Below are 70470 nucleotides of genomic sequence, written 5' to 3' on the forward strand. Positions count from 1 at the left end.
TGTGCTGAAAAGCCAGGATCAGAATCAATTCTGTATTTCTACTCTCTTTTAGAGGAAATGAGGGTGGGTTTGGGATGTTCCCAGAGCTGGGCAGTGAGTGGATGTGGTGTGTTGGGATGTCCGAGCCCAATGGCTACCAGGTCAAGAGGGACCTGGAGCAGCTCAGCCGCAGCACCAACCCTACGAGGACTTGGGTGACGGCCCGTGCTCCATCTGAACAAACAAGGAGGAAAGCGGCAACCGTTTAACCCAGTTTTGCAGAGACAGAGCGAGATGAAAGCGGTTGCCCGAGGTCATTCCATAAATCTGGGGCAGAGCTCACATCCGAGCGTGCATCTTCCCCATCCTCACCTCAGCCCCAGCACGGCCGATCTGGGGCAGGTTTGTGTCTGCTCATCCTCTCCCTTTGTCTTGTCCATGGCTTTGAAACACTCTCGGGTGCTTTCATCTGCACCACGCCAGCTCTCGCCGCTTGAGGCCAGCATCTCCTCCGCTCCCAGGAGCTGGGCCAGCGGCATCCTGGGAAGGTCCCACCAGCTTTTTCCAGCCACAGAAAGGGTCATCCCTCACCTGAGCCATGTCCTGTGGTGCTCTTTTGGAGTGGGTGGGAAAGCAGAGTCCTTGTCACCTCGATTAAAGAGGTGCCCGAGGTGGGCGGGAGGCAGCCAAGGTCCTTTTGCTGAGCTGTGGAGCAACGGGGATTTCTCTGACCCCCATGCCCGAGCACTTTAGGCCCTTCTTGGGGAAACAGGGGTGCGTCAAGAGCCTCGTTTGGCTTCTGTTAATTGCCCCCACTAGGCTGGAGCGGGGCAAGGGTTCACTGGCAGCATGTGCCCCATCTCTGCCCTGTGTCCTTGTCCCTTGCGGGGAGGGGATGAGTGGGTACTGACGGGGAGATGTCGGGCTCCCTGCAGCACTCTGAGGATGGTGATGCTCAGGGTGGGCTCCATGTCCCCAGCTTCAGCGCAGTGCCTGTACCCAAGCGGCTTGTCCAGCCTCCCATCGCTGTCAGAATTCCCATTAGATGTGGCTATTCCCGTCAGCCTGGAGCTGCTGTCTGCCTTCTTCAGTGAAGCTGGTGCTCTGGGAAAGTCCCAGTGTGGGCTCGTGCTTGTTGCAAACCCTTGCCCATCTCAGCAAAGCTCTGTTCCACAGCGATGCTCCGCTGGCTCCCTCCGTGCCAAAGCCATGGGAACCGGCCGCATCCCGCCTGCCTGACTCAGCGAGGTCCCAGCTGGCCTCTGCGAGGCAAAACCCATCCCTGGTGGGAGGGAAGGCTGGGGCAGGGGAGGGAAACAAGCCTTCCTCCCCCGGGAGCCACAAACCCCGTGGAGATGACTAATCCCCTCCCTCACCAGCTGTCCCCGCTCTCTGCACGCTGGGAAATGGCTTCTCTGCGAGGCTGGTGGCCCTGGAGTCAAGGGGACCAGCAAAGTCACTGTGGTCCAGAGAGGATCCCTGCTCCCAACCCCACATCCCTGCCGACTTCGCTCACCCTCCTGTGGGGGGTTTGGATGCTCCTGCTCCTCTCTGAAGGCTGTTTAGACCTCCACGACACACCTCCATCCCTCAGCAACCTCCTGGCCAACATGCAGATGTCCAGATTCTGTCTGTGTTTCTGTCCATGTGTTTGAGCGAGGCCAAGGCTGCTGTTTGGGCTAGCAGGGAAAAAAAAAAGACAAAAAGGCCAGACCCAGCCCTGCCATCCCAGCGCAGATACATTCTTCCTGGTCAGCCAAGCCTCTGCACAGCACTTACCAACGTCTTCCTGAGCACCTTCAGCATCTTCCTGCGGTGGCAACTAGCAGAGGGGCTGGAATTTCCTCCTCCTGCTTGGGCCAGACCTGAGGTCGGTTCCTGGTCCAGGGACAACGCTGGCTTGGATTTGGTCCCCACCAAAGGAACAGCACTGTGACTTCTTTTTTTGTTCCCCCCCCCCCCTTTTTCTTTTTTTAAGCAGATGTTTATTTTCCTTGTGGTTTTGGCAACCCAAGCGTTATTGTACCGAGCTCGCCGAAGCCTGGCCAAGCCGGGAGGGAGAAGCAGAGCCAAGCGGGCCGGTCTCCCATGGGCAGAAATGGTGGTGTTTTGGGGCAGGGGCTGAGCTGGTGTCTTGGCCCATCACCCACAGGCCGTGGGTGCGTGGTCCCCGAGCACGGCTTGTAGCTGAATCCATCCTGACATGTAACGTGGAAAAGAAACACAGCTCTCAAGGAGAGACCTTGCACTGAGTTGAAGAGACTCTGATTTTGGGCTAACAGCAGCAGGGTGGGAACAGGAGCGAGTTTTGACTCTTGCAAAGCTCCTTGTGCCTACGCACGGTTAAAAAGGACTTTCCTTACGTGCACCGGTGTGCGGCAAAAAGCTTGTCCTAAAAACCTGCAGCCTAAGCAGAGAAGAAGGAGAGGGCTGCACGCTGCCTTTGCACACCCAGGGAGGGAGAGCCTTGTCCAAGCCCTGCGGGGAGGTGGTGGCAGAGCCAGAGCTGGCTTCTGCCTTTGCCGAGGAGCCAAGGAGCGCGTCCATCCCCTGCCTGCTTCTGCCCTGCCTGCTTCTGCCCTGCCTGCCTCTGCCCTGCCTGCCTGCCTGCGCTGCGGGAAGTGGGCAGCCGCCTGAATTGCAGGGTCGTGGTGCAGACGAAAACCAGAGACTCCTCATATGTGCAGCTCCCAGGGTCCCCTTTAAGCAAAAGGCCTGGCTGGCGTTTTTTATTTGTGTGGTGTTGGTTTTTTTTTTTTTAATTATTATTATTTTATTTGTGTTTATTTTGCTTTCCAGACAGGCTTTGGCCAGCAGGGTTGCTGGTGTTTGTAGGCAGCTCCCGTGGAAATGAAACTGGACTTTCAGTGCCCGGCTTTTCCTTGTCGAAGCGCCTGCTCTAAGCAGCACAGATCCACCCCCCTCCCCGACGCCTCACCTGCGGCTTCGGGCTGCGTTTCCTTCCAGCCGCTCATTTTTCATCTTCAGAGCTGAACCCCTTAATACTTTTGTTGGCAAATGCAAAAAAAAAAAAAAGAAATAAAAAAAATGAATCCTGTAAAAACAGCTGATTCAGATCCGTAGTATCTTGATGTGGCAGAAAGAAATTAGTTCTTGCATGTGGGCTGAGAAAGGCTGTTTGTCCAGGAGAACGGGGGTGGGGAACAGCTTCCTTGATTCCTTTCTTTTTTTTATTTAAATGATTGAAATCTCCCTGCTCCCTGTACCGGCAGGGGTTGTTTCCTTTAGCAGCAAGACGGTGCTGGGGAAACGTGCCCGGACACCCGTGCCGGCAGCGCCTGCTTCCCCAGAGCATCACTTGCCCTGACCCTCCCCTGCTCCATCCCAGGGCACCCTTGGGTGGGCTGGGGACCCCCCAGCCCCTTTGGTCCAAGAGCCAACACCAGAGAGGAGCCAACGCCAACAGCCCCAGTAGTTTTTGGAAGAGCCCTGGCAGCGTCCAAGCGGTGGATGGAGAGGAAATAACTAGGAAATAACAGGATTATTTATAATATGTATCATATAATATCATATAACAGGTCCAAGCTCCACTCTCCCCCGGGGATGCCGATGTCAGCAGAAGGGGGGGAGGTTCCCAGCCAGGCTGGCACCTCGCTGGGCACAGCCCTGCCAGGCCACTTGTCACAGCCAAAGGGTTGGGGACAAGCGTCTTGAACCTGAGCATCTCGCTGAGAGCAAAGCTCTGCCCCACAGGGAAAGGGGTCAGATGGTTCCTGGGGAAGTTAATCCTGGTCCAAAAGTTGGAGCTGGTTCAGTGCAGCTCCGGGGGCAGGTTGGTCCCGCGGCCCCTCCCGTGCCATGGGGCTCCGTGGGGACGGGACAGGATGGAGCTCTGCCCACAAAGGACCACCAACACCGGCACTGGCAGATGCCTCCCCATCCTTGGGCTTGGGAGAGGTTCAAGCCCGGCATCCCATAAATTATTATTATTACCCTTTTTTTTTTTTTTTTTTTTTTTTACCCAAGAATAAAAATTCCTTTGCAATTGTGAAGCGAGAGCCTCGCAGGACTTCTGTAAATGTGCATTAAACTGACTCCGGCTGCCTGCAGCAGCGAGAGGCCCTTTCGTGGACAGGCAAACCAAGTCACCCGGTGAAGCGAGGAGTCTCCATCCCCTCCATCCCACTTGTCCTCAGGTTTTCTACAGCGCAGGCAGCCCAAAGCTGGGGTTAAGCCTGATTTCCAGCCCTTTCCTTTAGGCCCAATTCCTATTGTTCGCTAAGCCCGTCCTGAGCATCTCCCTGTGCTGCCAGAATGGAGATTTGGTCCCCAGCTGGGAATGTCGGTCCCATCTGGAGCAGCCCTGAGCTCTGCATTAGACCGACAGTTTCCCAACTTGGAGGGTGAGGTTGGGGAGCAAAGAGTTAAAATTTACTCCATCCACCTGTATATTTTCACAAGCCTTCAGATAGCAATCAAGAATGCAGGAAACGGTGTATTTAAGGGGTCTGAATTTGCCAAAACTGTGCCACAAGTCAAACTTTTAAAGCAAAGTTTATTTGTAAAGTTACAGAAGGCTGAAGTATCTCCTGTGAAGGGGTAAGTCTCTTTAAAGCTATCCTTTTTTTTTTTTTTTTTTCCATCTCTGCCTTTTAGAATGATTGGGCTTGGGAAGAGGGAGAGGATTCATGAAGAGGGGCTTGGTTTTAATCTAATAAGCATTTTTTTTCCCCTGTAGGCAAGTGCTAGAGCTCATCAAGGCACAGATCAACCCTGCGCCGGGTTATAGAGGGGCCTTTGACGTTTGCCTTGAATAATTTCAGCTTGTTTGGAGCCACGCGAGGGACCCGATAGGGCTCAGCCATGCCCCAGCTGTGGCTCCCCAGCTCCGGGGGGGCTCAACACCGCCCAGACCAGCATCTGCCTCCGCCCGGCCAGTGGGATGCTGCGACGGTGCACGGCCAGCACATGTGCGAGGTCTTTGGCGATTAACCCTGCCCACCCCTGCGTGCTAATTAACAGGGATCCTCGGATCTGTAACGACTCCGCGAGGGTGTTTTATAACCTCTTTACACGCGGCGTTGAAGTGACAGCCGCAGAGGTGGTAACTGTACTCCTAGCGCAAGGGTAACACGTTAAAAGTTCATTATATATAAAAAAATTAATTATGTTTGTATTTCTTGTGGTAGGTAGGAGCTGGGTAGCTTTTATTTGGCCCCTTGTTGCCCGTGGGTTCTGAGGAGGCAGGGAGGGGGCTGTCAGCATTCACATCTTGAAACGAGGACCAGTCACATCTCCTTTTGGTGATGCCTTTGGCTCCCGATCGCTGCTTGTCACGCGAGGGGGATGTATCCCGTCCTCTCCCGCACCGGAGAGGAGGCAGCCGAGGTCGGCGGCACCTCCTGCCTACGTGAGCTCTGGCAGGCAGGCAGGCCCGAGCACGGCTCTCCCCCACCTCCTGCAGCCTCGGCACCCAGGGCAGGGTGCTGAGCCGGGCAGGGGCCATCAGCCCCCTGGGCAGGGCTGGGGGAGCCCGGGGACCCCCCCAGGAGGGGTGAAGGTGAAGCCGAAGCCTTAACTCCATGCTGCTTCCCACTGCTTTGATACACTGCAGCCGGCAGCTGCCTGCAGGCAGAGTGGGCCTGTTGCTGCCTGCAGAAGAGCAGGCAGGCGAAGCCCCGTGGCCAGGCATGGAGCCCACGTTGCCGGTCCCTCCCTGGGCCGCTGTGGCTCAGTTGGACCCCGCCGCCGTGCAGGGACGCCGACTCGGGGAGCAGCTACAAAACCAGCCGGCGGCTGCTTTTCCGAAGGCGTCAGGTCAGCGCAGCAGGGCTGGAGCGACGGCATCCTCGGGGTTTGGCATCCATCGCCTCCGTGGCGGCGTGTGCACAGCTCCCTTGGGTTTATTCAAATCCCTCGGCTCCCTCTCATCCCTCTGGAAGGAATCGCTGATAAATAGGGGCTGGGAGCGCTGCTGGGCGCGGGGCAGCGGGGCCGGGCCGCAGACTGGGTGGCCCTTTCTTGGGTGGTGACTAATGACTCCTGTAATTGAGATGAGGCTTTCATATACCCCAGCAGGTGAGCTGACATAAGGAAGGTGGGGGGGAAAGAAGCAGAGATAGGGGTGAACGCGGCGTGTCTGGGTGCCATGGGCGCTGCTCAGCCAGCCCAACCGGTTGAACCAGCCCGTGCCGGGGTGCCGCATTTCGGCACAAGCCACCCAGGGCTGGGCTCACACCTCCTCCCCGCTGCCGCGTGCCCTAACGTGGCACCGAGATGCCAAAGTGCATGAAGGTTTTTGGTTTGGGTTTTTCGTCTTTTTTTTTCCTACAAGAGAAAGCACGAAGCCACCCGAAATGCCAGCTCAGCCGGGGTTTGTGTGCGGAAGGTGAGCACCGGCTCCAGGCGAGGTCTGGAGGGTGACGTTGGGGTTGTGACACGGCCTGGATTGGACCACGGCACCGGCCCCGAGGAGCCGGCCGGCTGCACGGCTGGAAAAAACTCTTTGCAGAGAACAATGCAGGCAGCCGGGCCCTGGGGACACCCGGCACAATGGGGCCGTGCTCGGTGGGGATGAGCCCTGGCTCCAGAGGGGACATGTGACCGTCCGAGCCCAGCACCGGGGCAGAAGCGCAGCATCCCGGGGCTCCTGGGCCATCGCTGGCACCGGGCGGAGGTGGGTGCGGTGGGAAGAGACATTTTCCCCTGGCTTGCTCCGTCTGAGTCCAGCCCTTTAAATCTCACCATTGAAAAAGCAAAGGCCAGAAACCTACTTTACAGTCACTAAAATAATGAAAATAAAATAAAAAGCTGCTGCCATGTAAAGGGGCATTTAGAAAAGCCACCAGCTGGTGCGTCCAGGAGCAGTGATGTAACACAGCAATAAAATAATCTCTTTAGGCAAAGACAATGATCTCCACAAAGCCAGCGATGACTTAGAGGGCTGGAAATGCCTCTCTGCTCCCTGACGATGGTGCTCAGGGAGGTACGTGGGTGTCTGCAAGTGTTGAGTGACCCTGCTTTCTCTCAATGTAAAAAAAAATTTAAATCCCCTTTAAGAAAATTCCTGCAGTATTTTCCACACATTTCTTTTCCCCCCACGTGGATTATCTCCTCTGGTTCCAAAGCCACAAGAAAATATCATTGTATTTTTAAAACGAAACCTCAAGGTAAATAAAGGCACGGGTTTGCATCTGCATTCAGCGCTCGCCACTTCTATCGCCCGGGTGGGGGGAAAAAACTGCCAGCACAGTTTTCTGCCGATATAAGATAGAAAGGTGGAGAACATTTTTTAAATGTTCTGAAAACATTCCATCATCTATAGGAATCAAAGCCCCATTGAAAGCTACAGAACCCCTCACATTCGAGGTTTTTAATGAAAACCAAATTTTTTTCATGTCCTGTGTTTTTCTTTGCAAGGACTTCCAGGGGAATACAACTGAAGCAGGGGGCGGACTTGGGGATCTTGGCTGGAGTTTCTCCTGGCCCAATAGGGCTTTCACTGTGGGTTTTTTTTCAATGGTTTAAAGATAATATGGCCCTCGTATTTTTGGACTTGTGAAAGTGCTCTCTTGCCCTGGATCAGCGCTGGGTTATTTTTCACTGGAAAATAAATGATGGAGCAGGGGCAGGAGGGGAGATGGGGGTCTCGGTCGCTTGCTGGGAGAGAAGGGCTCCCAAGGTCTGGCTGCTAGGTGTGGACAGGAAAGCAAAGACCAAATCTTGGGCTTAATATTTAACGGCATCAAGCTGGGTGAATCCTGCCACGGGCAGAGGGGGCAGGCACCCAGGGGCCCGCCAGTGCCTGCCTTCTGTCCCTGAGGAAAACGTCCCACGTGCCACAAACTGCCTGGCCCTGGGAGGGGAAACCTCTGCACACCCTTCTTGGAAGGCAGCAGGGTATGTCCCCCCAAAAAAATTTCTGTGCAGAAAACCAGTTGCTCTGGGTCAGCTGAAAGGCTGTTGTTAAGAAACATCTTTCTGGTTTGGTTTGGTGTTTTTTTCCCCATTTGCTTTTAGTCTAACTCCACGTGGAAGCGAGCCATTGTCATGATGAGGATGCTGGTGAAGAGGGGCCAGCAGAGCTGCCACAACGGCCCCATCCCACAGTAAGTGCCTTCCCTTGGGTCTCTTCCTTGGCTGCCAGCACCCCAAAAACCCTCTGGAACCACCCTGTGCCCAGTGGGGTCCCCAGAGGGTCATGGGGAAGGGGAGTGGGCAAAGTGCGGTTGCCCACCCAGGTGGGGACAGCAGTGGCTTGGCTGGGGACGCTGGACCACACAACTCCAAGGCGGTATGAGGGAGGGGTGCGGGGAGCCCTAAAAGCACCCGGCGGCAGGCTGGGGTGGCTCAGGGACCCCCAGGTTTTGTAGGAACATTTAATCCCCTCGTTAACGTCCCCCATTAGAACAATTCATTCTTTCACTCTGGCTTAAACACCTAACTTTACTTTACAGCTCATTTCATTTATGACTGAGAAATGAAATTACTGTATCGATTTCATGGCAGACAGTGAAAAAACCTGGGTGTTCCCAGTCGTAATAAACCCACCGGCTGCAAAGACAAACAGCAAAACCTGCCAAGAAGGGGACCAGGCTGCAGCCACCCCGGGGACAGCACTGGGAACGGCACCTCCAGGTCCCCTCTCTGCAGCCAAACCCAGCTCTGCTACGGTTATTTTCCTCCCCATCTTAAAAAATTAGCTGTAGATGTTTACAGGGACCCGGGGGGCTTTGCAAGTCGCTAGAATGGAAAGGAAATACGCTGCCTGGTAGCACTGGTGTGAAATATCCCTCCTGGAGCTGAGCCAGAGCCCAGGCGGGGGCTGGAGAAGGGGTTCGCGGGATCACGGGAGGGATCACCAGAGCTCTGTGCGGTGATGGAGAGCCCGACCCGGTCCTTGGCCACCCACCCGCTCAGCATCCCCAGGATTTGGGTAATCCAACCCAAAAAGGTCGCTGGATTTCTCTTGTCCCTCCTGCTTTGCTGCATGGTGGGGCTGTGGGCAGGGGTTTAGGGCAGCACCTCGGTTTGTTCCCTGCTCTCTGCTTGACTGCTTGTGCCTGGTGCCATCCCAGGCTCGGTTCAGTTGCCCACCCGAGACCACCAGTGGGATTTCCAGCCCCGTGCTCCTTGGAGCCCAGTGTCGGGCCAGAGACACACAATGTGCTGCCTGCCAGGAGCCCGGGATACGTTACAAATGTTTAAAAGCAGCACCCATTTAAGCACCCTGCCTGGCCCTGACCCCTCAGGGGGGTGACACTCTGTCCCGCTTCTGAGGCCAGATCCTGCCCTGCAAGAGTGGAGCATCCCCGGGGCAGCAGCACATCCCGGCGGGGATCCGATGGGCTGGAGATGCCCGAGTGGGGCTGGCGGGAGGTGGCAGGTGCCGCCGGGTGCTGCTGGGTGCTGTTGGGTGCCGCGGGGCACGCGTCCCCCCGCCACGCGGACATGCCCCGTCACGCGTGTGCTCTCTGCCCACGCAGGCAGGTGCACGCCCGTGGGCGCTCACCTGGGGGGGGTGCACCGAAACGGCACCACGCTCACACACACAGAGTCCTGCCAGGATGCAGCCTCGTCTCCCCTGTCCGCCTCGGCTGGCTTAATTAAAGCCCACTATCACCCCACCTAATGTGATTCCAAGGTTAATGAGGCCTCGCTCTCCATCATCCCCTGCCCTGGCCCTTTGAAGTCGAGCTGCTTTCATTGCCCGGTGTCTGACGGCGGTAGGAGGTGCTCGGTGGAGCGAGCTGGGATCCCAGCACTGTGTCACTAACATTTTTAGCCTCTGTGGGTTAAGCCAAGACTAAAGACTCACAGGGCATGAGCCTGTTTTAATTTAAATGCTTCTGATCTGGTCCAGCCCAACCTCTGCGCAAGAAAACACCTTCCCTGCATCTCAGCCTGCTGCTGTCAGGGAATTAACAGTTATACAGGCGACTTTGTTTGCATGGCTTCAATAAAAATTAGTATATGTTATTAAATTACAGCCCTTGGCACATCAGGGTGCTTCTGGGGGATTTTGAGATGTGGCAGCTGCCACCTGAGCGGGGCAGCCAGGACCGGCGTGTGGGTTCGGGTGCCATCGGGATGTGTGTCCTGGTGACACGGCCCCACTTGGTGACATCCCAGCCAGGCGGGAGGGATTGAGGAGGCTGATGGGGATCCAGGGAACTGGGTTTAAATCTGGTGCTGGGAAAGACCCCTGAGCTCTGCAAAAGTGTTTGGATGCTTAATTTCCACTGGCTTTTTTGCCTGTTCTAGCCCCAAGTGCAGCCTTGATCCCAAACTGGCTTTAGGGAGAGATTTTCAAGGTGGGTACCTGAGATGGCATTGTAGAAGTGCCCCAGACCTACTAAAAATGAACCCAAATGGTCCCAACTGGACCATTCCCCACTCAGGAGAGCCCTGGTGCACCCCGGGGGGGGATTAACCCTTGGAATCCCAGCTCCCCCAGCAGCCCTGGCCTTGGCTGCCCCCTCCTCCCCATGAGCTGGTGTCCAAAGGCCGGGGGTCCCTCGGGGACAGCCCTTACCGAGAGTCAGGGTTCAGCCTCCTTCCCTGCACGTGGGCTGGGCTGTCCCGGCCGGGAGCAAGCAGGCGCCGGGTAAAACAGGCGTCCTGGCACGAGCCGAGCAGTGAGGATTTGTTGTTGGAGTCCTATTTATGGGAAAACACAGCCTGCCTTTTTTATTTTTTTTGAATTTGAGAGTCTCCTCTGCAATACATGGATACATGGAAATATTTGGGGTTGATTTTAGCTGAATCAGTTGCAGTTCAGGGCTGGATGGTGGCGTCAAGACTGACCAAACCTGGGGAGAAAGAGCTCAGCAGAGGAGCTATAGCAGGCCTGAAAACCGAAACATCCTGGCTGCCGCTGAACAAAAGAGCCCTTGTGACCCCGGAATGATGGTTTTATTGGGTTGGTTTTGTATTGCACCAAACTTGAGAAATTTTGAGTGATCAGGAATGAAGGATTGTTTTTTTCAGGTTTTACAGTTTGGGCACTGAACCAGTTCTCCACTCCCCCTGCTCTTCTCCCAGCTCCCATCCTCGCCAAGCCTCTTGCCAGCCAGCACCGAAGAAACAGCCAGCTGGGGCTCGCTGCCAGCAGGTCCTGGCACGGCTGTGTATTTGCCCTTCACCGGCCTTGGTCGAACAGCTGCTGCCTTTTCCAACCGGGTGGGAATGGCACCGGTCACCTTGCAGAGCCACTGAGCATCAGGGCTGGCCCCGGAGGGGCGGGAAGGCAGCAGAGCCCCAGCGAGGGCAGGAGAAGGGGGGCAGCTCCGCTTTGGGGGGGTGAGTTTTGAAGAGCCTGTGAGAAGCGAAAGGGCTCATTTTTGTGCCTGTCTGGGAACTGAAAAAAACCTCCCACCAACCTATATATATAAAATATATATATAAATATATATCTCCCCCAAGGCGCGAGGTCCCGCTGAGTAAGTAGATGTGAATGACGTGTAACCTAACACTTTCCCAGACACCCTAATGAATTTTCCATGTTTTCCACCATTTAGCTTCTAAATAGGCAGTATTCAAAAATAAAAAAACCCAACCTCAACAAACCACCCATCCTTTCCAGCAGGACGGCCCTGCAGCAGGGTTAACCCCCCGTGGATGCTCATGGAGATGATGCCAAAAGTGGGAGCCGGTGACTCCATTTCACACCGATCCAGGCGATGGGCAGATGCGCGGGGTTGATGTTTGCAGGTTCGGGGGGTCCCCAGGGGTGCAGGAAGGGTGCTAGGCACTTCCCAGGACCATTTGACCCCACTATTTCAGAGGAACAGGATTGTGCCTTAATGATGCAAAGTTCGTTAAGGGCTTGACGAGGGAAAAGGATGGTGTGGGCAAGGCGAGACCCCGTGACAAGGCAGGCTCCTTCCCCTACGTCCTGCATAGCCTAGAAACTTTCTGCAAGTTGAAAGTTTATTTACAAAGACAGGCAGTTTGGACACACACAGATATTAAAATAGACGCTGGGGTTTAGAGTTTGGTCTGGAAAGAGAATATAATAAGATTTTTGCTGAGACTTTTGTTAGCTCTGTTCTCAAAGGAAATATTCTTCACTTTTCCTAGGAGATTTTTTAGCCCAAACCCCACTCAATTTAATATCTGAATGCTCAAAAAAAGTCATCCAAGCTCCAGGGATTTTTTTTTCCCCTTTCAGTTTTCATTTGCAAAAGAAAAACCAAACGTTTCTGCTCTGACTGCCCCACACTATTGCTTTCAGCCCTATTTTTCAGCATCCCCCTGAACAGTGGCAGCTCTCGGGTACTCGGCTCCACTCTCTGGCACCCAGGATGGGCATCTGTTAGGGGTCTCGGCTCTTGAAGGGCCTTTGCGAGAGGCTGACACACCCCACATCCCACGCTGCCATGCTGGGGTCCAGCTTTCCCATTAAATTACTGCAAAACGTGCGTATAAGCAAGATGCAGCCCCAGCCTTCACAGCACGCTGGATCCTGTGCTTGGTAGGTGGCCCATATAAAAATAACGCCCACATAAAAATAACACCCATCTGGCCCTCAGGTGTTGGGTACATTTAACACCATCAGCTCGCCGAGCTACCTGGGCCTCCCAGCTATATTTTAGCTGCTGCTGTGTCCCACCAGCACGGGTTTGGTCCAGCATTGCCCCGAACAGCAGCGCCTGATCCAGCCACAGCCTCGCTCCCCAGCGGGCATCACCCCATCGGCATCAGCACCAAAACCACTTTGCTGAGGGGCTGCACCCCTCGAAAGCCCCTTTTCCACAGGTGACCCAGCACACGTTGGTACAACAAAGCCCTTTTTATTTGTCCTCTTGTTCTTTTTCCTTTTCTTCTTCTTCTCTCTTTTCATTGCGGCTTTGAACGAGGCTGCGAGTAAAGCACGGATCAATTTGGAATGGAAAGTTCCTGTAAATAATAGCTACACCTCGGGGTGTTTCCTCTCCCAGTAGCTGTGAAGAAAAGGCGGGTATGTCTAGAGTTTGACTTGAAACATATTCCCGCTGGCCAGGGCTGCAGAGCCCGGTTCTCACCCATATTAGCATTTATTGTGGTTTTGTTCGCGCTTTTCCTTTTCTTTTTTTTTTTTTTTCTTTCTTTTTTTCTCTTTCTGTGCGAACGCCGCTATGGGCTACGCTTATGGAGATGCTGCAAAGAAGAGGCAGAGCCTCGACTCCGGCACGTCCACCCTGCTCAATGGGCAAGGCGCTGGCATCGCCCTGGCACGCTGCGGCTGGTGCCTTCGCTCATGAATAACGCTTGCGTTGAGTGGCTTGGCTCCTCGGGAGCCCCCAGCCTACAGCGCATTGGCATCAGCCGCTATTGTAGGCTGGGATTTTTTTTAATTTTTGCTTTTCAGCTGTCATTTGGGTTCTGGAGGCGAGTGGTGAGTGCTAAGGGGTTTGGGTTTGGACCGCCTGGGAATTTGGGTCCTGTTTAAGATTTGCGCCGGAGCTTTGGTGTCTCGGGAAGCGGCGTGGCGATGACAGGCGGCAGTCGGGGTGCGGGATGCTTGGCTGGGGATGCAGGGGTCACCTGCCAGGTCTAGCTCGGCGCAGTGTGAGTGGTCCAGACCCACGCTGGAGAAGCCTAAGGGTTTTTCTCAGAGCTCACAGCCCAGGGGGTTCCCCCACCCACCCATCACCTCCCTGCATCCCTGTGAAGGCACCTGCCTGCCCTCCTCCCCAGACCCCTTGCAACGCCTGGTCGAGCCAAAGTGTGGTTAAAAGCAGCCACGAGGCCTCCGTCAGACCCCAGATCCAGGCACTGGGGTGCTCAGAGAGGTGCCAAAATTAGACCCTGGAGAAAGAGCAGCGTGATGAACCTTCCTCTGTACCGGGGCACAGATCTGCTCCCCCCGGCGAGAAGTGAGCAGGCGGAAGGCACCGGGGAGACTTGTAACCGTACGTTTATTATTCCACATGGAAAGTCATTAAAATGATTACACGGAGGCCTGACGATATAATCACGTACATTGGATAAGAACATCGACACCAATAATAGAAAAGCAGAGCTGACCAATTTGCTATGGCTTCGTACCAACGCGATTTCCACCCGCTCACGAAGGAGCCTGGCTCTGTTCTCACTGAAGCCAGCGCAGCAGAGACTCCTCCAGCGAGAGCTTCTTCCAATGACTTCAACAGGAGCAGACCCTCCTCTTCCTCTCCCTCCCTCCCCACCTCCCCCCCTCCCCAGTGACAAGTGCTACAGGTTAAAAAGATGGGCTACATATTAAATATAGGGCATTACCTTCAAGTAGGGCTGGTATATTACAAATAACCACATTATTTGGTATCACTAGCATTTTTTTTAATGTCCATCATAAGACACCATTAAAAAACCCAACAACTTTAGCCTTCTTTATCTACAAAGATCTTTGTTCTCATCTCCTTAGTTGTCTGTTGTTATTTTACCCTGCACATACAAGTATTAGAAGCATTATTAAGAATCGGATCCTTCAACACATTTAAGAATTATATTATTATAACAAATAAGACCAAAAATTAGATTTTATAGTTAAATATTCTGTGAGCCAGACAAAGGGGTTTTACTGTACAAGCAATTGTGCATTTTTTTAAAAAAAGCAAATTATAGTGCAAAGCAAAAAACATTGGCCTGTCTTGTGACCATTTGCATACAACAGAGGTGCATATATTTACACCTTCACATGACAATATGTCATAAAAATAACATTGTTGCCATTCTTTTTATTATTTTCTTTTTTAAATTCACTACGAACAGTCTTAAATTAACCTAGTACTACGAATGCCTTGTTTTCTTTGTGCTTTCAATCAGTGGCGCGATCGGATGATAAACGTAAATGCATCAAAACACAGGCTGCCGTGGTCCAGTTTCTACAGCTGGCAAGCACCAGAGGGTGCTCGCTGTTGCTAAGGCAAGTGAAGGTTGCAGTTTTGCTGGGGTAGGGGTTTTTTTATTATTATTATTTAAAAGAGTTGTTCTTCTTGTTGCTTATTTAACTCATGAGTGGTCATCGCAGCTTTCCAACTAAGCCAGGATGTCTTGCTCCAGTCTTGACGTGGTAGTGCAATTACAACGCTCTGTACCTCAACCGAGTGCTGATGAGCTGCCAACTGAGATTTGGTGAGAGGTGGCACGGCTGTAATGGTGTAACTGAGACAGAGGGGCCGCGAGGGCAGCTGTGGGGTTTGAATTTTCTTATGTTCATGCGAAAAAAAAAAAAAAAAGCAGCTTGGTTACTGGTGGCACTGGGGGCTGGGGACTGGCCGCGTCCCCTTGATGCGGGGTAGGGTCTGGAGGGGAGCGGGTACCACAGTTACGTGCTCCCCAAGAACCTGCCCACGCATCCTCACCTCTGCCAGCACGAGGAATCCCGAATCCAGCCTGAATTCCCACACCAGCAGAAAGCACAGCTGGCTTGCGGGAGGCGACGTAACTCTGCAGCATGAGCCAGGCCACTAACCCGGCCTTGGGGGAGCTCCTGCCGCCTCTCCGGCTGCCTATGGCCTCCTGTCACAGTCCTGTTCAGGTTGCAATCTCTTTGGTATCAGCTACGAGGGTGTGTGGTGCCTGGGAGACCTGGTTCCTCCAAATGCCACGTGATGCAACCAGATACTGCCGGGCTGGCGGTACCTTTAGTGCCCCTTCTTTGGCTTATGCATCTACAGCAAGCCTGGGGTCACTTGGGGGAATGGCAAGAGGGGTGAGGGGATGGAAAAGGCCAGATAACATTGCTTTGCAATATTCCCACCACCGAGGGACTGAGTAGAAATTGCTCCTTTCTCCAAATCTCAGTTAGAGCTTTCAGTATGAACCGACAAGTATGTGTCATTTCTGAATAAAAAAAGTCATCACGTGTCAATCCGCTCTGGGTGAAAACACGGGAAAGAATCATAACAGAAATACGATGCTTTGCCACCAGCTGCATGTGTCGCCACTCAGAGAGGATGAAAGGAAGACCCAGAGACCGGTGGCAGGGTAACGCCAAAGGTTCCCAAGTCCCTGTTGCAGCTAATGCGCTTGGAAGTGCATCTCATGCATCTTGGATTGTCCTGAACGCCGCCTTCATTTCAGCCACCATCACTGAGATTTGCTAAGAGGAGCAAAGAATTGAATGGTGAGGTCAGGACAAAAGAGCAAACAAAACAAAACAAAACACGCCTCGTAAAAAGTACATCTCATGTAAACATACAGGAAAGGGGGGTCTGTCAGGCACGGGATCAGCCACGTTACTGTTTTAAAAATGACGACAACGACAAAAATGAACAATACAACCTCTGTCGTCAACAACAAATAATAATAATCACATCACAGCTCTTGTTCACATGGCTGATGCCGGCCGACCCGCGAGGAGCACGCAGCCCCCGCACGTGCCCGAGTCCCCGCGGTTGTGCTGTAAACCAGACTCTCACGTGCCGCGCGTCGTCCCGGAGCTCTTTGGTGGTCAGGGGCCCTACACTGGCTGGGAGGGAAGGAGAGGAGACAACGGGGGGTTTTTTCTTTTTTTTTTTTCCTTTTTTTTTTTTTTTTTCAGTTCAGTCTTTCTGCATTGGCAGAGAGATGGCTTGGACAACTCCCTGGTCTTTTCTCTTCTCTGAAACATTTTGCAGAAGAAGGGTGAGCTTTTCGTAACTTCTGAATGCTTTGTGTGGGGAAGAGGTGCGAGTGAGATGACTGAGAAGTGTTCTGCAAGAAACAAACATCTGATTCCATACATCCTTTTTTTTTCCCCTATGTACAATCCACATGCTTAAAAGATACAAAAGGAACCACATCAAGCGACGAATTCAAGCCTCGTGGATGTTCATCTTGAAATGTAATGTAGGTCCCCGTCCGTCTTTGCTTGATGTTTGCCCATGCTTGCATGCAGAGGATCCTGGTTTGCTTTTGGTTTGGGAGACTTTGGTTTACCTTTTCCCTAGGCATCATTTTGCTTTATTCACTACCAAAAGGAGTAGCGTAACGGTGGCTGATTAAGTTAAAGATATCGGTGCCCAGTTGAGTTCCTCCTAGTAGGGTCTCCAGACCGACTCATCCATCCTCCCAGTAGTTGTCATGGTCGTCGGCGAGTTACTGTGGCTCCCGTCCGCATCCACCCCGTCGTTCTGATTGCCCAGGTTGGGATTCATTAAGTTGTTCCCCGCTGAGGCACTTGTACAAGAAGACAGCATCCGGGTGGGGGAGCGCTCGCCGCCCGCCACCATGGAGAACTGGTAGGAGCCCGAGGACGTGCCGTAGTACAAATGGTAGGGAGAGGGGTTGGCCTGGAAGGGTCCACTTTGGTTTTGCGTGGAGCCGGGGTAGGGGGGTGGCAAGTAAGTGTGGTGGAAGCGCGTCGTGGTGGGCATGCTGGTCATGCTGATGCCCCCGATGCCCGTGGCGGAGGGTGTTGCGGTGTAAGGGAAGGCAGCAGACATGGCGCCGGGGTAATGCATCCGTGGGTCGGAGAACCTGGTCTCGGTGAGAGCCGGCAGCGTTGGGAAGGAGCGATCGAACTGCCGGGGGTCAGAGAAGGGGCTCAGATCTGACGTGCCTGGTGGGGGGGAGGAAGAAAGTGGGTGGTTAGAGCACTATCCTGGAGGCTTGTAGAGTTTGCCCTATAGCCTGGGCCATCCCCTGCGCAAGGAATTAAAGTCAGAGGGAAAAGCATCGCTTGGCTCTGCCAGGGAAGAGAGCTGGGGAACTTAAATATAAAAATCCTGAACCCATTTGTTTAAGTTGTTCCCATTTCCTGTCCTAAAATTTGTTGTTTCCTATCCAAGAAGGGACACGACTAAGCTGACTTCTCTAGGGGTCTATTCATCTCTGGCAGATTAAAAAAACACACCCCATAAACACAGAAAAAAAATGTTTAGCCATTACATCAGCTGTGTAGTAAATAAATGGATGCAGGCCCCAGACGGCCGGTCCCTGAGATAGTCGGTGGTGTATATACACACACACCGAGACGGAGAGGAAAAGCTGGAGTCCAGACCAGCCTGCTAAGCCTTCTTGTGGGTGGCCTGTTCGTGCTGATACCATCAGGGGATGGAGCTGATAAACACACAGCTGAAAACTCCCAAGCTAGGAGCCACAACATCCCTCGGCTTGATTTCTCTGTGTATTTTTCTCCTTCCAAGAGGATAAAGGGAGTGAGAAATTCAGGCTTTCTTCTGCTGGGGGAAGGGACACTTGGGTCAGCGTGGTGGGGACGTTACCCAGCTCCCTTGGATGCTGGAGCCCCCCATGCCTTTTCTTGTGGGAAGCCTGGGTTAGAGATGGGAACCCACACCAGCAGAGCCTTTGAGGACCTCAAGGCTTTTCTGGCGCTCTCTCAGCTGTGCCGAGGCTGGTGCCATTCCCTTACAGAGCCCAGCACATCTGGCCTTGGCATATCTGAGACAGAGAGAAATGAGTTTTGGTCTCCAAGGAGAGATGTGAAACCTGTGTCCTCAAGACCTCCGCGGCCCACGCCAAGCTCTGGCACTGGTTATGCAGGAGGACATGGCTAGAAACACTGCGACTGTGCCTTTCTCAGACTTTTAACACCCCTCATGAGATGAAAATCTCTAGAAAGAGCAGTTCTAGCCCAAAGCGCTTGGCTGGTGCACCGAGCCCAAAGCCTTGGCCAGCTGGAAGTGCCTCTTCATCCTTCCTGTTTACTCCCAAGATCCCTATTTTCCCTTGTTAAAAGCAGGGGCATCGTGCCTTTCTGCTTTGCTACTGGGATGTGATCTGGCTTCAGTGACTTTTTTTTTGTCACATTGGCTGAATTTTGAATCTACTCAGAGCAAGAAAATGTGTGAGATGAGTATGATAAACATGCTTGCTGGTTTTAGATATGCATATATATACAGACACACACATTCATATGATTGTATATTTGCTATGCATGCATAGGGATGTGTGTTTTATATATATTTATTATGATGAGGCATTCTTAACTTCTCAGGGCTGGTGATCCAGGCCCTGCAGCATTTCCCCAGGAAAAAATACTTGAGTTAATCCCTTCCAGCTAACTAGTGGCAAGGGCATGCTCTGGAGGTGCAGATAGGGAGGGGATGTGATCTGAACCCTCTTTCTCATCCCAGGTGAGTCCTTCAGCCATCGGCCGCTGGAAGGAGAAGGGGAGGGAAGGTTCCTCCCTCCCCTCCAGGCATTTTGCGGGCGATCGGCAGCGCCTGCCTTCCCACGCAGGCTCCATGGAGGAGAAAGGCGGGGGAGCACCTGGTTTGTGAACGTGGCTGCGGCTTTGGTGCGAGATAAGAGAGGAGCAGCTCAAAGCTGTCACGAAGCGCGCTGCTCTGCACACACCCGCGGCTGGCTGCAGCCGAGCCGAGCGTGGAAGCAGCTGCCTGGCCGCAGGGCCGCCCCTCTCGCATGCTGTGTGGAGGGGTAGCGTGCTTGGGCTGGCTAGAGAAGCACAACACAGCGAAAAATACTCACAACTGACCAAGCCAACTTGATTTCACACCTCAGTCTGCCAGCAGGCCGCTCTGCCCCATCCCAAAGCCATGCTACTGCAAAAGCAGCACCAAAACTGCTGTCAGGCGCTGTGCGCTGAGGTTTGGAGACCAGCTCTGCAAGAGGCAGTAAGCCTGTAGCCTTAGCGACCCAGCAACATCCCAGCATAAGGTAGGACCATGGGACAAAACCCTGGCTGAACTTGGACTGGAGAGAAAAAGTGCTATTTTCTGAACACCTCTTCCCTACACACACACACAGCCCTGCCACTGCGGCCCATACACTGCCAGAAAGCGGTCTCAAAATCCCCTCCAGCCCCCAGCAAACCCAGACTGCTGCTCGCTACCTTCCCGAGAGCAGATGACAATCTCCAGCCATCAGCCCGTGCTCCTTTCACACGCCTATAAATAATATTCCATAAAATGCAAATCGAAATAAAACGTAAGTGCTCAGGGCACATTTCCCTTTCCCTCTGTAACATACTCAAAGGGGTTTTTTTTAGAGGCTATGTTTTATTGGCCTGAACTTGCAACGTTTGGCAATGTGTCCTTGCTACTAATTTAGACACAAGTGTGTAAGAGTGTTAATTACAGGCCTTGTGCATGGAGCAAAGCACAGTGACACTGCTGGGTCTAGAGACGCCCCGGCTATTGCCTGCCAACCACGGGCGGGCAGCGGGCGAGCTCTCCAGGTGCCAGGCTTTGAGCCCCCCGCTCTCTGACCGACAGCGCTCCGCAGGGCTGGGCCGCTATAAATCCGCGTGTGTGGGTGCGATCCCTCAGAAAGCAAATCCCCTGGCTGCGCCTGCCCCGGCCGGTGGAATCCACAGCCCCGCAGAGCCCGTGGGGCAGCCAAATGACCGTGACCAACCGCTTTCATCTTCACTGGGCCTCGGGCTTAAAGTCTGGCCCAGAATCAAGCTCCAGCTTTCCCCGACCAGTGTGAGGCTAAAATAAAAAAAAAACCCCAAACAACCCCCAAACCCAAAACCACTTGTGTATTTTGTCTCTGTGTTATCCGGGGGGGGGGGGTGTGTGTGTGTTCGGCCTTCCCAGGCTGTGGCAAGCACACACCAGGCGGTAAACGCTGGTCTCCGTTTTCCCGTGGCCCGCAGCAGCCCCCGGGGAGGCACAGCCCGTCCGTCCCCGCTCCCCGCCGCGACACCCAGGGCCGCCCGGGGCAGAGGCGGCCGTCGCCGGGCCAAGGCACGTTGCTGCCTGGCGGAGAACGGCTCCCCCCGCCGCCCCCTCGTTAAATCACCGCCACGTTCTCCGGGGGGCGCGGCGGCCGCCGGCGGAGGGGAAGCCCCGGGCGGGCCCGTCCCGCCGCCAGCAGGGGGCAGCGGCGGCCGGGCCCGCGGCGGGAGGCGGGCGGGAGGCGGCCGGTAGAGGGAGCCGCGGCCGCGCCGGCCTCGCTGCTGCGGGAGCGGGCGAGGGAGCGGACCCCGGGCCGCCAGCGCGGCGGGGAGCCCAGCGCCCTCACGGCGGGGTCCCTCCGCCACCTCAGCGCCATCACCTCGGGGCTGCCCCTCCATCCTGCCTCCTTCATGTCAGGGCTGCCCCTCCATCTCGGCTTGTTCACCTCATGGCTGCCCTTCCAATCTCAGCTCCTTCACCTCCTCCATCTCAGTCCTCACCTCAGGGCTGCCCCTCCATTTCAGTCCTCACCCCAGAGCTGCCCCTTCATCTCGGCTCCCTTGCCTCAGGGCTCCCCCTCCACCTTCGCCTCTGGGCTGTCCCTCCATCTTGGCCCTCACCTCAGGGCTGTCCCTCCATCTCAGCGCCCTCTCCTCCAGGTTGTCCCTCCATCTCAGCGCCCTCTCCTCCAGGTTGTCCCTCCATCTCAGCGCCCTCTCCTCCGGGTTGTCCCTCCATCTCAGCGCCCTCTCCTCCAGGTTGTCCCTCCATCTCAGCGCCCTCTCCTCCGGGTTGTCCCTCCATCTCAGCGCCCTCTCCTCCAGGTTGTCCCTCCATCTCAGCACCCTCTCCTCCGGGTTGTCCCTCCATCTTGGCCCTCGCCTCAGGGCTTCCCCTCCACCTCAGGATCCACACAGCCCCATATCTGCCGCCCCGGCCAGGGGCATCACCCCTCCTGCCCTGAATCCAAGGAGATCCACACTGAAACACCTCCAGCGAGATCCAAATAAAACAACGCTATTAATACCCTCCATAACCACCTAACTCAGCAGCAAAGCAACCCTCCATCACACTTAGCCAGCCATCAAATGGCAACCTGGAGCAAACAACGCGCTAAGCAAATGCCAGGGAAATAGGAGCGGGTGAAGTTGTACCCTCGGGCCCCACGCTCCCTTTGAAATCACAGCCGACAACGCAGTTTAAAAATCCCATCTCGCTGTCCCCTTCTCCAGCGCAGGCAGAGCCCAGCGCATCTCACACACACATCTGTGTGGTAGCGCTGCCTCAGAGGATTTACTACGGTTTGCCTCGCTTACTCGCCGTCCAGCCCCCATTTGCTTTTTTGGACCCTGGCAATCTGAGCTTGAGTATTTCAGTTGTCCAGTTGCCAATCAAAATATTTGAAGGAAATGTTTATTTTCTTCTCGAAATCACACCAGCTGCTGCACTAACTGAATAAGCCCATTTAGCTGTAAGAATTTAACCATTGTAAGAGTGAATTGAGTCCCCCAACTACTCCAAAATCTGACCCAATCTATCAGCGGAAATGTCAATGTTTTGGATGGGAGTTTGGGGAAGTGTGGAATGTGTATTAAATAAAAGCCATGTAAAGGTCAAAGCCCTGATTAGTAATGCCACTGTCTCCTCGTTAGGGCTGTGCTGCCCAGGGGACCATGGAGGCCAGGACACACCCCGTTATTTAATTGTGCAGCTGCAATTTGCACCTTTTGAGGACCCCCAAGTCCCCCTGCACGTGGAGCTGGATAGAAACAGACTTTCAAAGCCGCTCAGCCCCTTTCCAGATAAAAAAAACTGTGCTCAAGCGACACAGCAGCTTTCTTTTCACCTCGGAGACAATATGGGTCTTTTCTTGTGTGGATGGCAAGGAGATAAACGCAAAAAGCCACCTCTGAGCGCTGCATGGCGATGGGAGCTAAACCTCTGCCAGTTTGTGGCAGAGCCGGGCAGGGCAGCAAGGGCTGGTCATGAGCATGGAGGTGTGGAGGCTGGTTCGAGAGGCTGCCGACCACAGAGGTTTCTCTGGGTGTGTTCAGCCGCCTCCCTTAAAACCAAGCTGGGTTTGGGAGCTGCCTTGGATGGAGTGAAATGGTCCCTGCACCCTTGCTGGGTCAGGACTGGTGGATCTGCTCTGAGTTCCCTGGAGGCTTTCGGGCAGCTGAGGCAATGGACCCTGCAAGAGGTTCTAGGGACTCACGGCACTGCCGTGCATCCATCCCAGAGAAACAGTGGGGGTTTCCACTGCCTCCTAACCCAGAAAAATATCTATTCTGCTTGGAGAGAGGAAAGGGCAGCAAAAGCAACGCCAGGACCTCTTCAGTGCTGCAGAATGGGAAGAGCTGTGAGGGACAACTAAACAAGCAGCTCACCCAGGACATGTGCGCAGAGCACAGCACCGGGGCTCGATGTACAGCAGTAGGAGGAGATTATCAGATCATCTGGGGCCGTGCAGTGATGTAGGGAACCTGAGCAATTCCACAGCACCCAAGAGATCACTCTCTGGTCCCCATTTTAGAGATGTGGGGAACATGCAGTGGCTTATTCAATAAGTCAGCAGTAAACCTAAGTATGTGTGTATATTACACAACACACAAAAATACTCATAGTGTGTGGTACACACAGAGAGAATAAATGAAATTTAGAGGAAACTTGATAGTGTGGCACTCTCCAAGTGTATAGAATATATAAATATCTTCAGCCTGGCCATATATCACCATTTCATTTATATGCATATATGTGCCTTGCAAAATTGTCATGAAAAATATAGCCCGGGGGAAAAAAAAAAAACCTCCTTTCCTGTCTTATGCCATGATGATTGACGACAATGTAAACACTAATGATACTTTATGCTTATGTATATAATACGCATGCATGTGTGAGATGGAGCGGGGACAGAAATTCTCTCTCTGTGTATACCTTTGGCTATTTTTTCTTTACTAGTTTCTGTGATGCTTGGAACTCCAAGTTGTCTTTCAGCATTTTTCTGACCTCTCTTCCTCTCTGCTTCCTTCCCCTGATCATAACGGCTCCATGTGGGAGCACGGAGAGGCAGGTGGCCAAAGATGGAGAGAATCTGCCCTGTATGGGAAGGTGCACAAGATGCATTTGATCTCTGAAGACCCAGCTCATCTCTAGAGCAGGCGCCGCTCTCCTCCCCACCCACGCATGCAGGCACGCTCTCACGCCTCTGTCACAAATGTTAACAAGTTCATTCGTTTCCAAGTCAGAGACAACTAAAAAAGAAAACGGCCCCTTCCTCCCTCCCCACAAAAAATAGAGCAAAATTTATTTTGGGGGAGGAGGGGAGGTGTTGAAAAAAAATGAGGGTGTGATCAGCATCCGTTGTTACACGCCCATGGAGCAATTGTTCTGTATCTGATATAACCAGCTCACGAACTGGGTGCAAGTACTTCCTCTGCAGAGTTTGAAAAAAAAAAAAACAACCCAAACCCCAAACCAAAACACAACACCACACACTCGCTTATCAGAGCATCGCCAGGCACCACCTCAAGATTGCCGAGCACGTTTGCTGCTCAGTTTTCTAATTCTCTTCAAATACCGTGTGCTGCCGTGCAGACAGACACTCAACCCCCAAACCTACTCCAGTGAGCATCGCAAACCTTAACTGCGCTCTTCTGGGTCCTCTCCCAGCACTTTCAATCAGATCCCAAATATGCTGGGCAACAGCCTCGCGGTCTATACAGGCGGGCAGGGCAGAGAGGCAGGGAAATTCCCAGGTATTCCCAGCTCAGTGAATCATGAACCACATCTCAACCTCCTCTGCAAACTCTTCAGGGTCGATTGGATGCTCCCAGCCATTTGTCAGACCCATCCTGCCCTTCTGGGGAGGACCCTGCTTCTAACGTCCAGTCTGGATTTATTCAGGGCCAGTTCAGCCCCATCTCCTGTGCCAGCACTGTCCTTCATAGCTTACATTAGCTCCTCTCCTCTCTGATGTTTACCCCCTGGATGTATTTATACAGAGCAATCAGCTCTGCTCCCAGCCTGCCTTTTGCTAGACTAAACAAGCCAGGCTCTCCCAGCTTCCTCTCCCGCGACAGCCTCTCTCTTCCCCTCGCCATCCCCAGAGCCCTCCTCTGCCCGCATCCCCCTGCCCAGCACGAACCACATCAGGCTCCATCCCACAAAGCTAATGAATAAGCTAACGGTGCTAATTGGAGCGGGTGGGTGGGCTGAACGGGAAACGCTCCCTTGATTGCAGACACTCCCTCTGGCCTGCCTGCGCCTTGCTCTTCACCTGTATTCAAAGGGTATTAAAAAAAATTAACAAGCCCTGACTACATAAAAGGAAGTTGCTGAATTTACAACCCCGCCTGCAGCTAGACCACCTTGCCTGCCGAGCAGGTTTGGACCAGGCCAAGTCTGCCATGGGAAACCCACTGCGGAGCAGCAGGCTGATAGGGGCGGCTGATGGGGCGATAGGAGACGGGGCTCCAGCCCTGCTCTGCCTCTCCCGGGCTGCACCGCAGCCGAGCAGCCCAGCAACGCGGGCAGTGCCCTCCTGCAGCGGGACCCCGGCCTGCAGGCTCCCGCTCTGAATCCATGAGGATCCCAGCATAGCAAAAATCCCCTGTCAAAGGCAGGATGGCATCCCTGGAGCCTGAGGGAAATTCAGCCGGGCTCATTGCTCTGCTACGTCACTCGTCTGCTATTTCGTAGGAAGTGCAGCTCCTCGGCACCCTGAGCTGAGGCTGGGACACGAGGCGGCTGCACGGCAGCAGCAAAAGCAGCGGTGGCGGGTGCTTGGCCTCTCTCTTGGGGGATGCTCCCGTCCAGCACTGGCCTGTGGTTCGTCTTTGACGGTTACACGCCAAATTCATTTAAGGGACATCCACTGTGCAGCGGGCAGATGTAATTGAGAGGAGCAGAAAAGCAGTTTAAAGATAGGCACAGAAGCCTGCGGAGCCTGAAAGCAGGCAGGAAACCCATCTTAAGCGTGTTCCTTCCTTTGAGGCTGAAGCTGAATCCCACAATATGTTTTCTTCCCACTAATGCTTGCCTAGCTTCCTTTGGAAACAATTTAGCCTCTGCCCATGGCAGAATGTTTTTATCCATTAAGAAACGGATATTTTAAAGAAACCATAAGTCGATCTGGACAGGGATTAGGAAGCAGCAATTCAGTGTATTTGCTGGGCCCATAATTCAGGACTTAACCTCAGAGCAGCCACGTTGCATTTCGGAAACAATAGGGCACTCGCTGCCTATGCCAAGAGGCTTCTTAAAAGTAATGTAATCCTTTAAAAATGTATATTTAAAAAGAAAAAGAGAGAGAGAGATTTTACTTTAAATGCATATGGTGAAGCATTCTGCTGATGACTGACCTACGATAAAAACATTGCGCTGGCTTTAAGTAATGGATTGGAGATCAAGCTGGTTAAAGCTGAGCTGTTTCCAGATCAGGAGATACAAAAGCTCTTCACCAGCAAAGACAACGTCTCCCAAACAGTTCAGCAGACACTAAGGCAGGGAGAGGCAGGATGAAGTTTGCAAAAGGATCCAGCGTTTACCGTTCTCGCTGTGAAGTCAAGGGAATTTGGTTTCACTGGAGCAGTATGAAGAGTGTGCGAGGGGATGTTAAGTGCATTAATCAAAACAGCTTGCTCTGTTACTGAGTAGATCAAATTTAAAATCACTTTGCAATTGTCCTCGTGTACACAGGGCCCCTACATGTTGCCGGACAATGCACACAATTGCTTTTGAGTGGCTGAAGATGTTTCCACCACAAAGCTAGAACACAGGAGCCGGCTGCATGGGCGGTCCTCCTCTGTTGTAGTGGGAATAAAATAGTTCAGTATGAACCGCTGCTGGAACACGGGCAAGGGCAAAGCGTCACGCGGAGGATTGGGGGCTGCTAGGACCATCCCGGTTCTCCCCGGGAGGACGCGTGTTTGTCACCATCCCACTTCCCCAGAGCAAGGGGCCTCGAGAAGCAGCTGAAGGCGGGCAGAAGCAAGTTCCTTTAACATCTTGCTTCACTTTTTGAGAGCTACTTGATTTTTTTTTTTTTTAAGCTAGAAGACAAAACTTGAAACGAAGCAAGCACGCAAGGCTCTGGCTTCGCGTGCCCCATAATAAGGAACCATTTCAAGCCTTCCTAATGACAGCTTGGTGTCTCGCTGCGGAGATGGGAGAGCCGGGATTTCAAAACCTCAGATTTTCCAGACCTCACTTGAGAAGTATTGGGCCAAATCCTCAATGGGGGCAAATAGCTCTGCTCTGCTGAAGCCAGGGAAGCAGCACCAGCTGATGCTACATGAGAGTCTGCCCGTCCTACCTACCTGGTTACTGGGCCAGATTCTCATCGCAGATACACAGGGGTGAAGCCAGAATTACCCTGTTTTTCCCCCAAAACAGTGGAAATGGGAATGAAATCTGGTCTATGGAGATATGCAAATGTCTGTCCTGTTTGCAGGCAGACATGGAAAGGGATTGATTGCCCATCTGCATGGGGTAAAGTAAGACTGAAGCCACTGGAATGCACTGACACTGGGCAGTGGGAAACCAGTCTGAGAGCAGGATCTGACCCGCTCGGCCACGGTGCTGAGCACACTCTCCTCCCATGTTTCCTGGCATGCCCTTCAGAAACGATCGGTTTTCTCTTACCGGGAGGTTTTTGGTTTGAGACCATTTAACCTCAGGATGATCATTTTACATGGGGGCTATTTATAACCCCATGGGGCTGCTTTACTGAAAGTCTGCTGCAAACAGCCGAGGGCCAGATTCTTCTCTGATTTACACCAGCGTCCTTGCTGTGATCTCCACCACAGCCACAGTCTTCACTCTCCAGGAAGAAAGCTTGGACTGGGCCAGAGCAAACACATCTCCAAAGGACCCCAATTCCTCCCAAAGATAAACACTGTCTCCTACGTGCCTGTCTGCTTCGAAGCCCAAACCCCACGTGCTGTGTCCAGGGATTTGAGGTGCCTGAATCCCCCCACGGTGGCCGAGGCTGTTTCTGAGCATCTCAGCTCCCCAGCCTGGTTTTGCCAGAAGGGGATTAGGAAGTAGTTGTACAAACTGCTGGGTCAGCAGAACCAGGAGGCCAACCACCTCCAGCACGTGAGCTGCTGGGCGTAGGTGATCATGGAGGGAAGACCTGCCTTTCTGCCTCTCGCTGGCCCCCTTTTAATCCCTGCACAGGCATGCAAGGATGCTAAAAACATTAAGGTTGGGAAGCACCCAGGTAAAGAATAATGGGGGCCGGATGAACTCCAGCCTGCCCCGTTCGTCCCTCCTAACCGATATCTCGTTATGCTTTTTGCTAATCGGCTTCTTGTGTGTGTTACCTAAGAACGTGCCAAGTCGTGAGAATTACAGGCCTGTTAACTCCTGTGTTATTCTTGGCATGGGCCAGGCTCCACTTGCTGGGGTAAAAATTATGATCTTTGTGAATAAGCCATGTGTGTGTGAGAGAAAGAGGTGGGGTTTTTTTTATTATTATTATGATTGGTTATAGTCAGCGTTGTGTCAAAAGGACAGGGCTGAGATTAAAATTACTGAGCTGATTCTGCTGCCAGTTACGCTGGTAAGAACCCACAGTAATTTTAAGACAGTTCCTCCAACTTAGGAACAAGGGAGCCAAGAGCAGAGTGTGCACGAACTGCCTTTTGCAGCATTCCTGGTACTTTGGATTCACTCCGCAGGAATGATTTTAAATGGCTAATTTTGTGTGTCTCCACTCCTGCTGTCACTTGACATTTGGGAATTTGGCACAGGCGGTAGCTTGTGGCCAGTTTCATTTTTTTCTTGTTGAATTTGTGTCATCACCTGATTCTTTGCTCCAAACGACGCTCTTCGGGTTTCTGGCACTACAGGGGACTGTGCTAATTTAAAATACGCATCTTTTTTTCTTCTCCCAAGAATCTCTTTCTTTATTATGTAGCCAATGGGATGAGCCTATAAAAGTCTTCCTCTCTCTCCCTCTTGCCTTTTTTAACAAAAATCAAATGATAATCCTACACAAAATGCCCGGGTTCTTCTCATAAACCGTGCTAATATCAATGAAAATTCCAAGCATAAAGATTTGCATTTCAATGAGAAATAAATTAAATTTTCACTGTAATTTTGGGTTGGGAGGAGCGGGGGAGCTTTTACAGTTCGGGTAACGTTTTCAAACATGTTTCTGTGCCTGAGACACCCTCTTTGCCAATGACACTGAGGTTTTCAAACATCTACGTCACTTCTGAAAATGCAACACAAAAGCTTTTGGAACTTTTCATATGAAACCTTCCAAGAAGGGCCGTTTTCCACCATAACTCAAAATGCAAATGGCTTAAATAATATCCCTTAAATCTCCATTAGTAATTCTACTGATTTTCAAAGGAAAACACCACCAAGATTAAAAATGCATGGAAAAAGAGCACGTCTCCCATGCAGACTGGAGAGCAGTCTCTCCTGATGGCATCTGGCTGAGCTGAGAAGTGCTGAAAGCCGGGAGCAATGAGGCAGCTGGATATTTTCAAATGCAATGCTCAGTTTGGAGCTGAAATTCAGGCGCATGGGAATTAACAGACTGACCTCTCTCGGGTAACTGGTGACAATTCCGAACTCTTTCCTGGCAACAAGCTACGATGCAGATTCACGGGGAATGCCCAAGGGCTCAGCTATGCTGAGGGCAAATATGTGAAGAGTGAAGGCTCTGTGTGTGTGTGTGTGTGTGCACGCGCACGCGTGCGCCTGTGCAGGTGTGCATACGTGTGGGGAATTATGCTGGAGCTGGGTGATGGATCACCAGACTTGGCATAAACACAATGCAACAAGATAAGAAACCATTTGGATTAGCATGTAAAGTATAATACACCCTTTCTAGTTGATGCTTAACCATCTACGCGGGTGCCTTCATGTCAAAGAAGCTACTGAATTCAAAGTGCGTTGCTCTGATCTCCCTCGCATTCCTGCTGAAACTGCTCAGTTCTTCCTAAACCCCCGTATCTAATGGTGCACAGAGCGAAATCACCTGGGTTTATGATTCAGCAGCCATCTGCTGATTTAATGGGTGCAAAAAGGCTTCCAGGGTCAAGAAACCCAACCAAACCCCTCCCTGGCTTGTCCCCCAGGCAGGGCTCCTTACCCCGGGGAGAGCTGGACTCCAGCCCTAAATACCATTCCGATGGAAGCTGACTCGGCCAGGACGGCTCCGCTCCCTGCCCGGCCGCGTCGGGAGTGCGAGGGTTCGGGGTGTGACGCCAGGCTGGGGCACCCAGCCAGTTACCTTGTATTGGAGTTTGAGCCTGGGACCCAAAGTGGCTTGGGGTGCTGAGGGATCCGCGGGGGTTGGGTGTTGTTGGGGTGACTCTCATGGACTGGCGCAGCCGTTCCAGCTCCCCGTAGCGGTCGGTGAAGGGTTTGGCTTGGTCTTCTAGCTTTTGTCTGTGCCCTGGAACATGATAAGAGAGTCTGATATCTAATCAGTTACCTTTTGGCTAGAGCACCCTCGTTACACACAAAATCGACGCAGCCTCCATATCTTTGCGGTTTGCTACTGTTCACAGGCCAGTAATGCGTGGCAGCCCCAGCAGAGATCGGCTTCCCGGGGGGCTTTGCACGGCCCACGCATGCGCGAAGGCCTCACGGTTCAGACAGCTGAAAGCCACCAAAGAAGAGACGCAGACTGACCCATGCAGGAGGCCCCAGATGGTCCGGCAAGTCAGCATCTGCTCAAGGAGCAGCGGTCAGGATGCCCTGTGCCGTGCCCAAGCGACCAGCCTCCACCAGCCCTCGCTCACTCTGAACAATGAGGGGAGACACGTGTGAGGCAGGAGAAACCCCATCTCCTGGCAGGGTAGTGATTGGGGAACCAGGAAAGGAAACATTGAAATTTAAGTATTTTCTACAGCGTTTGCTCAGTGCACAAAGAATAAACTCTCATCTTACTCCAGCCCCCTCCCCAGCTCTGCCCACCCAATGGGGTTGGAGCCAAGCGGGGCTCAAGAAAGCACAGGAGGAGGGACGGGAGCAGCCCGCCCTGGTACCGCACCTTGGCCATCTCACTTTGCTTCTTTCTGTTCCTCTTTTCCTACCCATAAAATGGGGAGACTATTCACCTACCTCCCCTAGGCAGGGTAGCAACTAATGAGCATTTGTAAAGCACTCCCAGCTCCTTAGGTAGCAGCTGCTGGCACAGGGCAATAATTATTAAATTTATGCTAATTGTCCCGAGGCGAGAGGCGCATGAAATACACTTGATACATAACTTTCGCATTTTACTATATTAATCATCACCAAACGGCTTCACTCTCTCTGGGCCAGATTCCAGTCTCAGTTACACCCGCACAAAGCTGGAGGGACTCCAGAGAAGCCGGAGCTGCTTCAGTTTTACATCAGTGCCGGGTTCAGACCTTGGACTCTCCTTGCTCTTTACCTGCCGGAGCCAGACGGCCACGCAACACCCCCAGCTCTTTGCACCTGCCATGAAAGGACCTTCCCAAGGTGGCAAACACCTTATCCCGGCGTAATCGAGAGCAGAGCTCGGGGGCACTGGAGGTGTGCAGGCACGTCGGGGAGATAGGAGAGGAGCTGGGAAGAAACCCTTCTGCAGCTCTTCTGAGAGCTGGGCCTTATCAGATCCAGCCCTACGGTCCAACATCCATCAAGTCAAGCTCAGTTCTCAGTGGATTTTAAGAAGAAAAGCGACGCATTTAAAAGGCGAAAGACACAGCCACCTCTTGCTCGCACCCCCCTTCCCTTCCCCCCTCACATCTGCGTAGCGTGAGCTTGGTGTCAATTTATAGCGAAGTCACAGAAAGTCCCCAGACTTCCCCCTCTTTAAATCTGATGTCTGATATCTTCTGATCTCGCATTTGCTTGGCTCATCGAGCTCAGGCTGCACTTGCCAGGCTGTCTGCGGAGACGCCGGATAGCTCGGGCGGGAGGGGAGAGCATCGACTCCGGAGGGGATCTCACGCTCCCAGCTTAGCTCCCTGCCACGGCGGTGCTCCACGGGTGTCCCAACAGCAAACCGCCTCCAGCCACAGATTCTGAGGGGCTTTGACCCTCCCCTGGGAGCTCCACATCCAGGTGAGCCCCACCATCCCCCCCAAACTCTATACTCCCCAGGCTCCCGGGTGTGTTAAAGTCCAAACCGAATGAAAACGTGCTGACGCCAGAGAGCAAAACTTGGTAAGGACGAGCTCCCAGCTGAAAGCACAACCCAGTGGTATTTTGAAAATGTATTTTCCCTGCTGTGTGAAGTAAACCAAGGAAACCTCAAATCAACACCATAGATGATCTCTTCTAATCTCTGTGCGTTCCCAGACCTTGGGCATCTCCACGTTATTTGAGGGCCTTCAGAGACATGAGCAGCATCTGTCACACGGTATTTGTGCTTTCCCCAAGGGGAAAAGCGTGTGCAGTGAGGTGTCTTGTTTTGGTCCACATTTTATTATTTCAGTATACATTTGAGCACGGAAGAAGAAAAATAGGTTTATGTTTTTCCTTTAACCAGTTTTCTCAAGCAGAGATTAGCAGAGAAGCCAAAAGGACTTCAAAGACCAAGTTCCACAGAAATTTAATGGAAATTAAATTCTCTGCCTCTATCTCAGCTGAAACCCTATCCTGCGGTAGTATCTGGCATGTGACGGAGAAAATCCTGAAAAATAAATCAAGTGATCTCTATGCTGATAATGTTTTTAAAGATTATTCAGCCGTACGACTTAACCGAGGGCTTCATGTGGCTGCATCATGCTGCACTGTGGTTGCTCCCGTCCCCACACTGTCTGAACGCGGGCGCAGCCCGTGGGGTTTTTAAGCCTCAAGTAAATAGCAGTGTTGTACTTACACCCTCTAAAAGGGGCTGGTTTGTGGGGAGACCCAGCAATTACCAGCAAAAACCCCAAAAACCTAAAACTATCCTGATAAAAAGAAAGTAGAAAACTTGATGCAAATATGAGTCAAGGCAAACACCGGGGCTTATTTAGGAGTGAAAGCCCAGAGGGGAGCGGCGATGGGATCAAGACCCTCCCCAGCTCTCCTAGACCCTCTCTGGTTTGTATCCCACCCCATCTCCACGGGTGGGACCCGGCAGAGCTAAACCTTATGAAACCAGGAAGCGAATGAGTTAAAAACCACCAACTTGGACTGCCAACCCTCCTTGGTACAGGCTGTCTCCCCAGGACTTCCTGCCACTTGTCACTTAGAGCTAGGGACGTCAGACTTTGTCACGCAAGAGAGAATTGCTATTAATGGGTTTCTTTCATCAGAACAACCTGAGCTTTTTAATTTCTGCAGAGGTTGGCTTCATTAAAAGCCCTTCCCCATCTACCCACAGCTGTCACGGAGAGGAAACCAATGCCGTCAAGTGAACAATAGCTCATACCTTAGAGAAGAGGAAGGTGGTTTCTAGCTTAACCCAAGGACTGACTCAAAGCCTCCTGAAGCCAGTGGGTGGATTTTCAATCGACTTCAAACAGCTGCAGACCTCATCCTAAGAAATCTGTCTGAGAAGTCTTAATCACCCCGACCTGTGAATTTTGGGGCACGAAACCTGCTGTTGGGTTGGAGATTTCACACTGCATTTCCAGCTGTGCCAGCACTGGCTTGCAGGTCAATATTTATGGAAATGACAGTCCTTAGTACTATAAAATGATGGCAGCTACTGACCTTAGGCACTTTCTGTCAACAGCGCAAGGGTTTTAACGCTGGATCGGGTTTCTGAATCAGTTAACTCCAATATTGAACATGACATGATGTAAACACTGACAGATCACCTACGATCCTGATGTAATAACAAGATCTGTATCAGCATATCAAACAAACGATCCCATTGAACACTTCCCAGCTGGAAGAGCCGACATGAATTTGACACTTTAGGCCAGTAATAAGAAGCATACTGGAAGTTTTGGGTGTTTCCTTGGACTGCAGACAGCGAAACAGTGTGTGCCGCACTGGAGCTCAGGCCCTCAAAGCCATGACTTAAAGACATGCTTTCTGCATTAAAACATTTAAAGACCAAACAGACCCAGCTCTTCCTTCTAGGAGTGTGTAACCTGATGTGGCTTCCGAAGCTGGGACCTGGATGGGGTTTCCAGGCAGTGGGGGGATGTCCAGGGTGTTCACCAAAAGCGGTTTATTTCCCCAGGTTACTGAGATGCAGACTATAATGTTGAACAAAGGTAGAAAGGGGGTCCGGGAACTTCACGGCTTGAGTGATGCCAAAATCTCAGAGCTGGCAGATTTGATTTGAAAAAACACTCTCTGGGGTGCCTGGGGGTCTCTGATTTATCTGTGTTTAGGTGTAGATGGGGTTACAGTCAGGAGAGACAAGGAGCTGCACAGCCTGCTCTCTGACCTCACAGGTTCGGATTCGGGCGACACGTTTGTCCCCGTCCCCCGCTGTAGCCCCGTGCTACCAAAGGACGGGAGAGCAGATGGTGGGAAGTGGCTTGGCCCTCCCCAGGCGTCTTGCTGCGAAACGCTGGCGGCAAGCTGGAGCGAAGGAAACGCAGAGCGATTCAGCTGGGGGGGGGATGTTCATTAACACACACATTTGCAGATCATTTCCTTAGTTCCACTGAGGAGGAGACAAGAACCAGGAGATGGTAGCGTGGGCTGGGGCAGCAGCTCCAGCCGAGCCATCAGCGGCTGCAGAGGCCCCCACTCATCCACCTTCAAAGCAAGACTCCAAGCATCCCACCGGCAAGCTCCCCCCATCCTCCACCCGAGGCTCTGCTCAAATATTAACAGCCAAACTCCATGGCTTGGCCGAGCAGGAGCTCACCAGAGCAGCCCGTGCAGCCATGCACACACAACCCAGTGCCTTAGTCTCTACATGTCCGTGAGAATGGACCACAAGAAAGCAATCAGCAGTGGATAAAACTCCGGCTCAATGCGCAAAACACCTTTCAAATCCCTCTTGTAGCCCTCAAAATAGGTACTTCAGACAGCCACGCCAATCCTCTACAGAGGGTTGAATTTTTTCCCAGTCTGAGTCTCGGCTAGACTATCAAGTCCCAGCATGTGCTCCAGAAACAAGCCACATGTGAAACTCCTGTGTTATGGGAACAGCAGGCCTGTCCCTTACAGCAGATGTTGGGTGGTTTCATCTTTGCTCACCTATAACACAAGACATGAACATCCCTCAGGTTTTCCCTGGAAACCCACCTTCGGCTCAAGACTCGCCATGGGAAATTCCCAGCCAAGATGAATTTGGTGGAGCCCCACGGCCAGTGAAAGAGGGAGGGGAGGACAGTGTGGAGACAGGAACCGAGCTGCCCGCAGCGCCGGCAGCTGGAAGGGACTCAAACATGACATCTCTGTGGAAGATGATGGAGATGTCCACCGAGCTCCGGTGAACAGCAGCAGCCGGCAAGTGCCAACACTACTTCAGCCCACTTCTAAAAGTTGAAGCCCAGAAGTTCACAGGAGGGAGCAGGAGGAAAATGTTAGAAGAAACCGTCTCTTCTGCTGCCGAACAAAGTCAAGCACAGATAACTCATTATTCACATGTTTGAAGTTGGCCTGCTTACGCCATTTGGAAAGAGAATCAGTCACGGCGAGGCTTTGCTTTGGTTTCCTCTGGCTTTCGTGAGACACTACCGCTACTGTCTTTCTCCAGCTTGGAGAGAAAGGGGAGTGTGTCGCAATGCGCCTCGGCTCGCATGTCCTGGCAGAGGATTTACACCGACTTGAACAACGAAAGGAAAATAATATTTAAGGGGGTGGGGGAGAGAATTAAAAAAAAAAAAGGCTGCTAATTTATAAAGCTTTTTTAGCTGGTGGTGGTCTGAGATGAATTGGCTGCCTCTAAAAGGATGAAAATAAATATCCCTCTTTTTGAAGGAAATAGGCTGGCTCCCGGCCAGCTGGCAGGAAGCACAGAGATATGTTGCATTTACAGTAGGTTTTTTACTGTCTGAAGCTCCAGCAGTGGGAGAGATGTTCATTCGAGGCAGCCTGGTATTGATTAACTGGCTTTGCAAGCCCCTAATCTCCTCTCACTTACGGGTTAGTCCCTCGACTTTGTCTCTGCCTCTCTCCCTGCCCACCCTGTGACGGGAGGCCTTGCAAGTGGGGCAGCTTCTGATAAATCCTGTTGTGGCCTTTTATTACATGGGGAACCCCCAAAACTAAGCCCTCTGGAAGGAAAACAAAGCAGGGCATTAATTAAGATATTTAAACAGAAATCTAGGGTAGCATTTCCAAAAGCTCCTGGGATGTGAGAGCCGTGGCCTGCCTTCAAATCAAAAGGAACCTCACACCTAAATTTCCATTCAACTTCAGCACAAATCCCTGAGGGACATGGGCTCCCCATTCCCAGGGTTTCAGCAGAGAGACTTGAGTCTTTCTGGATTTGCAAAGATATTTAAAGCACTTTACAGCACAGGGAAAGGTGGGGGCATTCTCAGCAATAAACTGGGTAAAATTCATCAGGTTTAAGCATTTAGCCCACTTGTGCCTTGCTGAAAATCCCCGCAAGTGCTTTCCTGCATCTTTCCATCCTTAAAGACCTCTGAAAATCTGACTCTGAGACTGCAGAATGAATTAGGTGGTTTTTAGAAGTTTTGATTCGCAGATCTGAAAATTTCACCCCGTGTGTCACAAACTAGCAGATCTGTGCACATCTGCGGGAAATATAGCAGCTTTCATAGCAGGGTGCAAAAACCACCAGCCTTGCTGACTTCTCTGCAGTTGCTCCCATTTCCAGGAAGGCAAAATTCATTTATGGGCTGTGATCCAGTGCTCATGAAATTAGGCAAAGCCCCTGATTCAAAGATTTCAAAGCTGGGTGCTTGGGAGGAAGCAGACAGATCTCAAGCACATCCAGCTGGTATTGCCTCAGTCACGTCTGAGATCAGATTTTCGACTGTGTATATTAGCTGTCGCTGCGTAGATCAGTGGAGTGATGCCAATTTCCAGTGAGTTAATGCCTGCTATCTAACAACTTGAAATGGGACCTGCGTGGTACCAGTATAGCTGGTTTTTCCCAGTTAATAACCAGTTCCATTAGGGCAAGCACATCAAATTCCTTTGGGTGACACTGGTTAAGGTTACTCTGCCCAGGATGGGGAGGCCCATCTGCTGGGTTCAGACCTGTGTGAGGGATGTGCCGTGGCACAGCTCATGGAGATGAGATGTATCTGACGCTGCGGGGCCACGCGGCAGCCGGCTGGGTAGAGCAGCGCCTCGCCGGCTGGTCCTGTGCCCTCGGTAACACAGCGCAACCCGGATCAGACCCAAACTTTCCCAAGGTTTGAGGATGCCGAGCGCTGGGTTTCCCCTTTGCCCTGGGACAGAGCTGGAGCCCAGCCCTGACATTTGAATGTTAATATCCCCCGATCGCAGGACTGAGCTCCAAGCTCCATCTCCAGAGACTGGCTGGTATGTCGATAATTACAGCCCCTGCCAAGCTCTGCCAGCACGCAGAGCACAGCGCTTATAAGCAAGAGCCCCAGAGCAACGCTACCTGCACGGCACCCTTAATCCTCTCTGCAATGCTGCTCCTCCAAAGCCAAAACAGCAGAGCTGTGCAGGGGCTAACCGCAGGCAGGGGGACTGTGCCGGGCTCTGGGGCTGTGGGCAGCATGGGGCTGCCGAGCTGCTGCCTGCTCCTGCCCGCGGTTTCAGGATGCGCTTGGCTGGGAACCTCCGTGCGAGGAGGCACGGCAGCACGGGGCTCGGCTGCTCAGCGCCTTCCCACTGCCACCGTCCTCAGTGCAAGGGCTCGCAGGCTGTGACAGGCACTGAGGATGCTTTCTGCTTGCTGGGTCCCTCTTCTTCCTCCCTTCTCTTCCCCTCTCCCACTACAGTGCGTAGATTCACTGGAAAGAGTAAGATAAAATAATGCAAAATCATGTCTAAGCACCTTCCGCTGCAGGATATGATTTATTTCTGGCTGATTGCAGAACAGGTGACTGGTCTCCGGCAGCGGAAGAGAAGGGTCTTAGGAACTAAATTTCATCTCACTCTGAGTCAAGTCCTCTTCCTCCCTCTGCCACATCATTAAAGTGATTGGTTGTGCTGATAAGCCCTTTCGAGAGGCAGAAACGAGACGTGTCCTGCCCTGACATCTGATGTGATCTTGTGGTTTTGTTTGATAGTTCTGATCCTTTAGCTGTTGTCTTCCCTGAAATGAAACCTGCCTTTTAGAATTAACCTTTTTTTTTTTCTCTTTTCCAATCCATGACCCTTTGCACCGTCCTCCTGAGCTCGCAAATCCTGCCCGAGGGAAGCGGGGCCACATTGCGTTAATAACCCTGAAACATGCAGTCCCAGCTCCAGCAGGATAAATCCTCACTGACCACAGCCTCCGCATAGGTGCATGGCTCCCACATCACCTGCTGCCCACCACGTTGTTAGATCTGCTTTACAAAAAGGTAAACTGAGGCACGGGGCAAAACACTGCCCCTTTGCAAAGGAGCAAATCTCACCAGCATCCTTGCCACAATGCTCACAAATAATCCTTTCTAGTGCCGGCATGTTCTGTCACCTGCATCCCATCCCAGCGCCCGCATCCCTTTGCACAGGTCCCTTTGGGCTGCGCCGCTGGGCCCAGCAGGAATTTCTTTTGCTGTTTATTTGTGCAGCGCCCGGCACAACTCGCCCCCGCACCCGGCATCGAAACACTGCCGACATCCTTCTGGAAGAAGCCTTCAATGAAACTTAGTTCTCCAAACATCCTCCAGCCACCAGAGGATCCTTTTGCTCCAGTTTAATCTCTTCCAAATACACTATCAGTGCCCACTTCTCCGATTCTGATTTATTTTCAAAGCCAGAGCAGGAGCAGGTATGCCTTTTCCACCCCAGCTGAGAATCGTGCCCTGGGGTTTTCCCAAAGCTTTCAAAAGCAGGAGGTGTTGCAACGAATTTCGACAAAGATTTCTTTGTACAATGCAAGCAAAAATAATTTCCCTGTTCTGGCGCCCAATATGGCTTCGCTTAGAAAATATTGGTCATTTTTAAGTGAAATGATTCTGAAGTTATTATGCACCAGGTCATTATAAAATGAGAGGTAGAATTTACTGTACACGGCAAATAAAATAATTAGAGGAGTGAATTTACTGGAGCCCAGATAATTTTGGTTGGTCTATTAATACTTCTTTTGAGGCCGGGATTACAGCCTCGAGCTGTAGCACCAAAGGCCCAGGCGATACAAACCCATCGCTCTGAGCACGGTCGGGCAGCCTTTGTCCCCGCTCTGCTCTCCCTAGGGAACGCTCTGCAAGCCCCCAGCACCTGGGTGTCCCCGTGCCCTGCCGAGGGGCCAGCAGGTCCCACATAGGGCTGGGGGTCTTGCACAGCCCAACCCACAGAAACCCAGTGCTGGGCTGCTTTTCTCCCCAAGGGGTTTTTATCCATCCCCGCTCAGAGCTGAGCCCTGACTCCCCCACGCCATGTTTTGGCAGGATTGGGCCCTGAAGGGGTTAACTGGATAGCAGTGCCTATAAGAAATTAGAGGAGGAGGTAGTTTAACATAATTGCTTGTGATGCATGTATCAACAGCAGTCCGAACTGCCTCTGCAAGAAAATAATGCCCTGGACGGTCTCGGCAGATACCAAAGGGTGCAAATTTCCCCGCTGGGATCAAAACACATTAGCGATGGGAATACAAACACAGAAACCCTCCTTCGCAGCAAGTACTGATTTGCAAGGGCTCCTGCATGAACTCGGCAGCCCCGAGCCTCGCGCCGGCATCTCCTCATCCCTCCCCACCCGTGGGCCTCCTCCGTGCTCCGAGAGATGCAGGTTCAACATCATCCTTTGCCTCCTGCCCGGCCGCTTGCCACCATGACCCTGGTTAATGGGGTGTTAGAGAGGTTTTTAGGGGATCTGGCAGATGGAGGGTGAGAACGGGTGGTGTGTTGTGCCCCGCTCGAGCTGCCTGGTGAGGCGTGCAGTGATGGCACTGGTGCTGTGCCATCCTCCCAGCCCCTCGCCTCGGCTGGAGTTTGCTTTTCATTTGCCTCCATCCAAAGAGCAGACAGGACAGGGCCGGGTGGGATGGAGCTGAACGGTCTCCGTGCAGGAGGCATGGGGTGGCCGGGGCTCTTGGGCACCATCCATGCGAGTGCCCCATCCCAGGAACCAACAACCCCAACTGCAGCTGGAGGGATAACAGAGAAAACACCAGTAAAACTAAAATATTAAAATACCTTGCCTTCCCACTGAGGATTTTCCACACCTGCCTTGGTGTGGACACCCCCAAAAGCCAATGCCCCATCCAAAGTCCTTTTTCTCCTCCAGGTAGGGCCCTTCACCACGCTGGATCAGCGCAGGGAGAAGCAGAGACCCATGAGCTCTGCACAGGAGCCGTCTGGCAAGACTGGGGCACAGCTGGGATTATCCTGATGTCCCCAGACAGCATCACCCCCCCCCCGAGTCCAAGGGCCACTGCGGGGAAGCACCGTGGCAGGTCCCCCACCCGCAAGAGTGATGCCGAAGCTCCCGGGCAGTCGTACGGAGCCCACTGAGTTTCTTTAAACATCCATCTCAAATGGCTGCAGTGTGTCCAGAGCAGAGAGTTAATAGGGAAGGAAGTAAATGTCACTCAGGATTTCCTCCCCTTCCTCGCCAGGGAAAGGGACAGGTCTCAAGAAGTGGAAAATCAGCATATTTTAAACACCGCTTTTTAAATTAGAACAAATTATAGCAATTTTAAATTGACATATAACTGTCCAGGAAGTGGTGAGGTCATTTATTTATTTAAATGATCTTGTTGGTTTGATTGATTAAGTTCTTTTTTTTTTTTTTTTTTCCATATTTTCCTTTTTTCTTCACCATTTCCCTTTTTTTTCCCCCTAATTCCCTGACAAACTGGGAAATGTCTGTGTATTTATATCTAGCTAAGGACAAGCAGGGAAATAAAACAAAAGGCCCTAATAATACCCAAAACTCTCACCCCACGGGAGCACTTCAGCACTGAGCCTGCTTTTAATTAGAGAAACATCTCAAGTTCAAGTTTACGCATCCCCACAAGGAAGCCTTTTTGCCAAGATAAAGATCTGAAATCGTACAATACTGGCAAGACGCAGCCCCCGTCCTGGGTCTCCATTCGAGTTTCTGTGAAGCGCAAGACCCTGTATTAATTTCTCTCTTCTCCAAACACTTGCCAAAGCCGTATCAAATCTCCGAGGGTAAAAGGCGCAGCAAACACAGGGTGTCACTGCCCTGGGCACGCTGCAGACCACGGGGTCCCAAAATTACCCGCAGGAATATGGCAATAGGGGATCATTTTGCCGTTGTTCTTCCTTGGCTCCCATCCTGTAACCCCGTCTGACTGCCCCACTCCCTCTGCTTCATCCTCAGCTATTTCAGGCTGTCCCTCGCTGACCCGCACCCGTGTGTGCCATGCGGTAGATCCCGATTCCCCCCGTGTCCCAGGAACGGGAGAGCTACAGATTTTATTTCACCATCCAGATTCATGGAGCTGGCACCCAGGAGGGCCACAACACATCGCCCCAAGCCTCCCCGCGGTGCACCCGAGCCCCGCAGAGCCCTTCCAGGTCTCCATCTCCTATTAAAGTTGCTTCAAATCATAACAAAACCAGGAGACAACCTTTTTTTTTTTTTTTTTTTTTTTCCTGTGTGGAGGAAGCACGGTGTGGATCTACACAAATCCCCCTGCAGCACAGTTCTGCGTGACAAGTCGGCCACATTCCCCAGCGGGCTGAGGGGTTCCTGCCTCGGCCCCACTCCCCGAGAGCGGCTCTGCCTTTCCCAAAAGTGCCGGCAATTTCCCTTCCGTGAAGCACAGTGTCTGGCAGGGCTGGGATGTGAATTCATGGATCAGCCACTTCTCTCAAACGTAACAGGAATGTTTCTGCTTTGTCTTTCTCTCTTTTTTTCCCCCAAAAACCGGTGCAAATGAGGGAAGCCCTGAAGAGATGCTCTTTGTTACAAGCAACTACCAAGGAGTCAGAAATCTTGCCAGAAGCCACCAATGCTTTTAAAGACATTACAGCCCAAAAGTTATCAAGGAAATAACCAACTCCACAATATATTAAACACATCATTTTGTATTTTTGATGGCATTTAAGCCATTAAGGCATGAAAATATGATACTGCTGAAGGAATCAATTTTGCACAGGGCTGCTGTACCCCAGGAAAAACAAACAGGAGAACCACGGGGAAGCCCCCACCACCAAAACCCCCCAAATTCGAGCCCGGCCGCCAGCGAGCGCGGAGGGGCTGACTCAGCTCTTCGGCCTCACCCAGCTGCGGCATGGCCTTGGCTCCAGGCAAGCTGCCTTCGCCTTCAAATAAACACATCCCCGCCGTGCTGGGGGGCTGCGGGGGAGCGGCGCTGGTTTGGGGGTCGAGCCCAGGGCTGAGTAGAGATGGTAGTGGGGAGGGACCGTTCGCTGGGGGGACACACACAGACTGACTCCACGCAGGCAACCGTCCCAGTTAAAGCATTGAAGCTTCCCAACGCAGCCCCTGGCAAATGCAAAACGCGAGTGCTCGGCCTCACACGCCCCTGCCCAAAATCTGCAGGTCAAGTTGGGCAGGGTGGGAGGCTTGAATTAGGGCAGCACCATCTTAGAGTGGATGTCTGGTGATTTCTAGTTGTTAGCATCACACTGGGGGCTCTGCAGAGCTCACTCTGATTAACAGGGTGGAATATTGCACCTCTTTTCCCTTCCCCGAGTAAAACAGGATTTCAGTTTTGCTATTTCTGGCAGTAAATCTCAGATTTATGTACAGCCACGAGGGACAGGGGAAGTAGCAGGGGATCGCTTGTATTCCTAGCATGGTCCTGCGCATACATTTTCTCTCTAGTCTCAAACTGGAGCATCCACTAGGAATAAAAGAAAAAAAAAAAAACCAAAACACAGCAGACTCCTCTGAACTCCAGAAAAATGGATTCAGATGCACCTTAAATAAATAAAAAAAATTGTGAAAGGCTTTTTCACAGTGGTTTGCAGACACGCCAGGGCTCGGGGAGCCGGCGAGGCGCTGGGCGTGGGATGAGAACCAAGATGGAGGTGGTGAGATACGGGGGTGTGGGCAGCGGTGCCGAGGTGTGTCGGGGCTGGCGGGTCCAACGCAGGACAGGGTGGTTCAGGGCGCTGCTTTTATCAGCACGGCTTCGAGATGGATAGAGAAGCCACAGCAAGGCATGTGTCATCCCCAGTAAGTGCTGATACAACCCTTTCTCCTCCCCGGCTGCCACCTGGGCAGCGCAAGCACTGCTGGAAGAGGTGTCCTTACAGCAGGGCTGGGGGCACCCGAGGCCACAGGCACCCTCCTCCCTCAGCCACTCCAGCACCCCAATATTAACAGCAGCAAAGCCCTCTTCAGGCTGGATTTACAGATAGGATTTTCCCCTTTACAGTTAATCTTTCTCCCAGTTTTTCTGCTTTTTTATCCCATACTGGAAGCCAAGAGCCCCCAATCCACAGGGTGCTCAAGGGCAGCCAGCACCCAAGCCACAGCCTTGCACCCACTGACTGCCAGCACCCCAGGGACACAGATGCCACTAACACCTTGCACAGGCACAAAAAGGGGGGTTTCCACCCTCTGCAGATTCCAAACTCTTCATTTCCCAGCCGAGAGTGCGGGCTGGGCTGCGGCTTGGGCTGACGTCGTGCGCGGGGGGCAGGTGGGGAGGGAAACCCTCACTCAGCTGAGAATCTCAAAGAGATAAAAGCAAAAAGCAGCAATTCTTGGAAACGACTCAGAGCCGTGGGAGGTGAGAAGCCTTTCCACCCACCAGCTACATGCTGCGCAAGTGGGGAGCGGGTGCTCAGGGCGAGCCAGAGTGGTGGCCACCAGGCTGTCCCCTCTGGGGTGACACCACTCCTGGCATGGCCCCATCGATCCCTTCCCAGGGACGTGGAGGGGAAGGAGCCTTCTAAGGAGGGAAAAGTGGTCATGGAGGGGGTTTGTGGCTGTGCAGGATGAGGCCCTGCCAGAAAAACCCTGCAGGAACAACATGTTGGGAGAAGGGACATGAAATGCTCTTGCCTGGCTGGGGGTACCCCACCCCCAAGCCCCCTGGTCCAAGCCAGCAGATGCTGCAGGATGGGCACACACTCCTGGTGCTCACTGTGGTCACAGCACGCAGGGACACGACCAGAAGCACCAAATCTGAGACACGCACACTCAAAACAATCAGCGCAGGAGACACCAGCACCCATCACCAGCACCTCCGTGAGCGTTCCCACTGCTGAGTGGGTGACAAGGGCGGATGCGGGGACCTCACTGCCCCTTGCTCTTCAGGTGTGGAAACCCAAGATACAGCCCTTCCTCATCCTCACCCTCCATTTCACCATTCAGCCCAGGACAGGAGAAAATTAAACTGCAATGTAAGAGCAGGGAGGTCTGTGCCACTGAGTGAAGGCTGCAGCCCCCAGTGCCTTGCTCCAGCATCCCACTCCCTCCTCTACTCTTTGCTGGTAGCAGCGGGGGGGAGGAAGAAAAAAAGCTCCATTCACCCAAACTTATGCAGCATTAAACCTCAGAAAGCAACTGTACACTCAAAGAGGTCCAGGCCCTCACCATGCAAGTGAAGAGGGCTCAGCACACCCCGGCACAGCTGCCTTGCACCCCTTCCCATCTCCCTGGCACTGGTACACGGGGCTCTGTGCACGCTCCCAGCCAGAGGGAGGTTTTTTATCCCAGGTGAGCAGGGCTGGGTATAGATGTGCTTCCCCACAAGGGTTATGGTGGGTGATCAAGGCCTCTTGGTCTCCCTTTCCTCCTCCACACAGTGGCCAGGACAGCAGGGATGGGGTGGAAATCAGAAACAAGGGGTTAAGGATAAAGGAGGTTTAGAAAAAGGGGAGAGAAGTTAAGGAAGACTGAATGGCAGCAAGAAAAATGTCAAAGAGGGGGGGAAAAGCATTTAAAAGGAGAAAAAAAAAAACCAACTTTGCACAAGGGTTCCCAAGAGATGGGCAGAAAGGGGCTGGTGCTGCAAGGGGGACCTGGGAGAAGGGGAGCAAAAGTGACAGCAGAGAGAAGGTGAGAGCAGTGGGAAGGGAAGGAAAGGGAAGGGAAAGGGAAGGCAGCCAGCAGGTGGGTGTGATGGGGGAGGCCCTGGAGATGCTCCCATTTACCCAGGAACAGACTAAACATCCCTGTATAGCTTCCAGCTATTCATTTTTCCATGTTCTGCCTCTTGTGAATTATTTTGCAAGCAGCTGTGGATGCAAGAGGGCTTTGCACCAGGGCTGCAGCTCAGCCGAGTCGGGCTCTTGCTAAATAAAGAGTTGCAGAGAAGGGGGAAAAAAAAAGAAGGAAATTCCACAGGAAGTTCAAATATTTTATTACTTCCTGTTTGTACAAAGTATGTCAACACTTGGCACCCGCTGCGCCATTTGTTTAGAGTTAAGGTGTCAACTTGAAAAAATGTCCTTTTTCTCTCCAGATCTAACCCAGAAAGAGCCTGAGCACAAGTAAAAAAATATCTCAGAGTGAGCAGGGCACTTGGAGGGAGCTGCGTGAAGGCTTGCAGGGGATGCTCGGGGACCACGGCGGAGCAGCTGAGACAGTGGCTCAGCCAAAACCACCACCATTATCAGCCCCACGCACGCCCCGAGGCTGCTCCTCGCTTGGTTGGGGTCCTGCAGGTGAGTTTGGGGGTCTTCAACACCATGGCCCAGCTCTCCTAGTGCCCCCATCCAGGCTCTGGCTGTCACCCTCTTCCCTGGGATTTCTCACCCATCTCGACTCGATTTCAAACTCCTCAGAAGTTTTTCTGGGCGCAACTTTAGTTAAAAGACTTGCTCAAGGGCTGAGATGAAGCGATGGGACAGGGATGGAAGATGAATGGGATGCTCAGAGGTGGGGCGTGGAGCCTGGCCACGTTTCTGGCCCAAAAACTCCACGAGAACATTTGCTGGAGGAATTTTGCCGCATCTGAGAAGACGATGCCCAGGGCTTTCCCAGGATACCAAGACAAATGGCCAATTCTTTCCACATTAAGGGTGCTTTTCTGCCCGCTCACACCAGCCCCACATCCAGCCTCCAGCCCCGTCTAGCACTGATCCTGCACAACAGGAGCCAACACACACTGTGTCCCACTCATTTGCAACATCACAGTCAAGAAGGGGAAAAAAACATATATTTTTACGCACACACCCACATATACACACACATATATGTATTCCAATATATATGTTAAAAAGTGGATATATTATATACACACACATATAAAAATTGCAATTCCTGCTGACAGCTCTCGCCTCCCAAGGCCAAGCAGGGGAGGGCAGTGCGAGCCATCGTGTTTGGCCAAAGGTGGTTATTACCGGGGCTGTACCGGCTCCGACAGCCGGCCGGCGAGCCCGGCGGGTGCCGGCGCACCGAGGGGTGCTATGCCGGAGAGCCACCCAGTGGCAGGTTAACCAGGAAAACCACGCTGGGTTTCCACGAGTGAGCCCGGATCATTTTGCAGCCGGTATTTCCACACCAAGGGTTTCTACAGAGGACTGCAGGGAAGGAAGGGCAAAGGGCATTATTTAATTTTTTTTTTTTTAATTTCATGTTCATTAGAAAATGCAAACCAAACTGTGGCAAAAAAGGTTTTTTTAATTTTTTTTTCTTCCCGTGCAAGGCACTGGATTGTCATCAATCATGAATTTAAGCCCCAGGGTCAAACTGGGAGTCAAAATACAACCTTTACTGCCAACAAATCTATGACCGTCTGAAAAAATCCCCAAAAAGCACAACTTGGGTCTAAACTCCTTCAACTGGCGATTTATGGGCTGCGGGGGTGCAGGGATGGGTCAGAGATCAACCTTTGGGGTCCACACAAGACAAGGGTATAAGCAACAAATAAACACCACACAGACCTCCTTAAGGAACCTGCACCTCCAGCATGAACATTTTCAGGTCCACAAACCAGAAAAAACACACAACCAAAACCCAGAAAACTGCTGACCTTGCAGCCCAGGACAGCATCCCAGGGAAGGCATCCCTCGGGCACACCGAGCCAGAGCCAGGGCACGCTGCTCCATCCTCTGGTTTTGCCTAATTACGCCAAACGAAGGCACGGCCCCAATCCAAACAGCGCAGGGCGAGCGTGCCCGCGGCTCAGCCCCACAGCTCCCTGCCTGGCTACAAAGCCTTCGCCTCTGTATCAGAAAATTTAAATTAAAAGATCGGGAGTGATCGGCCGAGATGTTGAAATTCAGGAGGAGCGGGTATGATTCAGCAGGGGTTTGGCGAGCGCTGGCTATCGGTGAAGTCAGAGCAAACCAAACGCTAAGAGTAGTAACTATCTCACCTTGTATTATTATTTATGTATTCCTGATTATTATTATTATTAGAAAGGCGATCTGATGCAGCAGATAAGGGGCTGAGCCAGGAGTCAGGAGACCTGGTTTCTATTCCTGACCTGGAAGAGTTGTGAAATTCCCTGCCCAACCCCTACCTGCTTTCCCCTCCCGGCCCCAGGCCGAGCCCGTTCCCCGTGGCTGCAGCACCCACCACATCCCACGTTTGTGCACTGCCGCAGCCCCACAACAGGGACCTGCCTTGTCTTTCTGGCTTAAAAGAAAAACCAACAGCGTTGCATTGCCTGGATGCTGGCTTTGCAAATCCAGCCCGGCAGCTCGACAGGCTCCTGTAAAGCCTCTCGCGCTCCAAAATAAAAATCAAGGGGGAAGAAAAATCCAACAAACCCTCATGCAAATAAAACCCCCTCACCGAGGTAACAGCCTCCACCTGGCCTGACATCAAGGGGCACCGATGGCCCAACGACAGCATCAACAAAAAATATTTTCTAAAGCATATTTAGAAGGATCAAACTGTTTCCCTTCAATTTGGGCACTGACAGCTTTACATGCGAAGGGAACAAACTCTGCTTTATAGTCCCCGGGGTGGTGCTGAGCAAGCAGGAAGGTGAAGCTGGAGCAAAAAGCCGGAGACTGAGGCCCCGGGGACGAGATCCCACCGCACAGGGAGTCCCACAGAGCAAATAATACTCATGGCAGAAGGAAACAACTCCTGTCGACGGCACCGGAGCGTTTCCCCGCGCTCCTCCGATCACGGGAGGTGCCAAGGTGAACTCAAACCAGCCTGACGCCAAAAACCAACCCAGCGAGGCGGGTTTGCAGCCGCCTTTGCAAAGAGCCACCCTCAACCAAGAGGCACCGTCCTGCATCCAGGAGAGCCTACTCAATCAAAACAAAGACGATTCTGCGGTTGAATCGTCTCTTTGGTTTTCTCAAGCAACGCAGCCCCCAGCCGTGGGTGCTGCCAGCCGGAGCCTTTGACAACCCGAAAGCGAAACCACCACTAACCAAAAGGGGAAGGTGCTCGCCGAGCCCTCCTGGGCCTGTGCGGACAGACAGGCAAATACAACCATGGTGAGGAGGAAACCTGCAAACATTTTTAGTTTAATAATCAGCAAATCAGCCTCCAAAGCCGGGCACAGCATCTGTGGCTTTGTAACCACCCCCAGAAATGCCCTGCTGGATTTGATCCCTTGTAGTTTCGCTGTCGAAGCCCAAAGCATTTTCCCTACATCCCAAACACCCCAAGGACCGGAGCTATAAAACCATCCCTCCACGGTGGGATAGGGAGCGCGGTGAGAGCCAGCAGCAGGCAGGGACACACGCCACGCTCCGCTGTGTGGATAAAATAAAAGCAGCCAAACCGTTCCCGCTGCAGCGTGCGCTCTCAGGGCTCGCTCGGCCACGCAAGCACCATCTCGTTGGCTCTGAGAGCTGCAAATGGTGCCGGTCCTGGCCATGGAGGGCTCAGCCCCCTTTCACCCCCCTCCCCGTGCTGCTCAGTGACTGCCAGATAAAATCCATCACTTACTTCGTGGCTCCCGGGGTCCGTCTACAGTCACTTTAATGGCTCGGTGATAGGTAGCGACTTGGGTGGGGTTGGTGAACACGGTGATCGTCAGGGTAAAGCTTTTTCCTAAGGAGGGTGGGGGAAAAAAAACAAAACCACAAGAGAAATGAGGATATTCACATGGGTTCAGCTCTTGTGGGAGCAAAAGACTCCTGCTGGAGCAAGCTCAGACACAAATATCCACATCCACCGAACTCCAACACACACATCATTTAATTTTATGAGACATTATTGCCGAGACACAAAGCTCGGCCGGCTCCCACTGGGGTTCAGCTGGCTGCAGCAGAGCGAGGCTTGGACCCAGTTCAGAGCGGGAGCCAGGACCTTCCTGGATGGAAAAGTCACTTGTCCCCCCCCTCCCCTGCCCTGTCCCCATATTGAACCCTCCACCCACAGCAGCTTCCTGGTGCCTTCCCGCTCAGATGCTTCCCCTTTTCCCATGGGAATTCAGCCCTGAAACACGGCGCTGGATGCGGGATCCCCTCCGTGAGGGAGCGATTTGGGTCCTGGCACCCCTGGGATGCTCCTGCGGGAGCAAGCTGGGGAGATGGCATCAGCCCACAGGCGATGGGTGCTGGTGCCTGCGGGGGAATCCTGGTGGCTTTGGCCCCACAGATGCGCCCGTGCAGAGACGTTTGGAGGGGAGCTGCGATGGGCTCTCGGCCATAGGGCACCCACAACCCACGGACAGGGGCCAGGGCTAAGAATTGGAAATTACAAAATGGGAACTGAATCCAGTCAGCTTTGGCCACCAGAAGCGGCCACCAGCCAGCCAGCTGCGGCAACTGTCCCCCTCTCCCAGGCCTGACCAGAGAGCAGGAACCCGCTGCTGGGAAAGAGTTCAGATACTATCATGGGGGCTTTCAGGGATGATCTCGAAGCACCGAGCTTGTCACATTTTTTTTTTTTTTTAAAAAGGGGGCAAAGCAGTGAAAAGCTCTTGGAGCCCAATTTTGCAAGAACACACCAGCAACACCTTGCCCCGGCAGAGCAGGTTTCCAACCGCACTCCGAAAACACTTTTGGCATCACAAAGCGTGTTATCACACCTGCACCCACATGCCAGCCCTCTCTCCTCTCCCAACACCCACCCTGACCCCAAACCCATTCACCTCCTGCAGCCTGGGCAGCCCCATCCCAGACCCTCTCCCTGCCCCACCTCAGCTGCCATCACACCCTCCATGTCCAGCTGATGGGGAGGCTGCGGGGGAGCAGAGGCCCTTCCTGCAGAGACCGGTGCTGTGCCGGGAAGGGGCTCCGCTCCCCCCCCCCCAGCCTCCCCACATTCAGGAATCTCTTGGGTAAAGGAGGGAGGTTGTACATTCACGGGAGCAAACTGCTCTAACCAACCCTCCAGGAGCAATCACTGTGGGATTTCACAGGTATCGAGTATTTCAGAGGTATAAACCCCAGCAGGAATCAGGCTGGAAATGCCCGTGCAAAAGTCCTTTGCTCCTCCAGCCTCTATTTCACAAATAAATGCAGTAAGAAACCACCTCCTTCCTCTTTTCCCCTAAAGGGATTAGGGGTTTGCAGATCCCGACCATCATCTATCTACAGGGTTGGACCTGAGAATATCCATAGCAAAACAAAACAGTATTTATACAGCTAGAAGGAAAAAAAACAAAACAAAACAAAGCAAAACAGAAAAATGAAATTCTCTCCTCTGGAGAACATCCTGCAATTATCGCAGGTGGGAGAATTTCTCCACGGAAGCATCAAGGGGGAAAATGCTGGCTTTAAAGCAGACAGCAAGCATCAATCTGTGCCTTCCCTCTGCTTTCAAAACACTGCACAAGCCTTCAGCTCACTTTTTGCATAAAAAGGAATTTTCTTTTACCCTCCCAAATACAATTTTAATCCTTGGTGAAGCGGTGGCGCTGACAACCTGCACAGATGAGCTGCGCTGCCGCAGCCTGCGGAGCGTAAAGGCTCCCGGACGCCTGCACGGCCACAGAAAAACCAACCAACACCCAGCATTTATTGCCAAAAGGTTTGCAGAACTGGAGTGAAGGGATGAGGATTATTAGGAGCAATTATTTAGGAAATTCCGCAGGAGGAGAGGCAAGGGGAGGGAGCCCCTTGGTTTGCAGGCGAGGGAGCAAGCGGTGCGCAGGCAAGTCCAGCTTGTGAGACACAACCCTCCCGCACGCCCGCAGAGCCGAGCCTAGCTGAGCCCGGCTCCCCTACTTACTACTACACCTAATATACTTTTTAAATTATTTTAAATTTTTTATTGTCCATGTGAAATAACTTCCCTGCATTTTAGTTCCCCCCCTCCTCGCTGCAGATACAAATACCTCTCCAGGGAGGACGGCCGCGGCGCGGAGCCGACCAGGCCATTTTTGCATCTCTTAACAGCTCTCAAAAATCCTCCCATGAATCGAAAATGACAATTATTACTCAGCATCATTTTTTTACTCATTTCCCGCCTTCTCGGGAAGCTGGGCTGAGGTTACTCATTCCCACCGCGCCCCGGCCCCAGCCACGGTTTGCCAGCTGCGTGGGGCTGGATCCCAGCTCTTGGGTGGGTTTGGGAGCACCCACGGCTCCGTGGGGATATTCCGGCTGGGAGAGCAGGCGGGGGGGGCATCGCAGCACCCCGCTGGCCTTGGCTTTCATTTTATACGGTGCAATCTGAGTAGAAAAGGGGTATTTTTTTTTTTTTTTTTTTTTTTTAAGAGCAAAGCATAGAGGGAAACCGGTCCTTCTCCTCTCCCTTTGTCTTGTACATGGAGATGGTAATGGGGGGGGGGGGGGGGGGGGGAAGGTGGCGGGTAAGGACCTGCTCTTCCCAGCTCACAGTGCTGGGGAACGATCCCAAACACGTTAATACTAAAAATACCCAATTCTGAACCATTTCAAGTCCTGTTTTCAAACCGGGAGCCTCGCTGCGTCTGATTTTACAGGGCTCCTGCAGCTCGGGCACACGCGCGGGCTGTGCGTGTTTACAGATGCTCACGGCCACGCATCGGATTTACACAAATATTTACACACACGCAGAGCTCTGCCCCAACAAAATATTTTGCAGCGAATCCAAATTTCTGCCAGAGTAAACGAAACCAGCACCGGGCTTCCAGAGATTCAGCCAAACAAGGGAAAGCAAGTGTGACACCCTGAATAAAAATTCAATAGAAACGATTTTTCACACTAAATAGGTCCGAAAGAGCCCCTGGCCGGGAAGGCACGGCCGTGTGCTTCGTGCTGCGAGAAAACCCCGCTGTGCCGCCTTCACGCCAGCCCCGGGGAGCCCCGGCGGGGTTATTTCTCTGCCAATATTACAAAGCCTCATCCCACAACAATATATTTAAAAAAAAATAAATCAGCACTTGAGTTACACTCCTTGCTCCGAAGCCTGTTAGAGGCAGCAGAGGTGTTTCCACTGCTGTAATGAGTATTTGCCAGGACTCTGCCCGAGGAAGGAAACTATCCACGCAAGTGCTTTCTGAGACTGTAAACTACTGTTAATTCAGAGCTTGGGACTGCAGAGGAAGAAAGTTAATAATGAATTCAAGAGTCAAGCTGAGATTGGGTTGCATTCAGTTTGGAAATTTATGAAGGAGAATAAAAAAAAAAAAAAAAAACAACACAGAAAGAAAAGAGCCTAACAGAATAATTGATTACAGAAATGAAAGCGTAATTCATAAAAGAAAAACATTTTCCATCCATCAACCTGCAACCAGTTAAGTGGAGAGTTTTAAAGAAACTGCAACATGGAGAAGGAGCCAACAGGAAAAAGGAAATGTATGAAAGAATGTAAACTATTCAAGTTTCATAAAGAGGAACAAGTAAACAGTTATTACATGCAAATAATTCCTAACATCACTGCTTTTAATTAATGCAGAGAAGTCAAAATATATCTGACATCGTGTGTGTATATTCGAAGCCTTTGAGAAAATGCCGCCATACGGCCATTAAGATATAATATTCTTATTTTTGTTTAAACGAACAATCAAGTGCTTCGATCTGCAGTGTTGATTGGTGATGAAATGCTGAAATTCTATTTGTACTATTTGAAATTCAGGTCCAGCACGGCAGCGAGGGATCAGGCGGGAGGGAAGGGCAGGCAGGGCTCTGCCCCCCCCGGCACCCGCTGCCGTTCAGCATTTGCAGGGGATTTTTTTCCCTCTCCTCGGATGGCACAGCCCGATTTCCTTGACGGTTTGCTTTGAAAAAGCCAGCGGCATGAGCCGTTTAAAGCTAAATGATAGAGCCAACCTCTACGGCCAGAAGGTAAAATTTCTCTCACGCTTTTCCCTGCACCAAGCGTGGAGAAAATGAGCCAACCTGCCTCAAAAAAGCACCCACAGCTCTGCCCCGCGTCCTCATCCCCCCCACTGAAACGAGCCTTCCACACCCCTACCCGCTGCACTCCCTTCACGCCGAGCACTGCGTTATTATTTTACTTAAAACACTTGATTTTCACCCTTTCAAAACGAGCTGCCGGGTGGGTCATTGCCCCCGAGCAGAGTCACCTGCGGAGGGGACGCGCCGCTGCCTCCTCTCACCATTTGATGGGGGAAATTCGGGCGGATTTGGGCCGGGGCTGCTGCCAGCCCATGCACCTGAGAGGAGCTGCCTTTCCTCGCCGCGGAGGTTTTACAACGAGATGTATTTAATTCCTGCCCCGGGAGGAGCCGGGCAGAGCCGCTTTTGCTGCGGGGGGCAGTCGGGGCTGCTCCCGCATCCCCCCCGCATCGGGGCTGGGGGGTTCCTCCCTGCGCGACAAGCTCAGCCCGCAGCAACGAAACCACCGGCCCGCGAGAAATACGCCGTTAAAATAAAATAAAAATTAAAATAATAATAAAAAACCTAAACGTCCCTTTCTTTTTTTTTTTTTTTTTTTCCTTTCTTTCTTCTAAAAAGCCGAATAAAAAGGACAACCATTTCCTGGCCGGTACCTACCCCTGCCGCTTCTCCCAACAAATCTGAGGTCGTTAAATCTTGCTACTTGGTTTTTCATCACGGCGGAGGCGTTGCGGAGCTCTGCCGAGTAGTTTTCGTCGTTCCCTGCCATCACCGTGACCACCGTCCCGTCGGGGACATCTCCGAGGGCTACGACCTAGGGCAGGACGAGAGCATTTTAGGCTAAAATTAACTGCGGTGGGAGCTAACCTGCCCTACGTTTCCCCTCCCGCCCCAAAACCCTCCAAAACCAAAGCAAAACCAAAAGCAACCCGAACCCCCGAGAAAGGCTGGAAAACCGGAGGGGGAAGGGGTAAATGAGGTAAAAAAAGGGGTTAAAAGGAGCGAAGGGCTTGAGGGGGGTGTGTGGGGGGGGGGTGTCAGCCCGCCCTCGGCCCCGTCGCGGGGAATTGCGCTTTTATTTTGTTTGATTCACGGGTTAAAAAAGCGCCGCCGAGCGCGGGGCGGCCGCGATGGGGGCCCCGGAGCTCCGCGCCCGGCCCAGGGGAAGCGCGGGGGGAGTCGGCGGCGCTGCGCCGCCGCGGAGGGGAGCGCGGAGCCTGCGCCCGTCTGGCGGAGAAGGGACACCATCCCCGGGGAGCAGAGCCCCGAGCTCCCGGCGCCGGGACGGCCGGGGGAGCCCCGTTTGTAAACACAGCCCGCCCCCCCCCCCCCCCCCCCCCCCCAGCTCCCCGGGACCCCGCCGCCGTCCTGCCCGGCTGCCCCCGCCTCTCCTCCCGCTGAGTTTTGGCTTTTCTCGCCTCAGCCCCGTTCCCCCAAGCCCCGGGGGCGCAGCGGGGATGCCCGGCCCGGGGGTGCCCCGACGGGTCGTCCCGTCCCGCGGGGAACCCGGGCAGCGCAGCCCGGTGCTTCAGCTCTTCGCTTTCTTTTTTCTTTTTTCTTTTTTTTTTTTTTTTTTTAAGATTAGATCTCCCTTCCCTGCCTCCCTCTCCCAGGAAAGTAATTAACCTCCACTCTCATTAAACTTCAAAGTTGCCTGAGAGCTCCTAACTGTACGGAATATCTAAGATGCTGTGACCGCGGGGCAATGCGGAGACTTGATTAAAAATAATAAACCGGGCTCGCTTGAAGGTGATGTCAGGAGCGAGTTAAAGTGAAAGGGGCGGAGGGAAGGAGGCGAGTGGGTCGCGGCGGAGGGCAAGCCCAGGGGTCCCTCCGAGCCACCGGGGCTACCTGCGCGGCCGCAGCCCTTCCCGGAGCCCGGGACTTACCTTGAAGGCGACGGGCAGCGTCTTGTTGCACCTCCAGTGGGACGGCAGCACCGAGCACAAGAAGTTGGGGCTGTCGGTGCGCACCAGCTCGCCGGCGTGGTCGGCCAGTACATCCACGACGGAGCGGACCTCGGGTCGAGCCCGGGCTCCCGGTGCGGGGGCCCCCAGCGCCCCGCTGTTCTCGCCCATCTTACCGCAGGGGAAGGCCGTGGAGGGGGGTGTGAAGCGCCTGCTGGTGCTCGGGTCTACGGGAATACGCATCACAACGGCGGGCGTCAGGGAGCCGCCGCGGCCCGGGGGTACGAGGAGGGACCCGGCGGGGCTCGGCGGCGGCGGGGCGCGGCGGGGGCAGCGGCGGCCGGGCCCCGCGCTGCCTCGCTCCGTCCCGGCGAATCGCCGTCCTTGGAGAAAGCGGTCCGGGGTGTCCGCTCCCGCCCGGTTCCCGGGCTCGTCCCCGGTGGTTTCGCTGCTGTCCCGTCCGCCCCGCCCGGGGAAAGGCGGCGCGGAGCCCCGGTAGAGCCACGTCGCGGCCGGGCGCCCTCGACTGCAGGCGGGTCCCCTCCGCCGGGCGGCCCCGAAACCAGCTCCCAAGTGTCAGCCGCGCCGCCCGGTACCGTATTTACTGCCGGCCCCGGGGGGGGGCGGGCCGCGCCCTGACGGACGGGGCGGCGCGCCAATGGCACGGCCGTGGGGGTCCTTCTCCCCGCCCACCCCCCGGCTCCTGCGGGGCGAAGGGGCGTGGTCACCGCCGAAAGGGGCGTGGTCTTCGCTAAAACAGGCGTGGCCGCGGTTAGCCCCGCCCCCAGGGCTGGCCCGGCGGGGCGGGCGCACGTCGGGGCCCCGGTGGCTTCTCGCCGCCGCCGGAGGGTTTTGGGGCACGATGGGGCCGGTTTGGGGTCGAAGCCGCCGCCGTGCTGAGCGGCTGGGAATAGAGCACGTCCTCCGCCGCCCCCCCGCGTCCCGCTGCCGCCGCCCGCGCCCCCCGCGGTGGCTCGGCCATGGCGGGACGGGACAGGACGGGGGGGACCCGCGGCCGCGGGGAAGCCGCTGGGGACCACCGGCACACGCGTCCCCGATGGGAGGGCGGCTCGCCCCACGCCGTGCGCTGAAAACCCCAACCTCCGCTTTCTGCCTCCCCCCCCCCAAAAAAATTAAAAACCGCCTCGATCTCCGGCGGTCCCGGGGCGCCCGCAGCGCCCGGCGCTCCCGGCAGCTCCCCCGGGGCTGCGGCTGCGGGCAGGGCCGGTGGCTCCGGCCGGAATCGTTGGTGAGAAAATTCGTGGCGAAGCCACCGGTTCTGCGGGAAAAGAACGAAGGCGGCGGTTCGCTCCGCTCCGCGGCTGCCCACCCGCGGAAACGCCGAACCGCGGGGCGGCCGAGGGGCAGAACCGGGGGGCAGAACCGGGGGGGCGAGGCGGAGGTTTCGTTGCCCGGCGGTTTCCCGGTGGGGCTGAGCCGGTGGCGGTTTGGGACCGGGACGGCCCGTCGGTGCGGAGCCAGCCGGGCCGCAGCGTTCCCGGCTCCACGCTGCGCGGTGTGAAACGCGATTTTCCTTAAAACAAACCAAAATAAACCCCAACACCAACAAAAAAATAATTCTCCTTTTCCTGAACTCCCTCCACAAAGTAATGAAACATTTTCCTCCACAAGCCGCAAGGCCCGGGGGGCCGAGCCCGGGCCGGGCTCCGCATCCCGCTGCTCGCAAGACCCAGAAAAACCCCGTGTTTGTCCAAAAGGAAAAAAAAAAATATTTTTTTTTTTTTTTAAGCCAAGGGGAGCGGAGGTTCCCTCGCTGCAGCGCCCCGTTAGCAGCCGGGGCAGCGCGGGTGGCTGTGCCGGTCCCCCCGGGGACCCGCGCCGGGTCCGTCGCGCCGGTACCGGGGGCAACTCCGAGCCCAACCGGCCCCGGGGGGTCGGCGGGACCGGGGGGGGCGGCCACCATCCCCGCGTGTCGGGTCGCCTCCCGCAGTTACCGGCGCTGAAATCCTGCCCTTTTTAGGTGAAAGCGGCCGCCGGGTTTAGTTCTATTTTTCGCCCCCGGTTCAACAGCGGGGGGGACCCACACGAACCCCGGAGCAGGGGGCAGAGCTGCGGGGGGGGGCGGAACCTGCCGGGCCGCGCTGCCGCGGTCCCACGCCGGGGTTTGCTGGGGGGTGAGCACGTCCCCATCCCGGTACCCCTCCCGCCCCCGGTAACCCCCGGGAGAGGGACGGGGGGGGCGCACCGAGGGGATGGGGTGGCCACACTGCGCATGCGCCAGTGCCTCGGCGCGGCCGCTAGTTGGCGCCGGGGCTCCGCCGTGGCGGCTCCGCGACGGGGCGGCCCGGCCCGGTGACACCCCCACACACACCCCCCACACCCCCCCCGGGCCCTCTGCCAGGCGGTGCCTCTCCTGCCTCTTCCCGCTGCTCAACCGACCCCCCCGGGCTAACCCGCCTGTGCCCCCGCCGCCTCCCCGCGCAGCCCTGGGGGGGGGTGTGACCGGGTGACACACCCCCCCTTCCTCCTCCTCCTCCTCCTCCTCCACGGGAGCTGCAGCCCCGGAGCCGCGCAGGGCAGGTATTGCCCCGCCGGGGCTGCCCGCCCCGTCCTGCAAGCCCCCCCGGGGTGATTTCGGGCTCGGCCCCAGCAGGACAGAGCTGCCTCCCCGCAGCGCGATGCCCGTTTGCAGCGGGTGCATTATCCGTTCAGTGTCTGCTCACAGCCCCGCCACCCACAAATTTCTCTAATTTTTTCTCTCCCTTTTTTTACTGGGAGCAACCTGTTGGAAAAGGCACCTAATTACATCACCTCGGTGACCTCGAAGCAACATACAAATGTCTCCCCAAAGCACCCGGAGTCAGTCACCGAAGTATTCCCAGGTGCGCAGGGTACCACGTCCTGCCCCCTCCCCAAAACCCGTCTCCCCGGCACCCTCTGCCCTCCCACCCTGACTTATTCTTGACTTCAGGGCGACGGGGCGCAGCCTCGCCCCCACAACCCATCACATGGCCTCGCGCTTCTCCGCTGCGTAGGTGCAAAGCCAGCTGCCGACTTGCAGCGATATAAAACGAGACCCAAAACACAGGGCAGCGGCGAAGCAGGTTCCCCCCAACCCCAAACTGGCTGGTGACCCCCCGAGGTGCAGAGCCCAGCAAAGCGACTCAGCGGCTGTTTCTGCAAAAAGGTGTTGAAATGAGCAAAGCCGATCCAGAGCTGCAGGGACCCACAGCACCGTGTCCTTGCAGGAATTATCTTTCATTTAAATCATCCTCTTCAGCACAGCAGGATTCAGACTCTCAAACCGGGGGCAAACCTCACGCTGCTCTCGTCCTCTGCAAACCAGGAGACGACGGCACGTGGGGATTATTCTTCCACCGCCCTCCCTGCACTCCAGAGGAGGTTAATAGAGTCTAAGACCCAGGATTTGCATGGGCCTCTTTTCAAATACTTAAAAGCTACTGTTCACATCACAGGGAGGTCAGCGGCTCTTTAAATCATTGCTCGCTGGGATTACTTCCCTTACAGGCTCCTCTGTAGTTTTTAATTCATTTGAGCTGCTATTTAGCAGCAGAGCCACTCGTTTCGACGGCAAGGAAGCAAGCGCAGAGGCTTATAGGAAGCTTTCTATTAAAAATTCATTGCAAACTCTGCCTCAGACCTCTCAGGAGCACGGCGCTCAGTAGGGCCATGCGGGTGTCTGGATCTATTTTGTAGTTAAGGGAAGGGGATCTGAGAGCAGCATGCAGGGAGGGAGCGTGCTATTCATTCATAAATCAAACAACAGATGCTGGGTCCAATGGGGTGCGCGACGGTGACAATTTTTAACCCCTGAGTGTCACTGCTAAAACGGGCTCCCATGGGGCAATTACGGGCGCTGCAGGGAGAGGTTCCTGCGGGAGGAAGCTGTGGGGCTCAGGGGAAGAAATAAGGGGAAACTGGGGGGATAAAAGGCAGTGGCTGCCCCAGACATAAATCAGGGGGAAGCCTGCGCTTGGGCGAGGGCCCAGCTGCGAGACCAGCCTGTTGACGACTCCAGCAGGGCTGCACCGGGCTCTGCTCGGCGGCCGCTGCGCCCCGGGGTTGGGCGATACCCGCAGTGGGGGAAACCCTTCTCAGCACCCGCTCCCGGGGCCAGGGCTGCAGCCTGGCATCAAATCCTGAGCCGGGACATCCATTAACTCTGTGGGAGCCACGGCACCCACATCCACCTTGCTGTCTGCATACACAGCCCTGGCTCCTGGCACCCAGAACCCTTGCTCAGAGCAGCAAGAGGAGGAGGAAGACTTCAGCAAGAGTTTCAGATCCTGGCATGAAATGCTGTCACCAGGGAAAATCAATAAGAGATTCCCACCTGGTTGCCTGGGGCCAGGTTTTGTTCACCATCGTTTGAATGACTAGAAAAGGCCACGGCTGGAGAAGTAGCCGTTGACTGTCCTTACAGCTTTGGGGCTTGCCTGTCCTCCCAGTTCTCCCCATTTTATACCAGTGCATTTTATGCACTGGTGTACTCCACACCAGTGGATTTTATGCACTGGTACATTCCACACGCACGTGCACCCACACATGCATCCTTGGCTACTTGGGAACCAGAGCGGGGAGCCCCAGGCGCACACACTGGGGTGAATTGGGAGCGATGCCGCTGCCGTCAGGGGATTTATTGTCTCTCTAAAGAGCGAGCGAAGGGGGCTGGGACCCACCTCTGCCCCAGCACCAGCCTTTGGCGGGAGCCCTGCGCTCTGGGCGTAGCACAAATACTCGAGCGTGAGCAGCGCCGATGGGATGAGATGGGGTTTTCAAAAGCTGCGAAGTGACTTAGGAGCACGAGTGCGATTGACGTGAGTCCTGCGGTTCTGAAGTCACGAAAGTGCCATTCTTCATTGTTCGGGACCGCGATTCTCCTCTCCCCACAACGGCCTGACAATGAGGAGCATGTTCAGGGCTCACATCCTCTGTGCTATTGATAGCACGGCCGAGCTTTTTGGAGCGTGGGTCCCATCTGCCACTTCCACTCCTTTTTAAAAGATCCTAATGACTGTCAGATCCTTTTAGTTCTTAATTAATTTCAGAGTTCAACTGCAAATAGGAAACAAGGCAGCTTTTGCCCTTACGCATATGAATATTACTGTTCCATTTAATGTGGTTACTGGTGGAATGCTGTTATTCATTCCTGCCTGCAATAAAAGCCACATGTTTTTAAAACTTTGCACTTGAAAAAACTTTTAGGAAAGAAATCAAGTATGTTTTGTATGCATGGCATGAGATAAAAACTAGTCATAAATATTCAAAGAACAGTTAGAGCTTTATGCTTGATTTAAACAAGTGAACAGAGAAGTACGACGGTTGAAGTGGAGAATGAAAGCCCAATGCTCCTTTAAGAATGTGCTTATGCAGAGAAAAGGAACTATTCATGCAAAGGTTATGGAGCACCTAAGGACATCCCATCTCCTCCAAAAATGCCCAAAGGTGGATAACACTACTGGAAACATTGGGCTTTGTTCAGAGCTATTCAAGTACATGGGAGTTTCTCTCTCTTCAGGGGTTTCAGAGGAGTTTTAGGGGGTGTGATGCCTCCTGCCAGACCCTGTGGGAAATGGGGACTCTTCTTGCATGGAGGCATCTCCCATGTGTCATCCCCCATGTTGGAAGGCAGATGATTGAAGTCTTGATGAGCATTTTTGGGGGCTCCTGGGACTCCTGGACAGACCTTCGCTGGAGCCACCAAAGCCCAGCACAGCCAAAAGCCACGAGGGAAGGGACTGAGCGTTGGGGCCCCGGGCAGTGCCTGTCCCACGGCCGCGCCGACGGAGCCCGGGGCAGTGGCGAACCCTTCAAAACCCAAAACGCGACAGGGGGAGAAATAAAAAAAAATTCCAAAGGAAAGAAAAAGGGGAAATGTCTGGATGGTGGAAAGAGGAACCGAAAGGCACATGACGACGAGAAAAGTACAACGGGGTGGACACAGAAAAACACGATATGATTTCTAATTTTGAGGAGAGGCGGTTAGAGGAGTTCCTGTCACAGAAGGGCTCCCGGGCAGAGCACCGAGGGCCAGGGCGCAGGGAAATCCTCCTGCACGTGCCAAGCAAAGCCCTCTTGCAACACAAAAAGACTGCAGAAAGCGTTTTCTTGTCTGGGAAAATAGCTGTGCATTGGCAAAACTGCCCCATCTCTCGTCCCCATCCCCGGTGGGGTGGGAAAACCAACCTCTTGTCCCGTACAGTGGCTGAACATGCAATGGTGTTTTTCAGTTCTGTTCCCTACAGTCTCACCCAAAATGTTGGAGTGATGCTGGGTATCAAATGGGTGCCCAGTGCTCCTGTGCTAGGCTGAGGTTTGCAGGGCAGCAGGGACCCTTGGGGAAAGGTCTTGCACCCACACACCCAAAGAGCGGCCGGGGTTCATGCTCGAGCCCTGGTGAAGCATCTGTACGGTCCTGAGCGAGGCTGAGCTGGGCTCCGGCTGCTGAACGATCCCTTTGGGGAAGTCAAACGTGAAGAGAGAGAAAGTGAACCCTGGAAACCTCTCACGTTCCTGCACGCTCACCTATCTCCCTGCGAGGGGCACCCGGCTCTTAGAAAACTGCGGCCAAAGGTTTCGCTGCTTCAGGGCTGCAACATCTGCAAATACCTCTCAGATGTGGGAGCAGAAATGGGTGTTTGTCCCCCCCGAGAGGGCAGGAGGGGTCTGGCAGCTGCCTGCCACAGGCACTGGCATCAGACAGGGAACTCCAGTTTCCCTTTTCGTTCAGGTCTGGTAGAGCATCTTAGGGTCACATCTCAGCAAAAGCAGCTTTACAACCTGCAAGCACACCATATATGTTTAACTTCACTGCGGGACATCCATATGGCAAAGGGAACCCAGCCCGGTCACCCTGAGGGCACCCCGCTGATTTGGGAGCCCCGGACACCCCTTTAACCAGACTGCCCACAGATGTGCTCTCTGCAGTGGCTGTTGTTTGCATCTTGCTCTCAAGAGAATGACAGGGTCGTGCTGTCTCATGCTGGCTGACCACAGGGCAGCAGAGGTGCCTCGCAGCAGCTTTGCTAAATTTCCAAAGCCTTTCCTGGAATATCCTCTTGTGGGAAGTGGAGAGTTTCCCCCCCAAAACCTCAGCCTTGCTGGGAGAGCCACTGGCAAACCACAGTGGCCGGTGGTGACACCAGCACGGGCATCTCCTCCCTTCCTGCCTCAGCCCCGAGGTGGTTACCCCATTTCTCTTGCCTGGGCTGAGCCCTGATGGAGGCAGAGCCGGCGGGTTGGGAGGGAGGCAGATCACAGGAGGTGCTTTATAAACGCGTGGTTTATTAGATGTGCCTAATCCACCAGCTTTCATCCACGCGAGGGTTTTCCCCACCTGTCTGCGGGCAGATGAGCTTTGCAGAGCAGTGCCAGCGCAGGGTGGCTGCTAGTTGTTCTCCAGCAAGAGAACGGTTTGAAAAAGCCCCCAAACTTGGTATTTAAAGGCAGAGGTTGGGGACAGGAAGAACGGGACCGATTGCAGTGACGGAGCCCAGCGAAGCTGCGAGGTCTGCACCAAGCGGCATCGCATAGAGCTGGAGAAATGCAACCAGGAGTCTGGCAGGGTGTTTCTCCAGCCCATTGAGATGCTGCTTGGTGTGGAGCATGAGCAAACGGCCGGCAGCACCCAGGTCGCCTGCAGGCAGCTGCCTGCTCAGCCCCGCGGGCAGATCCTACGGCTCTGCATTCAGCCGTCACCCCAGGTCCGCCTCACTCGGGCTGCTCCTCAGGCAGCTCACCCATGAAATCACGGGCACACACGGCTCATTAATTCTGCTTTTAGCTCAGGGCAGGAGATACAGATGAGGCTCGGGCTGGCTGACAGCCCTTTTGCAATGCCAGTGCTGGGATCGCACCTCAAACATTTCTGTCAATGCAACGCATTGGCCGTTTTCCACCAAAAATAAGGTGCTGGGCAAGGACACTTCCCGTGCGAGGTGTTTATCATCCCTACGTGATCAATCCCTGATTTCTGCCATCTCCACCAGACTCTGTGGCAAGCTGCAGGAGAAACAGTGAAGATCCTCCAGCAGTGACACGGAGCAACTTCAAACTCTGATGTCAACAACTCCCCTACAGCAAAGTAATTCTGAGAAAACTGGCCTCTGGTTCCAGTTGCAAATTGTCCTGCAGGCCCACACCATTTTTTCCAGGTTCATTGGCTTTTTGCAATTATTCACTACTTTCACTTCTATGAATAACTCTGGGCAATGCTATTTTGCAGCTGGGCTATGGTTGGGCCGCTTTGACTTGATGGGCTCCAGGTTGTGTTGCTTCTGCTCCTTCCTTGAATTATTTTTTCTGGTGCGAACGTTTTCTTTCATATTTGCCCTTCTGGAAAGACTCTCATTGATGTGAGTTTGCCCAACATCCCCCACCAATAAGTCTGGTGGTTGTAGAGTCATTCCAGAAAACAAGCCCCCGAGAGGGTTCAGCCTGCGGATTCACCCAGCACTTACACATCCCTTTAGGCACAGAACAAATCCCTGACTTGGAGGAATTAGTCACAGGCCAAAAAATGATGCAGAAGGTACTTTTCTGGCTATGAACTCAGACAACTCAAATGCTGTTATTTAGGGACCGCTGCAAAGTCACTGGTCACTCCCCATCCATCTCCAGCAGCTTGGAAAGGGAACTGCGCCTGCTCTCCTCCATCAAACCCCCAGCCCTGTGCTCATCAGCATGAGCTCATTTTTTTTTGCAGAAGTTTCTTATAAAAGTTCATATGCAAGCAGGAGGTGCCTGTCTGCCTGGGTCAGCTGGCTGACACCACGAGCAGGCTCCTCACCCCAGCCCAGACAGCAGCCTGGGAAGTTGGGGCAGTTCAGCAACAGGTTGGGGCTGGAGATGAGAGAAATGGAGAACTTGCCCAGACAAAACGGTAGCGGCTTTTGGTCTTGAGCGAGCAGCCAGCTCTGTGGGGAGAGAGGGGATCTTATCTGCAAAATGCAACCTCAGCCATGTCCTGGGGTCTGAGCCAGTCCGCACCTGCCTGACCCTCGAAAACTGGTGGTTTTCGAGAATGTTTTCACATTTTCTCCTCCAACCGAGCGGCAGGCCCTCACTGGCAGGAAGCGTGGGCTCCAGGAGCAAGCGTTGGTGGGGGAAGCAAGATGTCTGGGTTCAATCCACATTTCTGCCACAACCTTCCCCAAGGACCCCAGACGTGCTGCGTGGGGGCTCCCTGGCAAGTGCTTCAGTTCCCCCATCTCCGACCCCTTGGTGGTGGCAAACCCCCCACACCAGCCTCTGCCACACAACATAGTCCTGGCACCACGTGTGCATCCCATCTCTGGCAGCGAGGAGCCTCTGATTTCAACCAGCCCCCCAAGACGTGACATTAACCAGGGGAGAGCCCCTCGAGCCCCGGCAGGCTCGCACTCGCATTCTTGACATTTCAAGGTGCAACGGAGACAAGCCCATCCTGCCACCAGCAAGCGCTCTCTGCTCCCGTTGATCCTAGTGGGACTCAAGTGGGTTGGATTTCATCAGAATCAGGCTCTTTTCATCTCCCAGCAGCAATGGTTGGCTTTGCTCGTCCACTGAACGGCAGCAGTGGAACTGCAGAAGTGGTCGGGGATGGGAGGTGGGATGTCTCTGGTGAAAGTTTGGGGAGATAAACGGTGAATTCCACATCTCAGGAGCATATCCCAGTGCCCCCGCTCTTGTTGGATGTGATGAAGGTATTTAATCTCCTCCAATATGGGGCAGGATGGTCAGACCGACCACCCGAGCAATGATTTCTGCAGTGTAATGGGTTAAATGGTGCCTGCTGGCTGTCGAGGTACAAAGAGGTTTGAAATGACTGAAAGATGCCACCTTAAGGGTTTGGCTAATCCACCTCCTACACCAAAGCTGTGTTGACTTTCTAGGCTGCACAGGAGGAATCCCAGCACTGCCGGTCCCATTTAACCCCTTTTGTGAAGGGTGTCTGTCTCCTGGTGCAGCCGGGATGGAGGTGCTGGGAGCTGGCATCATAGGCAACCTGCTTGTGCCACCACAGACCCAAAGCTTTGACTTTGTGGGTCCCAATCCCTCCCACCATCACAGATCCAAAATTTCTGTGGGCTTCCTTCATTACCGTTAACCAGCCCCATTTATCTTCTGCCTGGCCAGATCCAACCACAGCATATAGAGCCACATTTCTCAAGGATAACGTCCCCCTGGCCAGGGCTATCTGGGCAAAACAAACCCTGAAGGATGGATAGGCACATACTTCTAGTAAATGTGAGCAATATTTTTTGCATTTTAATAATATCCTATAGTGTTGTCTCGGAGTAAATAAAGATGAACTCTGGCATCACAACAGGAATGAGCCCTTGCAAATGACAGAAGAAAAACGTGTGTTGGTGGTGCCAACTAGCACAGTTTGGGCTCAAAAGAGTTAACCAAAGCGAGGGCTGATCAGGAATTATCTCGTTTGCATCTATTATCCCACTGACCTCCATCTGAGGGAGGAAGGTGATGGGGAGGTTGCAGGATGGAGGACTCAGGACTGAACTGCCCAGCTCCGGCTCCCAACAACACCCTGGTGCACACCGAGGTTCCACCAGCACCCACTCCACCACAAAACGTCGCCATAATCCCGACCCAAGCTCAGCCCTTTCTACAAAAGACCCAAAGTCTCCAAATCAACAAGAGAAAGCAAGTGGTGATGGATTTCAGCAGCCTCCAGGCTTGCAAGAGTGGGTCAAGCTTGTGATCGCAGGGCTGCCAGGCTTGGTGAGCGCAGAGTTAACAGGGAGCAGAAACATGATATTTTGGGGAAAAAAACAAGTGAAGTGAAGCTCTGTGCCCAGCTCAAGGCATAAAAACAAACTCATGGCACTAACATGGAGTAAATTTGGGTCTGAAAGGCTTTGCCACTTGAAGGTCCCTCTTTGCTGCAGAGGCAGGGAAGGTTTAAAGCCCGTGCTTGGGATCCAGCTCCCATGGGAGCAGGGCCGAGCTGCCGGTGGGTGTCCCACCACCCTGCTCAGGGACGAGGAGTCAGGACAGGGGCTACTCCTCCCAGCCCAGCAGTTTTGTTGAGTTTTATGGAAAAAAAAATGGTAGGCTCGCTCATGCGACGAGATTTTCCAAACCGACCCAGGACTAATAAAAAAAGGTGTTTAATTACAGGGTTCAAGGTAATTGGGCACAAAAGTGGCCAGTAAAATGCAGAGCAGTGCAAAGGAGCTGCAGAACAAGGGCTTAATTTTGGAACAGCACATCTGATTTAGTCTTTACATTCTCTGGCCGGCACTTTCTCTCTCCTAATGAGGGAAAACAGCACAGCCTTTCGCAAATCCCCGCTCAGTAGTTTATTCCTGACTTCAAGTCACTGAAATCACGGCACCGCGCTCTGTCATTAAATTATCTCCATGCATATGCTTCCAGTTTAAAGGGAAACGGCGCAGCCCATGTCTGGCATTTAATGTCTGCCAGGCTGTGAAGAAACAGCCTCCCCAGCTCTTCCATGCACCCCACCGATGCGTGGCCCCGCTCCCACCTCGAGCATCCCCTTGCCACTCGCTTGCACCCACCATCGCTGAGCGGGGGATGCAGGGAGCAATATTCCTTTAAATATTTTGTAAGCGTTATAAACAGGAATGGAAATAGGCAATTTTTGTGGGAGTTTTTAGTATTTGTAATTGCGTGTAGCTTCCTCCCTGGATTTTTGGCTTCTCATTGGGAGAGAAATTGAGCTACAGCTGCGGATATTCCTGCAACAGCCCCGCTAGCATCCGCGGCTGGACGGGAGGCGTGCGCGGGCTGCACTGCTGGTTAGGAAACGTGCTGCTCCTGGAATAACCCACGTGCTCACTCCAGAGATCAGAAAGCAACCCCTCCAGTCGCTTGCTGAAGTTCCCCTCCAAGAAAACTCCCCTCCAGCTGCAAGAGAAGTACTTTTTTACCAACACCCATCAAACGGACACACGGGATCTGTGCTGTCAGCTCCATCCTGGGATGCTGGTGCTGCACCTGGAGCTGTGCAGGAAACCTCTTGTAAAGCCCAGGCCAAGGTTTGTTAACACAATGAGTATCTTTTAACGACCAGCTCAGCCTGTCCCACAACCATGGGCACTGGCACGCTCTCCATTGGCACGCGGAGAGTTTGCGACACCCTTTGTCTGTCTGTCTGTCCCTGTGCCAGACTGAGCCCTGGCTGGGACCCAGGAGACACAGAGGGTGCGAGAAGTCAGGGCAGACTTTGGTCCAGGGTTGTGCCGTTAACATCATTCCTACCATTTTGTTTTGATTTTTTTAGAAGCTATTTTAACAAAAACCATGCTGCCTTGTGAAATCACATCCCAATATAGCTGCCATAAACACACACAAGGAGAGACTGGAAAAAAAAAAAAAAAAAAGCAGACCTGGAGCCCTACATCCCATCATTACCAGGAGAAAAGACCCTTGGAAGGTGCCTCCTCCCATCTGGGCTCCCTGCGAGCACATGGCTTCCCCATGCCAACAGCTCATGGTTACAAGGTCAAACCCTGCCACGATGCCAAAGGCACCGGTGAAACCTCAGTCAGGGTGTCAATGACCCGGACCCTGGCGGAGTGGGCTGGGGGGGACGCGTGGCCATGACTTGGGGCACCACTAGCATATCCCTTGCCACCCACTGCCCTGAATTGTGGCTGTGAAACTGGTGGCACCTCAGGGACATGAATCCCTCGTGGGACACTCCTTGCTGGGGTGATGGGACCATCCGGGGTGGAAGGAGGTCCCTTCCCAGCCATCATGGGGAGAGCTGCCTCTCCCCGGGTGGAAATACAAACCCAAGAGCCTCTTATCCCTCCATCCAGGATCTGGCCATCCAGAGGCAAAGGCCAGGTCTCTACAGGCCCTCCTGCACGGCAGAGATTGTTGAAAAAAAGCCCATTTTTCAGTGTCTCCCTTCCCAATGGAGGCCTTTTTTTTTTTTTTTTTTTTAAATCTCTCCCTTCTCCTCCTATTTTGGTTGTTTTTATATTTTATTTTACAATAGCTTGAGTAATACGTTCCTCATGTTCCAAACGCACTAGCTGCTTCCAGTGGGAATGGAAAATCATTGTTTCTTTTTATTTTCCCTTTTCTTTTTCTTTTTAATATGTTTATGTTATGGAAAATACCCCCAGATTGCAGACGCGTCGGCTGTTCCACTTACTTGAAAAACATAATAATAATAAAAAAAAATAATATTAAAGCGTTTTTAGAAAGACAAGAGCCAAGGAGGATGAGGAGGATAATGCTGCGGTTGAAGGCTGTGCCTGGCACCCCGCAGACTCTGTCGTGGCCAGCCTGGGTGTTGCTTTAGGCTGTCAGTGCATCGCGATGGGCCACGCAGCACCCGATGCACCAGGGCCACGTCCTGCCCTCTCAGAAGCGGCCGAGGCGGGATGCCGGTGCCCTGCGTGGGAGGTGGGTGCTCTCCATTCCCCCCTTTCCCACGCACCCTTCTCTGTTGGGGGGTGCCCAGGAGGGAGCTGCCCTCCCAGGATGCTTCTGCGAAGGGCCTCGCCGTCCCCACCAGCCGGGAAACCACATCCGCCACCGGCGCGGCAGCTGCCCCAGCGAGGCCGGGGCAGCAAAGAGAAGCAAAGGGAAGAGGCACAAATGGGTGGAAACGGAGAGAAATTTTTCCAGATGAGGCACAGAGTGGCAGCAGGTCTAGAGAGTGGAGGAGGATTCGTGTTTGCAACCAAAAAGGCTGAAGCATCCACAGTTTGAGCCGGTGCTAACGCTGGGGCTGCTTCCCTGTGCTGCAGCAAATGTCGGCAGCCTGCATTCAACCAGGGGGACCGTACCAGATTTGCAGCAGGTTTTTACTCATTTTTCTTTCCCACTCTGTGCCACCACCTCAGGGTGCTGCCGTCAGCACCCGCCAGCCTGGTGCACCCCAACACGTCCCCAGCTGGGCATCGCAAAGCCGCACTCAGCAAGACGGTCAGCCTCGGTTTTGGAGGGGTGTCAGCAGAAGGCGGCTGGCAGCGTGGGGTCTCACCTCACCCACGCTCACCACGGGGTCACACCAGCGACAGGGCAAGGCTAAAGGGTTTTGGCCAAGAACTGAAGCTCCAGACTGCCAGGATCTCTGGGATGAAAGGGGTGGGATTGTGGGTTCAGGCCCAGCCTTTGTGCCGGCCCTGACCCAGGCACATCAGGGATGAAGCACAGGAGCCAAGGAAAATGAAAGTGTGATGGGAAGCCCCGAGGGAGAGCTCAGCCCTCTGGATCCTCCATCGCTTGCATGACTAATGGACATCACCCCCTGCAGCAACAGTTTCTTCCCACTCTGGACATACCTGGGAGAAAAATTGGGTGCAAATGAACCCTGCGGTAGGAGGGAGAGGGGATTCACATCCTCAGGGCTGAGCCCCGAGTCCCCATCACCAGCCCCCAATGCCACTGGAGACCTCCTGGCAGGTTTCTCAATGTTCTCCCCTCTGTTGCTCAGCCTCGCTTGGGGAGTATTTACAGCGTGGCCCGTGGCTCGGGCTCGTTGCTTCGGATGGGAAGTCACATTCTTGCTCCTAATGCCGACCATGTGTGGATCTGAGCCTGCAAACATACAGCTCATTCTTTGTTTCCCAAATTGTACGCGGCCAAAACAGTGGACCGCAAACACTGACGACATATCGGAGGAGATCAAGTCTAAGAAATCATCATGAATTAAAGTGCTCAGCAAAGGGGAACGCCACTGTCTCTCTACCCCTATTAGATCATAACAAGGTGATGAGAGACAATGGATTTATACTTGTTCCCACACACACACATACACAAATATATTTAAAAAAAAAAAAGAAAAAAAAGACATGCCACCAGTCAGCAGGGTTCCCTTGGAAAAGGCAAAGCCACTGACAGTCAATCAGGAGCCGGCAAGCTCTGAGCACACAAGCCTTCCCGGGGAGGGGAGGATGAATGGAGGCAAACCAGATTTCGTGGCCACGTGGTGTTGCACACCAGCCCCTGGCATGTGGGCGAGCGCATGTGCGTGGGGCCGGGGCGGCACTGGAGCTCCCTGTGCCCTCCACCCCTGGGGAGCCGTGGGAGCAGAGGGAGGGTTTGCGCAGGGGTAGGGGGGTGAAGGGACCCGGGGTGCTGGGTGAGAGCAGGCTCCAGCTGAGCTGTGACTGTAGGAGAGCTCCTGGGTGTGCAGTGCTCACGGGCGTGCAAACATCCCCCCAGGTATTACAATGCTCATAGGTGTGCACGTGTCCGTGGGGATTGCAACGCTCGTGGGCGTGCAAATGCCTGCAGGAATTGCGACGTTCACAGGCAGGCAAACATCTGTGGGTATTGCAATGCTCACGGGCGGGCAAATGTTCACAGGTGCTGCAAAGCTCACAGGTATGCAAACGTTCATGGAGATTGCAAAAAAAAAAAACATCTTGGGTGCTATAGGATGAGATAAAACTTTTAGGGAAACACGATGGCAAAGCTCGGTGACACCATTACATGTGCGCGGTGTTAGTCAGTGCCCACTCACCCAGCCTCTGCCAGAGGCATTGCCCAGAGCACGGCGTGGCAGGAGGAGGGAAAAACACCTCAAAATACCATCAGAGTTACAGTTTTCTGTGGTTAGGAAGAAACACAGAAATCCATTAAAAAGAAGTTTGCCGAGTGGGAATCCTGCGGTAGCCAGTTATGGGAAGGGTGGAAAAAGAAACCTCTGCTTGGGGCGAGCTGGGGTCACCATCTCTACCCCAGCAGGCGAGGAAAGCTGCTGGTGACTTGGGGGTGCAGAGAGGAGAGCACTGTGCTGGGGCACAGCCAGGGTGGCTTCCCCGTGCCCTGGGATGTGCCAGCCTCAGCACGTGGCAACAGGCCAAGACCACAGCCCCCAGCACAGCAGTTGTGAAACTCTGACTAATCTGTGGGGGAAAGGCGCAGACGCAGCGACCTTCCAGAGAAGAAATGATGGCCACCTCCCGCACCAGGGCAGTCGTCATCGCCCACTTTCAGAAGCCAAAGGCGACTGACACCGGCTCCACCACCGCAGGGTTCCCTCCTGCTCCTCCTCCAGCATCTACTGGGGCAGAGCCAGGCCCAGAAGTCAATTTGTCCATCCAAGCTGCCACATTTCGGGGATGGGAT

General features: G+C 53.6%; 1 protein-coding gene across 1 annotated transcript; it reads right to left on the bottom strand.

Moving 5' to 3' along the window:
• Positions 1 to 13822: 13822 nt before the first annotated feature.
• On the bottom strand, positions 13823 to 55011 carry RUNX3 (RUNX family transcription factor 3). Its single transcript, XM_074807427.1, has 5 exons — positions 54409 to 55011; positions 53177 to 53333; positions 48234 to 48338; positions 29743 to 29907; positions 13823 to 17446 (listed from the first exon to the last, which is right to left on the bottom strand). The coding sequence occupies exons 1-5, from the start codon at positions 54667 to 54669 to the stop codon at positions 16923 to 16925; spliced, it is 1212 nt and encodes a 403-aa protein (XP_074663528.1). The 5' UTR covers positions 54670 to 55011; the 3' UTR covers positions 13823 to 16922.
• Between the last annotated feature and the right edge of the window lie 15459 nt (positions 55012 to 70470).

This window comes from Strix aluco, chromosome 26 (genome assembly GCF_031877795.1).
Source record: "Strix aluco isolate bStrAlu1 chromosome 26, bStrAlu1.hap1, whole genome shotgun sequence".
Taxonomy (NCBI): Eukaryota; Metazoa; Chordata; class Aves; order Strigiformes; family Strigidae; genus Strix; species Strix aluco.

Bases quoted from the DNA above. Each gene is read 5' to 3' on its own strand.
- RUNX3 (XM_074807427.1), bottom strand. From the start codon at position 54,669: ATGCGTATTCCCGTAGACCCGAGCACCAGCAGGCGCTTCACACCCCCC. The intron at 53,334-54,408 runs GTAAGTCCCGGG...GTCCTGCCCTAG, and splicing joins CGCTGCCCGTCGCCTTCAAG to GTCGTAGCCCTCGGAGATGT. The intron at 17,447-29,742 runs GTAACTGGCTGG...CCCCCCCACCAG, and splicing joins GGCTCAAACTCCAATACAAG to GCACGTCAGATCTGAGCCCC.